The sequence below is a fragment of the Chenopodium quinoa genome, unplaced genomic scaffold, assembly GCF_001683475.1.
Source record: "Chenopodium quinoa cultivar QQ74 unplaced genomic scaffold, ASM168347v1, whole genome shotgun sequence".
Classification (NCBI taxonomy): Eukaryota; Viridiplantae; Streptophyta; class Magnoliopsida; order Caryophyllales; family Amaranthaceae; genus Chenopodium; species Chenopodium quinoa.
In genome coordinates this window covers 220,740-292,828 of record NW_018744362.1, presented here as the reverse complement: position 1 = coordinate 292,828, position 72,089 = coordinate 220,740, and positions in this window count along the sequence as shown.

The following is a 72,089-nucleotide window of genomic DNA, read 5'->3' as shown; positions in this document are numbered from 1 at the left end:
ATTGGGGGTGGGTTTTGATGTAGATGAGCAAGAGGGGGTGGATTTTGTGATAGAGGAACTGCCGGAGGTGGTAAGGGGGTTGCTAGAGGTGGTGCAAGCTATTAATTAAGGGTAAAAACTACTAATTATAATTTGACCATATAATGAAGTCATTAAAAGCATAAGTAGGCTAATTAGGAAAAAAGGTGGTAATTGCTAGAATAAATTAGTTTTAATTAGGGGTAGTAATGAACAATTTTTTTTAAGGGGTAGTGTAGGGAATATTTCAACCATTACCCCAAACTTGAACCCCACTGTGATTATACATGGTGGCGTCCAAAGGGAAGGAAGTTAGAGCAAAAGAGTCGCCAACAAGTTTTAGGAACTTTTAAACCGTTCACGAGGTAAAGGTTACACCCCTTAACGATCCAGGAGATCGTCAACTCCAATAAGTCTAGAACCATGACTGGTAGTTCGGGGATGAAGATACAAATCTAACCTAAAAGAGATTGAACCTGCCCTAAAAATAGGCCTCTACTTTATTCTGATCATTCATGTGCGCTTTCTAACTAACATGCAATCTGTTTCGGGGTTTTCTGATGTCCTGCGGGAGAGTTACAATTCCGAGACTGGAACCGGACGCCTGTACCTGCAAAACAACGGAGACTCCTGGTAATGGGAGCTCCGCCTCCAACGGTCAAGTTAGTACTTGATTAAGTAGTAATTAATGCGGAAATTAGAGTGAGTGGGTCTCTCTAGGTGAGAGTGTTTAATGTGAGTTTTTAGCGTAATCAGCCTGTAACTCTGGATGTAATCAATGTGTTTTTTCCGTAATCCCCCCTTAATGAAGATTAAGGGAGGTATTTATAACCTCGGGAAACGTGCCAATCTAGGTTTAGGTTAACCTAGAGCTGATTGGGCTTCCCTCGGAAGTTGGGCCTGGGTGGCCGGTTTCTCCATTAGGCATGGAGTATGCCACGTGTCATGACATAACAGGTCCAAGGTGGACGAATAAGCGTGTGCCACGTGGCATGCCCTGACAGTTTCATCTGGGGGACACTTGGCAGGACCTGATTGGCCCACGTGGCGCATTCCGATTGGTAGGGCAAAACCCCCTAATCATTTGCCCCTCACAGGTGGCACGTGACTGGTCACGTGTTACCTGTGACAGGTGCCGCACTGTAACAGGCGACGGCCTGCTACAAGTGTCAGTCGGCGAAAGGCCGAGAGATTTTCCCGCCCAAATTTTGAATTCTTAAAGTGACCCTTCGCCTTCTCACTTCGCCTATATAAGGGAGAGTTGTCTTGAGTCATTTTCACACTTGAGAACTTTTTGAGAACATTCGGACCCCTGAACTTGCTCTGACATTTTGGACCTTTTCTGCCTGCCGCCTGTTCTGACAAGCCGACTGCACAGGATTTTCAGCACTTCATCAATCGTCACTCGTTCAGGTAACTGTCGGTTCTCTTACTCTTTATTTTCTTTTTATTCTTTTTCTTTGAAATGGCACCACGGAAGCACACGACACGACCTAGGTTAGTGATCAGCCGGTCACCGGGGACGGCTGAATCTAGGACTAAGAGTGTCGCCTGCCCTTTTCCGGACCCATCTTTGCCCTTTATACAAAGTCCGACTGTATCTGTGTCTATGCAGAGCAGGATGGCCAGAACAAAAAAGACTGCTAGGATCTCAAATTCAGACGCCTCCTCCCACAGGGTGCCGATTAGTGAAACATCTGACCAGGCGCCAGATGTGGAAGTGAAACAAGGCGGCCTGAAAGCCGGCAATTCTGAGGGAGGAGTCATAGTGATCCCTTCCCATTTAACAGTTAACAATTCTGCTCCTATTCAAAGAGAGGAGGCGGGCCCCTCCGGGAGAGGGGAGGATTCGTCCTCTTCGGACTCGTCAGAGGACGATTCCGAGTCAAGCTGTTCTGGCCATGCTTCTCTGGACACAGAAGAGAAAAACAGTCGCCTGCAAGAGGCGAGGCTTTCTCACGCAGTTGAGAAGGGGGACAATTGGGCGGAGCCATCCGCCTCTTACCGAGAGCAAAATACCCTTTACTACTGCATGGTACCTCGGGGCCGGATCACAGTCATGCAAGAGAAAGTGGAGAGCTTTATCGCAATCCACACAATGGGCCCCGACTTTTTAGTGTTTGTGCCGGATCCAGAAGACACAGTCGTCTGGCCGGCTGGTACCAGTTATGATAGCGCCTGCTTTGGCTGCTACGAGGCGGCCATCAAGGCAGGGCTGCGCTTCCCATTACATCCGGCTGTTCAGCGGATCTTGGATGGGTATGAGTTGGGGTTATGGCAGTTAGCCCCAAACTCCTGGGTCAACGTACTCGGCTATGTGGTCGGGTGCGAACTGCACTGGGTGGAGCCGAGCTTCAAGGATTTCGCCCATATGAACTATCTCAGTCGGACCCCTAAGGCAGGCGGTACCGGCTGGTATCAATTGACAAGCCACAGGGGCTACCTCATGACGAGAGGTAAAGCAAACAAGTGGAAGGACTAGCGGAGCACCTTCCTCATCATTGAGAGTTCAGACACTGAGCTGAACAAGCGCTTCAATAGGTGGAACAGGAATCCGCCCCTTCTTGCAGGCGGCCGTAGCATGCCGCGTGTTCCCCCCAAGGCTAAGAAAGAGATCCTTGATAAAGGACTCTTTAAAGTAGAGTCGAGGGTCGACTCTACTTCAGGGGTACGAGAGCAAGTACCCCTGCACTGCGTCCCGAGCTTCAAATGGCTCTACGACGAGTACTTTTTGGCCGCCTGTGGCCTCAGCAGTCGGTGCTCAAGAGGTAGTCGGCCTGTCGAATACTCTGTTGTTCCATGCATTTCTTGTTATGACTTTTATTAACTTTGATGTTTGTTTTTGCAGCTGACGCCATGAGCAAAATTACCGCCTCCAAGACTGCGGCAGCCATGTTGCGGGCCTCCATCATGCAACAAGCTTCAACCGACTCCCCCAAGAAGGGGGCACCCTTGGTGAGCTCCGAAACTTTCACCCTCTTTTTGGAGTTGTGTTTATGTATATACTGACTTTTTTCTTCTTTTTTAGACGGGTGCTCCAAGAGCTTCATCTTCCCAACAGCCGGACCCCAAGGCCCGGAGGACGACTGTTGCTAGCTCTCCTGGTTCTGCCAGGAAAATGGTGGCGGCTGAGAAACAGCCGGCCACTTCTTCTAAAACTCCAACTGGGCCGCCTAGAAGTATGAAGTTGTCCTTGTAAATTTTAGACTTGCTCCCTTTTTTACTAGGTCTATTCCGTTTGTTTATGCTTGTTGCAGCCGGCCCTCAGGAGCCTGACTTGGTAGAGGTGGCCAAGTCTATGATCAGGGTCGTTCCTCCAGCTGAAAGGGAGGCGGTCAGGGGTGTCGACACCCTTGACCTAGACAGGATTGTAGGGGTCCTTGCTGAGGTATACTTAGCATATTTTTGAATATTTGAATTCCAGGACGCCTGTTTTCTTTTTGTTTGGAAACTGACGCCTGTTCCTTTGTACTTAGGCCCTGCTCCGAGTGAACGGCCTTCGCAAGCCGCTTGACCGGAAGAACAAAGAGGTAAAGGCTGCAAAAGCTATGACCGCCTCTGACTGTGATAAGGCAATGTTTCAAATTGCCCAAAATGAAGTTCTGACCATTGATATTCTTTATTATCAGGCGCAGGCTACCGTCGATGTTCGGGCTCAGTTAGAGGCGGCCCAGAAGAGGAATGGCGAGCTGGAGGCGACCATCACCAATCTCAAGGCCGAGCTAAAACATGTTCGCCTAAAGATGTACTCATACGAAGCCTTGGAGAAATCCTTGGCCAACGTAAAGGAACGCTTGGTGACCCAAGAGAGGAGTCTTACTCAGGAGCTCTCGGAAAAGGCCAAGCAAGAGAAGAAAGAGCTGGTCCGGGAGATGATGGAAGACTCCGCTCAAATCCAGCGCATGACTTAGGGCCGCCTCTTCCCCAATGCCGACTTTGCCTCTTGGGAAAAAACGTACCGCCAGTGTTCTGATACATATAATCAAGAGATCCTGGCGGCTGCTGAGGAAGAGGCGTTGGAGGAAGCGTTGGAGGAGGTGGAGCCGGTAGTGGCGCTTGTGCCGCTTGGGGGTAATGCATCAAAAAAGGATGCAGCTGAAGCCGAGTCCAGCAAGAAGAGTGCTGACCAGGCGGCAGCTGCTAATATTGAAGATCTGGCCCCTTCTTAAGCTTTATGTATTCTTTCCACGGCCTGCGTGCCGTTTGTTTTGTATTTACCCGGCCAGGGGGCCGGGGCTTTGAATATTTTGCCGGTATTTAATGACCGGCTTCTTTTTAATGAATTTTTGTTTTGCTTCAAATTTGTCTAAGTATTGAATATTCTAATATCCAATTGTTCACTAGACCGACTGTTTTACATGGCCGATAGAAGCAGACAGGTACGGATAGTTAGTCACGCCGCCTATGCCCCTGGACGACTGGTTGTCTGTTTTCAGGATAGACGATCAGTCGGCCATTTAAAGACTGGATCCTTTTTAGGCAGGCGGTCCTGTCATTTGTAAATTTAACCAAGTAGGAAAGTGGTCTGACCAAGTGAACATGATTGTTACTTAGTTGCCAAGGAACTTAGTAGAGGTATCAAGCGGTGGGTACCGATTGTTCCCCTTTATTCGCCAATATTTGTTGGCTTTTAACTCATAAGTTGTTAACCTAGCAGGAGTAGTGGTTGAGTGCCACTGTTTGCCAAAAAACAGGCGGTCTACTCAAACCTTTTAAGTTCCATACCAAGTTTGAGGGAGTGACTATGAGTTAACATTGGTGTTACTCAGTCGTCGTCACTCTTGCTTGAGTAGTAGAGGTACCAGGCGGCGGAGGCCGGCTAGACCCCTTGATTCGCCAATGTTTGTTGGCTATTAACTCAAGAGGTTACCTAGTAGGAATAGGCGTTTGAGTGCCGATGTTTGCCAAAAAACAGGCGGTCTACTCAAACCTTTTAAGTTCCATACCAAGTTTGAGGGAGTGACTATGAATTAACGGTTGTGTTACTCAGTCGCCGTCACTCCTGCTTGAGTGGTAAAGGTACCAGGCGGCGGAGGCCGGCTGATCTTTTTTATTCTCCAATGTTTGTTGGCTATTAACTCAAGAGGTACCCCCTGCATTTATCCCAAGTAATATAGGCGGTCATCTGACTCAGATGTCAACTGCTACCACTGGTTTGGTTAGTGATAGAGTTATCCTTGTCTCAAAAACGGCTACGCGGTTGCCCTTGGGGACAGTCGTATAGGTGCCGTGTAATTAGTTTATAGAGCAATGTTCCACCCAAAAGGGAGCTGCTCTCTGCGACGAATTTCATCCGGAGGGATGCCGCCGGACGCCTGCTATGATGTTGGGACAGGTCGTATTAGTTTTGAAGATTTGATCAGTTGGCTTGGCGCCTGGTCTGATCATTCGGCCTGTGGCCTTGGTAAGTTCTCGGTGAACGTAGGTGCTAAGTAAAAGGAGGGTAGCCGCCTGTTAGGCACAGGGTCGGCCAGGCCCTAATCTTTTTAGTTAAGTATAAGGGGGGTGGCTGTGTGTTTGGAACCAGTCGGCCCTCTTCTATGGAGAGTAGCCGACTATATGTCCAGACGGCATGCCCCTATGGTGAGTAAAAAACTCAATGGAGAGTAGCCGGCTGTAATGGTACAGACGGCATGCCCCTCTAAAGTAAGAATTTAAACATGGAGAGTAGCCGACTATTTGTTAGTAGGTGTGCCCCTCTTAGTACAAAATTGAATAGTAAGTACGCAAACTTTTATTAAGTAGCTCTTGACTATTTACATCATTCAAAAGAAATATTTCTTAAGATTGTCTACATTCGAAGTTCGAGGCAACGGTCGTCCGTCTGGTGTTTCCAGACGGTAGGTACCGTCCCTGACCTCTTCACAGATTCGGTAGGGTCCTTCCTAGTTGGGAGTTTGTTTGCCAGACTCATTGCCCTACCAACTGCTTCCATTTTTCTAAGTACAAAGTCCCCCACTTTGAGTGGACGCCTGTGTACTTTTTTGTTGTATGATCTAGTCATTCACAGGCGGTAGATTTCATGGCGCACGACAGTATTGCCCCTCCTTTCAGGAAGTGAGTCTAATGCCAGGCGCATGGCTTCATAGTTTGCCTCTTCGTCATATAGCATTACTCGAAGAGTCGGCTCGTAGTGTTCTATTGGAAGAACAGCTTCCGCACCATAAGTTAGGAGGAATGGAGTTTCTCTAGTCGCCCCTTTTTCAGTCGTCCTAATGGCCCAGAGAACATGTGGTAATTCATCCGCCCATAGGCCGCCTGCTCGTTCAATCTTTTTCTTGAGACCGTCTGAGATGATTTTATTAAAGGCTTCTACCTGGCCGCTTGCTTGTGGACGGCCGACAGATGCAAAGTAGTGTGCAATTCCTTGGTCACCCAACCAGCTTTTGAGAACAGGTGTCTCAAACTGGGGACCATTATCAAAAACCATAGACATGGGAACCCCGAACCGAGTGATGACATTTTTCCAAATGAATGAAATTACATCCTTCGTCTTGATTCCCTTTACAGCCTCCGCCTCTACCCATTTAGTGAAGTAGTCGACGGCAACAAGTATGTACCTCCTTTCGCCTGTAGCAGGTGTATATGGACCCAGAATATCCATGCCCCACTTAGCAAACGGTAGTGGGCTATGAATGGTAGTGAGGTCAGTAGCCGGACGGTGAATTAGTTTGCCAAACCTTTGGCACTTGTCACATTTTTTCACCATCTCCATTGCATCTGCTTCTAAAGTAGGCCAAAAGTAGCCCTGCCGCCTTGCCCGTTGAGCAAGCGTCCTACCACCTATATGAGAAGCACAGTAACCAGAGTGAAGATCGTCTAGTATCTTTCGTCCCTTTTCTGGAGTAACACACTTTAAGAAGGGTTGAAGGTACCCCTTTTTGTGAAGTTCTCCCTTTATTATTTCAAAATTGGTTGCTCGTTTTTTCAGTGCTGCCGCCTGTTGATGATCATCCGGCAGGGTACCATTTGTCAGATATGCCCTGATTGAATCCATCCAGGTTGAGCTTCTGTCTAGGATTCCAATAGGGTCTTCCTTGATGCTTCTCTTCTCCATTACTTCCCAAAAAACAGTTCGAGGAGTATCAGAGGAGGCGGATGATGCTAATTTTGACAGTGCATCCGCCTGGTTGTTTTCTGATCTCGGCACTTGGATCAGATGGAAATCCTCAAGGGAGCCGACTGCTTGTCGGACCGCCTGTAAATACTTGATCATGGCCGGATGGGTTGCTTCGTATTCGCCATTATACTAACTCACTATCAATTGTGAATCGGAACAGGCGTCTATTTTTCTTGCCCCTGCCGCCTTGCACATGCGGATCCCGGCTAGTAAAGCTTCATATTCTGCTTCATTGTTTGAGGCCTGAAAACTGAAGCGTAAGGCATACTCGTACCTGTCGCCCTCTGGCGACTGACATATGACGCCTGCTCCACAACCATTTGAAGTAGAGCTTCCATCCACATATACCTTCCAGACTTGGTCATGAAGAGTGCAAGACCAAATTTCTCCACTAAGGGATACCTCAACTCGGCATTTTTCAGTACGTGACTGACAAAGTAGACCGGGAGCTGACAGCCGTCTCTTTCAGCAAGGAGAACAGCACTTAACGCATGATCAGAGAGGGCCAAGTACATGTAGAGTACTTCTTTGGGCAAAGGGCTTACCAGCCTCAGCAAGGAATGCAAGTGAACTTTCAATTTCTGGAAGGCGGCCTCAGCATCCGGCCCCCATTCAAACCTTGCCTTCTTCTTAATTGCCTGGAAAAAGTATAGGCATTTGTCGCCTGATCGGCTTAGAAATCTCCCCAAGGCCGCCAGACAACCTGTTAACTTCTGAACCTCTCGGACGGTACGAGGCGACTGCATGTCAATGACCGCCTGCACCTTCTCAGGGTTCGCCTCTATTCCTCTCTGATTGATAAGGAATCCGAGAAATTTCCCAGACTCAACTCCAAAGACACATTTCTTGGGATTGAGCATGACATGGTGCCGCCTGAGTGTGGCGAAAGTTTCTCGGAGGTCCGACAGATGATCTTTCTGAAGTTTAGTCTTGACAATCATATCATCAATGTATGCCTCGACGTTTCTCCCAATCTGATCAAAGAACACAGTGTTTATCATTCGCTGGAAGGTAGCCGGAGCATTCTTAAGACCAAACGGCATGACCGTATAACAGTATAACCCCTGATCAGTGACGAAAGCCGTCTTCTCCTGATCTTTCTTCCACAAAGGAATTTGATGGAAACCAGAGTAGGCGTCCATAAAGCTCATCAAAGCATGGTCGGCTGTTGAGTCGACCAGATTATTAATTTTAGGCAGAGGGTAACTGTCTTTGGGGCATGCCTTGTTTAAGTCTGTGTAGTCTACACACATTTGCCAGGTGCCATTCGGCTTTTTAACAAGCACCACATTTGCAACCCAGTCTGGGAAGTAACATTGCCGAATGAACCCTGCATCAAGTAATTTTTTAACTTCGGCGGCTGCCGCCTGACTTCTTTCTTCGCCATGGTTCCGTTTCTTCTGCCGTACCGGCTTCTTTTTTGGATCCACGGCCAGTTTATGTACCGCCAGATCAGGACTAATGCCTGGCATTTCATGGACTTCGAATGCAAAGATGTCCTTGTATTCTTTCAATAGTGTGTGAAAGTCGTCACCAAGGTCTCTCAGAGCAGTCGTCCCAACTTTGACTGTTCGATCAGGACGTGAGTCGTCTAAGATCAGGTTCGTATGCTCACCAGCCGGCTGAGGGCGGAACTCATTCGACCGCTCCTCTGCCAATGATTGCTATTTTCTTTCTTTTCTTGCGGCCCCTGTCTGGGATGCCTTTCTCTTCTTGTCGCCTGCTTCTTGAACAGGCGCACTCTCCTTGACTTTGTCAAGGTCTGTTTTCCCACCAGTCGACCCAGCGGCCATAACAGTGGGCTTGACATCCGAGAGATAGCACTCTCGGGCCATCCTCTGATCTCCCCTTATGGAGACGATTGTTCCGTTATCCCTCTCAAACTTGAGCAACATAAGAGATGGGATTATAACAGCCTTGGAATTATTCAGGGTTGGTCGTCCCAGAATCATGTTGTAGGCCGAGAGTTCTTCTACTACCAGGAACCGGACTACCATGTGTCGTCCTTCCCCTTTTTCGCCCAGGCGGATGGGTAAATCCACTCATCCCAGTGGGTGGACGACTCCTCCTCCAAACCCTACTAAAGGGTGGGAGGCCGGATGTATGAAATCAGTCTGATATTTTAGTTTCGACAGACATTTGCTACTGATGAGATCTGAGGAGCTTCCGGTATCTATGAGGATTCGGCCAACTCTCTGGTTGGCCACTTTACATTCAATAACGATAGGGTCGTCATGCGGCCCTCTTACCCCTCCTAGATCTTCTTCAGTGATGACAATCTCAGGAAATGAATATTTGGACGGCCGTTCTTGGTGAACGGAATTTACATCTAACCGCCTGATATTGTCTTTGTTGCCCCTAATAGTGGGGCCGCCTCCTGAGAAGCCACCTGCAATGGTGTAGACGACTGCATCATCAGTATCAGAGCTGTCGGCCTGTTGATTCTTTTTGGCCGACTGCTTTTTTGAGGAAGTGTTCCCCGTAGATTTCTTGACATAAGTGTCAAGATCACCTTGTTCAGCCAGGCGGTCCAGATACCGCATGAGACTGATGCAATCATTGGTGTGATGACCAACATCTTCATGATAAGCACAGAATTTATCTTGGTTCCGGTTGTTTGCAGAACCCTTCATGGGGACCGGCTTCTCAATTGAGATCCGTCCCTTGATTTCTTTTAGGATAAACTGGTTATCCTTGTTAAACGCATACTTTGGGGAGTATGGTTTGAATTCTTTTTTCTTTTTCTGGGCCGGCTGTTTGGAGGAATCAGCCGCCCAGACCTCTTTTCTCTTCTCATCTTTGTTTGACGACTGTTTATGTTGTCCTTCTCTTTTGTCGAACCTTTTCGCGTCCGACTGTTTTACCGTACAAAGATCAGTCGCCTGTATATAGGCTTCTGCTTCAATCAAGGCCTCTTGAAGAGTCGCCACCCTCTTTCGGACCAAGTCAAATTTGAAGGTCGACCCGTCCTTGAGACCTCTGAAAAAGTCAGTATAGGCTACCTCATCCGGTAACCCTTGAATCTATATTCTCATCAGGTTAAACCGCCTGATGTAAGAACGAAGACCCTCCTTCTCGCCCTGCTGATTGTTCCTAAATCAAGGGTCGTTTTCTTCGCAGGGATGTTCATGTCGAAGTTGGAAATGAATAAGTAAGCAAGCGTCCTGAAGCTATTTACACAACCAGTCGGCAGGTTGCCGAACCATTGTTGCGCGATTCCTTTGAGAGTCGCTAGGAAACACTTGCACCAGGTGGGATCATCCAACCCTTGAAGGTACATCAGGTTGGTGAAGGCCATAAGATGGTCTTCTGGGTTAGTAGTGCCGTCATAGGCGCCTACTAATACATTTTTCACTTTGGCCGGCTGAGCGGCTTCAGTAATTTCCTTGGAGAAGGCCGACGGCTGTTCACCAAGTCTAAGCAACCGTAGCTGCCAGTCCATAGGTTGGACGTTTTTTGCTGCAGGTCCACCAAACGAAGGTGCCTGCAAAAAATATTGTTGTTGCGGTACAAATGGTAAGTTTGGTACCGCCTGGTCACTATGAAAGCCGGACCGACGGGAGGTGCCGCCTGACTGACTCTCATGATACGACTGAGTACGCCTCATCGAGGCATTTTGCAGACTGTCTTGAAAGTTTGAAGTAGAGGCCGACTCTGACAATCGGTCACTCTTCTTCTGCTCTAGCAGTAGCCGAGCGTCTGTGAATGTTTGCTTCGACCCGTCCGCCTGAATATGGCGAACAGGTTTCCTATTTCCTGTAGGAAAATGGAATTTTGTGAAATCAAGGGCAGGTGGCTCCCGCTTCTTAGATTTAGGATGAGGAGTCGCCTCTCGCCCTTGAACTGGCTTCCTCTTCAGTGAAGTGGACGGTTTCTTAGTCGACTGCTCCTTGACCAGAGCAGGCGGCTTCTGGTTGATCAACTCTTGAATCTCTCCCTTGAAGTCCCTCATGAAGGTCATGAGTTCGTTCCTTGTGATGGGAGCAGACCCATCAGTCGGCTGTTGCCGAACAGGCGGTGCGCCTGCTGGCTCGCTTCCTGTATGAAGATGTTCCCGTTCCCTCCTTTCGGTATGACGGGTACGTCGGGCCCTTAGGGTCCCGTCTGAAGCTGTGTGAGCTTCAACTTCAAGTTCATCCTCAGTATCGTGGTCCGACTGTACTTGAGGGTCGTCTAGGGGACGCCTCTCTTCAGGAGTCGGTACAGACTTGGATGCCATCTCAGAAGTACTCTCCCCACAGACGGCGCCAAATGTTTCGGGGTTTTTTGATGTCCTGCGGGAGAGTTACAATTCCGAGACTGGAACCGGACGCCTGTACCTGCAAAACAACGGAGACTCCTGGTGGTGGGAGCACCGCGTCCAACGGTCAAGTTAGTACTTGATTAAGGAGTAATTAATGCGAAAATTAGAGTGAGTGGGTCTCTCTAGGTGAGAGTGTTTAATGTGAGTTTTTAGCGTAATCAGCCTGTAACTCTGGGTGTAATCAATGTGTTTTTTCCGTAATCCCTCCTTAATGAGGATTAAGGGAGGTATTTATAACCTCGGGAAACGTGCCAATCTAGGTTTAGGTTAACCTAGGGCTGATTGGGCTTCCCTCGCAAGTTGGGCCTGGGTGGCCGGTTTCTCCATTGGGCATGGAGTATGCCACGTGTCATGACATAACAGGTCCAAGGTGGACGAATAAGCGTGTGCCACGTGGCATGCCCTGACAGTTCCATCTGGGGGACACTTGGCAGGACCTGATTGGCCCACGTGGCGCATTCCGATTGGTAGAGCAAAATCCCCTAATCACAATCATTAGATTTAACCCTAAACCTGTTTAATCTATGTTGGTTGAATATAATGCACAAATAAAACTATTATTGGCGATCATTTGAATTAAAATTAAATTAACCCTAAACAAGATTATTAATTATCTTATTAAGCGTGATTACAAGTACCAATTCCATTTAAACATGCATAAAAGGTTGTGATCAAGTAATAACAATAAATAACAAGAAACATAATAATAATCATAAAAATAATCACGACAATAATTATGTTAAAGCATTATAATAATAGCAAAATCCTAGGCATGATACTAAAGAGATTAATGGCAAACCCTATCATGTCACTAAACATCAAAGATCAAATATATAGCCCTAACATGATACTATCATGAATATTAGGAAAGAAATAAAAGGCATCGCAAGAATCATAATAAGCATATTTGATATTAGAAATTATGGCTGTTACTTTAAACATAATAATAGGAATCATTGTTGTCATTCAAAACATCAAGCATCCTAACATGATACTAGGAATCATAATAACAACCTAGACATGATTTCTATATCATAATATCAATGCAAACAATTAAAGCACTTACTTGGATGCCTCATACCTCTTTCTAATAACAAAATACACGCGTTAGTAACTTCAACGAAAATAATAAAATAAATAATTAAATTAAATAATTGAAAGAGAGAATTGGGACCAAACCCTCAGAAATTAAAACCTTTCACGTCTAAGGCAAAGGCAACTTCGAACTCGGCTAGGTGTGTCTAGATCTTGTGAATACGGAATTTTGTAGAGAAAACTTGAGGGAGATCAAGAGATTTTTGAAAACTAGAGAGAATAAGAAAATTGATTGTCATTGATGATTTTTTGATGATGGAAAATGGAGATTTTAGGAGGCTATTTATAGAGAAAATCAGCCGGATGGATAAAAAAAACGAATCAGAGTTTCAACGAGAATAAAACAGCTTAGCGCCAGACGCTGGACATTAGCGCCAGACGCCAAGCCTTAGCGCCAGGCGCTAATCCTGTCGTCAGGCGCTAGAAATCTGCTTCACGCGTTTTCTTAATTTTGTTAAAAATTTAGCTGTACAGAAGGGAAAAATCGTACTTTCCTGAAAAAACACTTTTTTTATTCTGATTAAAACTTTAAAAAGTCAACTAAAGTCAATTTATCAATGCTAATTAAATTAGGAATGAAAAAAACCTTCTAGAAGAATCTAGAAGACTATAACCAATTCTAATTGCATTAGGAATGATAAATCAATATTAGGCCCTCCTCTAGATCATCGGGCCGCAGATAAAGATCAAACCGGGCCTAGTTTAGTAATTTTGCCATAACTTCCTCATTATTCATCGGAATTGGGCTTATAATATATCGTTGGAAAGCTCTTTTCAAACGCGACCCAACTACACTATTATTGGACCCTTGCCATGGACCAAACCAAACTAGATTGGCTGTTTTCTTAAAAATAGGTTTTCAAAAACAGAGAGAAAGAAAAGAAATAAAAACTATTCGCAACACCAGACTTTCCACACTTTCACTTCATTCGATTATGATTCGACGTGAAATGTACTCATCGCTGGGTTTAGTTTTGGGGAGACACAAATGGGTGTCTACAGGTAGTAATTCACAAACACCCCCTTTTTTGGGTAATAAATTAATAATTAATAATTTTTCCTAATTATTTTCATCAAGCTTAAATACGTTTTAATTCGAGTATTTAAAATCTATACTGTACATTAAAAAGCATTCCTTTTAAAGGAACGGTGCCACGTAGCACTCTTCAACGTATATCGGCATATGACACCATGTCACTATGCCACATCACTATTCAAAATACATGCGACACATAAACCTTCAACCTCTAACCAACAAAGGTTATACACTTACCATCTCAACCAACTTTTATTACTGTTTTAAATTTCACATAATTAAGATTATATATTCCTTTCAAATTAGAGGTTATTTGATTTATTAATTTTTCACAAGATTAGAAAATAAATACATATAAGGTAAAAAAAAATCGTAACATTTAAGGCAACGTTCAGATCATACACTAGCTATACAAAACAATTGAACATAATTATCAAATTAAAGAATTACAAAGACTAGTACAAACTATCAATCCGGAGCATTGCCCGAGACACACACTAGTTCGTGTATGAAATATTACAACTTTCAAGTGGTTTTTAATAAGCAACTTATTTTTCCCTAAACATTAATTAATAATTAAATTTATTCAAAGATTTTAAAATAATTGTAACTCTATGAGCCTAACTATTTTCAAACTTTGGTCATATAGTTATTGAGTTGTTAAATTGCTTTGAACACCCACATATGAGTAATTCCAACAAGCCAATTTAGCATTTGCAAATTAAAATCAAATCAAATTTTCGACCACAAAATAAATAAAGTGGAAGAAGAAGAAGGAGGCTATCACCATCACCGCCTTCATCATCACCGTAATATTCATCATCATCTTCACCAACGGAGCCTCTATCAAATTGCATTTTGAAGTAAAATAATCCCTTCCACTTGGAATTTATGCAATAGAACACCATCATCAATATCCCTCAACATCTACATGTAATTTATCCATTCCATAACACCATTATCAAACTTCTTTCCAATCATTAGATTTCCCCTCCAAGAGCATCCAATTAAAAATCAAAGGTTTAAAATTTTTAATACCATTTCTCTTTCATTTACGCCACCTCTAACACTCACGCGCCATAATCCTTCCTCCATAGTTGGCATTAACCCTGCTGCCGGCTAGCCGCACCTCTCTCTCTCTCTCTCTCTCTCTCTCTCTCTCTCTTCTCTCTCTCTCTCTCTCTCTCTCTCTCTCTCTCTCTCTCTCTCTCTCTCTCTCTCTCTCTCTCTCTCTCTCTCTCATACCCCCCCTAAAAAAAACAATCAAATTCGAGTTTTGTTCTTGAAAGAATAGAAATACACAATAATAATAACAATACTAATTAATAACGATATATCATAATAACAAAAACAAATATATAACGACACATTTCATCACAAGTCACTCATAACCCCATATGCCACATATCACCTTCCATAATATTTTTGTTTAAGTATTTATGAATACTATAACTTGCAAATTCAATGAAGAAAATGATGAAGAGTTTCATTTCCACTATAATTAGTACACATTATTTAAATATTAATTATAATAATAATTATCTTTTCATCTTCCCTAGACTTAAAATATAACTTAAACTATAATTAATACTTAAGATTAATACTTCTAGCTTTTTTTATAAGACACACGAACTAGCCTTTTAGCCTATTCAAAAGTTAAAACTTTTGATATAATATACAACGAAGTAATTATTTCATAGCTAAAACTTAAAAGAAAACAAAAGAGTCAGAGTAGAACTGTGAAAGAAGATGAAAAAATTTGGTTAGGTATATATACATGAAGATTGTGGGATATGAAATGACATATTAGTTTAGGTTATATTTTAAGTCTAGCTAGGAGATGAAAGACAATTGTTGTTATAATTAATATGTAATGTGTACTAATTATAGTGAAAATGAAACTCTTCATTTTCTTCATTGAATTTGCAAGTTATATAATGTATAAAGACTTAAACAAAAATATTAAGAGAGGTGACATGTAGCATATGGGATAGTGAGTGACTTGTGATGACTTGTGTCATGTGATGACTTGTGTCATGTGATGACTTGTGTCATGTGAATACATGTAGTTTATGTTTTTAAATACCAGGTATGGATATAGATAGATAATGACTTAATTTCTTTTAAAATTAAGTAGTTGTTGTATTTTGCATTGTTAGATTAGTCTTAATGTACACTTCTATAATATGAACTTTATAAATTTTTTTTACTAATACTTAACTAAAAATCAGGACCGCCTTAGGGAATATGGGGCCCTATGCTAATTATAATGATCAAACTCTAAAACTATATGCACAAATATATCAATGCATGCAAAAACAATACTTCGTATTATATTTACAACATCAGACTTAAATTGTTTTAAATTTATTTAATTTTAAATTATTTAATTTAGACCAAGTAATAAAATTCCAGTCTTGCATAGTTACTTATAATTTGTGCTTGTGCCTTGCTTCTAATATTAAAAACTCACAAATCTATATCTATATTACTATTAAAAGTCAAAGGGACTACATGTGATTGACATGTGTCATCTCTTCCTTAATATGAGGTTGCGACCATGAGCAATGACATGACATAAATATATATTGTTGAAAAAATTATTTGGGTTAATTAAATATTTGAGCCATACACAACAAGAAAATAATTTACTAGTCATATATTAACAAAATTAAAAAAAAAAAATTAAGTAAAAAAAATAAATAAAAAGGAATGCAAAATTACTACGGAATACCCCTTATTCACAATCAATTCTAATTTCTTCAAATAATCTCATTAAAAAAAGTAAACACTTTAAGTAAAAAAATAAATAAAAAGGAATGCAAAATTACTACGGAATACTCCTTATTCACAATCAATTCTAATTTCTTCAAATAATCTCATTCTTTTTATATTCCATTCATTTCACTTTAAATTACATTCATTTCTCTTTAAATCCCATTTATTTCACTTTATATTGTTATTCTTTATCTTTAAATTACATTCATTTCTCTTTAATTTACGTTCATTCACGTTTTAGTCATCAATAATTCACTTTAGTAATGTGCTGCGCTAAAGGTTGATCGAGACAAGCACTACTACAAAAATTAGCAAAGAGACCCGTTGAAATATGTTTGAGAGACCTTGTCATAATGGATTTCTATCTCGGGGATCTCTTTGATAAAGAGACCCGTTTATTAGTGGGGGTCTTTTTGTGAGAACAAAGAAACCCGTTGTCCCTAATAGTGGGTCTATTAGGTAAGTTAAGAAGTTGATAGTTTAGAAGACGAAGATACCCGTTGTGTGAGGTAAGGTTTATGTTTAGTTGTATCAAATAGTCCTATCATGTCAAATAAAGGGTCTGTTTGTTCTCTAATTTTTTTAAAAATACAAATAAAAATTAATTTTATGGTTTTCTTTCAAATTTTGATTTTTTTTTTATTTATGCTCCATAAAAATTGGCGGAAATTTCATATATTGTAATTTATAATTGAATATATTGAAATTTACAAAAATTATTACATCATCCAATGTAAAATCGATGTGAATGATACAAAAAGATCATCCAACATATAAAACTCCAACCAAAAACAAAAAATGTACATATAATTACATTATTAAGGGTTGAGTACACCATTTCCTATCTCCGTTGAGAATTTTGTGTGATCTGATGAAATCAAGCAAATATGACAAAACAAAAACAAAATAATGAATCATAATAGTTAAGAAACATTCTACATTACAAAACTTACTTAAAAATATATTCAATTATTTGCATAAAATGACAAAAATTTGAAATCATGAATGCAATACTCTGCATGTAGGCTATTCTTTTTTTTTTTTTTATTATTTGATGGGGCATGTAGGCTATTCTTAATTTAAAACCAATTTACCACAGAAATTTTCAACAAAGAATTGACAACGATGAAGACCATACGATGTAAATTTACAAAATAAAGCAGGATGTATAATTATACAAAGCCTTTAAGATCAGATCTGATCTAATAGTATTTTCACTAATACTGAAGATAATACTCCTTAAATAATTTTTATATAATACTCCTTAAATAATTTTTCACCACCCAAAAAATCAAGAAATGAAAACCAACATTTAAAGGACAAATTGCCAGAAAAACTGAAGATATATTTTCACTTATATCGGCACATACAGATAGCAGCGATCCGTTCCTTCCAGACTGGGCTCTCACGTGTCCAGTGTCCTAAGAGCATTATTTTTCACATCTAGGAGCATTTAAAGGACAAATTGCCAGAAAAAAATGACGAATGTCGCCAACATATATATTGGCATATTGCTTCCTAGGAGCGTTATTTTTCACACCTCTCTCTAACTTAGCAATTTTTTTTAAACTTGAGAAATTTGATAGGAGTAAGAGCAAGCATATTGAAGAGAGAGAAATACCCGTCTAGGAGTCCCCCATTTCCCCATATTTAGAGTATTTGATGATTTTGAATTCAATAGAGGGAGAGGAAGGAGTGACGGCGGTAGATTCAAAGAGAGGATGAGCTAAGGTTTTAATTTGGGGTTTGGGTTTTGGGTTTTGAAGAGAGAGAATGCCAAGTAAACATCAGTAGCTAGTTGGTAAATGAATTGAGAACACAATGAAAAAAAAACAGAGTACGAATTAAATAGGGGCAGTCATTGTTACAGTAAGGACCAAAGCTAAAGACCCGTTAATAATGAGAACGGGTCTGTTAGCTATCTAATATGCCAAAGTTGTGGGACCTATTATAATAAAGAGACTCGTTGGTTTTGGCAACGGGTATTTTATCTCTCTCATTTTGTCTTTAATTTATGTAAGAGATCCGTTACAATTAATATTAGATCTCCTTTATCAGACCCGTTGGTTAAATGACGGGTCATTAATTGGGGGTCTCTTTTCCAAGTTTTGTAGCAGTGAAGGTTCAAGCAGCTCACTTAATTGCTATAATTGTCGTACTTCTCTAGTTAAGTTTTCTGTCTTACTTTAGTTTGTGTTTTGTTGTGATTAGCTACTGTTAAAAAAAAATATTCACTTTAGTTCCAATAATTAGCGAGCCATGTATCCTTATAATATTCAGGTTTAAATCCTTTGTCCCACTTTGTATGTCCCATTTGTGTTCCTCTTCATTTGATTGCTTGTTAAATTTATAAGGATCCACTTTTCAAAAATCTAATAGACAAAAAAATATTATGACAACCAATCAATATGAGTGGAACACGAATGGGACAAAGTGGGATAGAGGATTTATATTCTTATGAATCTACTAGATGTTTCATCTCCAAAGGTTTGCTAGTTTTTTTCTTTACACAACTTTTTAATCACTTACTTTTTTACCCTTTAATATCTAATTGGCTTTGGGAACTTGGCCTTCAATGGTATATATTGGTTTTATACCTTTTTTTTTGTATGGTGTATTACGGGTTTGAATAATTTGAGAATACTTGTCGACAATCATTAGTGTCAAGGGAAACAAAATTGGTAAGTTTCCTATTTTTTTCTATTATATAAAATAGTTTGCTTGTGGTTTTCCATTCTTCATGATATTCAAAATTTTATCTATGATTTTTTTTTTTTTTTTTTTGGGGAAGAATTCATGAAGAAAAAAAAAAAATTAATTTCACACTATTAACTCTTTTGGTAAAACTATGTATTTCCTTTAAAAAAAATATCTAAATTCTGTTACAAAGTCAATGTCTTTACAAGATTCAACAATCAATTTTAAAGTGAATCTTTCATACACTATACAATCTAACAAAAAAATTTAAGGTTGTTCAATGACCTTCAAGTTCGTTACAAGGGAATAATGTCAACTCTATCTTCCAAGTCCAAAAAAATAAAACTTCTTACTTAAATTAAGACTCCGGGGCAATGCTCGGGCCATATGCAAGTTAACATTAGAAAATTCTCACTTTTTTTTTTATTCTTTCTTTAGGAATTTTCAACAAAAACTGAAGGAATTAGTTAAATTGCTAGAAATTAGAAGTCTTTTCTTTGATAAATTTTCATTTTTTTTAATAATTAAACCTCGTTGTATCATTTATTAGTGTGAAAAAATGGAAATTTGAATAATTTAACATAGGAAACCAAAACACAATTTAGAGATATTTAATCAAGAAATATTCAATCTTAAAAGAAAATCAAGTAATATTTAAACAAAGAAAATGAAAATCAATAGTGTTTAGTTGTTTACTACTCCTAGAAAGGAAAGAGATTAATTAATTAATTGATGGGCTTTTGTCAAAATAATAAATGACAGTCTTGCTCAAAAGGAAAGGAAGACGAATTGATATTTTCGAGGATATCATGCTATGAATGATGCAACTACTTGTAACTTGTTTTAGAAGAGAGAGAAGTAGTTTAGCTATTATAAATGAGGGACCTCTTTTTTCCATTCAGGCTTTGATTAAAGAGATTTTTTTTTTGTTTTGTTTTTTGGCCCTCATAAATTGAGGAGCGCTGTGCGATTGCACACTTAATTTTTACCTAGACTCTAGTCTAGGATGAAATCCCTGCACCCCCATGCAAACGACGATGTATCTTTGTTGTTTTTAATTTCTTTCACCTTCAAACTACAGGACAACCTAACTTGATCTCCATCTTACATCTCTTTTGATCTCACTGCCACTTTCTACTTCTCCGTCGATCACAAAATAGTTTTCGGTAGAATTGCTACATTTGCATGCTTTAAATATATTTATGAATTGCGGAGATTTTTGTGTATTGATTTGATCAAAAATTGATTGTCGTAACTTACAATCAATTAGTTCAACAAGCAAATAACGAGCTTAATCAAATAGCCAAGTCATATAACACAAGAATTACAAAAATAATTTGATTCAACGAATTTTTTGTATTTCATCAAGTAAACACTATAGGTTGTGCAATATAAGTTTATTCTCTTGTAGCTATTGATTTGCCTGTATAGTCAATATATCCATAACTCAATACTTGATGTACATGTACAAATATGACAATGAACATGCATCCATTTTAGATGAACATATTTCAATACAAGAATGAACATCTATTTAAATATTAGTATGAAATTCAAACGAAAATCAACAAATATCTTGACCGTGGATTTAATTTATGGGATTGAACAATTGCAATAATATCTGTATAAACATCTACTAAAAATTCGAAACATACATCTATTTATTAATATGGCTATGTTTCCTATGTATCTACATGAGAATGAGCAAAAGACTTTGATAAGAACATCAAATTTATTTATAAGTAGTTTAAATATAGTAAATATGAACATTAGACGCTATATATATATATATATATATATATATATATATATATATATATATATATATATATATATATATATATATATATATATATATATATATATATATATATATATATATGTAATGGGATAATGTGAGAACCTAAGTCTTTAATAGGAACTAAGAACTAATTTGTAGCGTTGATCACTCTCAATCCAACAACCCTTGCTTCACCCGCGTTTTTCATTTCAGTAATGACATTTTGGTAATTTTTCCACTTTGAATGACCTGCCTTGTTTTTCTCTCTCTTCGCTTCATTTTCTCTCTCTAGATTCGTATTCTCTACTAAATTGCCAAGTACCAATAATTTGATTTCCTAAATTGCCAAGTACCAATAATTTGATTTCCTTCTTTGACAAGGATCTGCCCTCAGAAGGGGACCAACATAACAAGGCCTTACACCTCACTATGGTGTGTAGGAAGATGAATGTTCCTATGAGCCTGGTTGATAATTTCTCTACAATCAATGTATGCCCACTCCGCATTGCAAAGAAGTTGGGCATAAAAGATGAATAATTGATCCCCTATACTCAAGGGATTCGTGCTTAAGATAATACTCGCCATCAAGCCATGGGTACTATCATGCTAAATATAACTATTGGAGCCATTGAACGTCGCACCATGTTTCAGGTGGTGGACATTAAGTCTTCTTTCAATCTACTGTTAGGTCGTCCTTGGCTTCATGAGCTAAAAGCGATCCAATCGTCGTTGCACCAAAAGGTGAAGGGTATAGTGGGAGGGATTCCAATCACCATTGATGCCTCCCCCATGAGCATTCAAGTTATTGATACTCCCATTATCCACGTCGAACATCACGAGGAAGATGAAGATCTCTGGGGATTTTCGTTGGACGATGTTCTCATGATCGAAGAAGAGGAGAAGTTTCACCTCAACTTTGATCCTTATTGAACATCAATGTAAATTCCATTATGAAGAAGCAAGGGCATTTCCCTAGAATGACCCTCGGACTCAAAAAGAAAATGGCTGAACTTTGGGGCCATCTTGGTGCACCTAAGAAGGATACCTTTGGCTTAGGATTCAAGCCAACAAAAGAAGATATGAAACAGGCTCTCATGAAAATGAAGGCTTGTAATAATGCTCGAACCATGAAGACGGAAATGGCTATGGACCCATACCCCTACACTCTCAACGCCCAGTACATCAAAGAAGAGGAAAACTTCCGATGCTATGAATTCCCTAAGCCTTTCGTCCACAATGATAAGCGTGAGCCAGGTTTTGAGATGTTACTTAATTGTGACTTTGTCGACGAAGGCGATGAGTTCTTCACAACTGAGAAACCAGCCAGTCCAACCTTTGATGATATGAACATTAATCTTCTTTTTGGACTAGAAAAGAATGAATCCAAGCCTGTCTGCAATGACGATTCTGAGCTTATTCAAGCTGTCATATCAAGCAAAGATTTTGACTCCTCTGAGTTAATCGTCCCGGCTGATGATGTTATAAAGGGATGGCGCAAGACGGTGAAGATCATTAGGCCAAGTGGAGAGAAGTTGGAAGTGACCGTTGGCAAAGGTCCTATGTTTGATGAATCTGAGTCGTCTAGGTCCGAGTCCGAGTCTGAGTTTATACACGAGTCTTTAGGACCTGAGGCCGACACCCTTTATGCCATAGAGTCTAATGTAGTTCCCCTTAATGCTGAGTCTCTTGTTGAGTCTCCTCTATCTATCCTGAATAATTCCGGCGAGGTCGCAGCTGACCTTGCCCTCCTTGATGTAATGACCAATGAATTCAATGAAATGAGTACCTTTGCTTACGATGCGTGTAATTCTCCTTACCCTGATCAATATTGCTTTCCTAATGATAAAAATGACAAAGAAATAATAAAAGCAATGGAAGAACACAAAAATAAAACATCAATCATCGAAGATATAGAAACAGTTAATATTTCTAATGATACGACTATCAAAGAAGTAAAAATTGGATTAACAGTAAGTCAAGACGAACGCAAAGAGCTAATTAACTTGCTTAGTGAATTTTTGGATGTATTTTCTTGGTCATACCAACATATGCCAGGAATTGAAAGGGATATAGCTTAGCATAAAATACTGCTCATTCTAGGTTTGAAGCCTTTCAAACAAAAGCTGCGCCGTATGAAACCAGATGTGGCTCTCAAAATCAAGGAAGAAATCAGATTGCACTTTGCTGCAGGTTTCATCAAAGTATCCAAGTATCCGGAATGGATAGATAATGTGGTTCCAGTTCCAAAGAAGGATGGAAGGGTTAGAATGTGTGTTGATTACAGAGATCTTAAAAAGGCAAGCCCATAAGATGGGTTCCCTCTACCTCACATTGACATTCTAGTTGATAACACAACAAACCATGCACTCCTATCATTCAGGGATGGCTACGCTAGATATAATCAAGTATTAATGGCCGAGGAAGACATGGTGAAAACCACATTCATCACACAACGGGGTACATATTTCTATACGGTAATGCCATTCGGGTTGAAAAACGCGGGTGGAACCTACCAAAGAGCAACCAAAACATTATTACATGATATGATGCATAAAGAGGTGAAGGTATATGTTGACGATATGATCGTCAAATCAAATGATTGGCCAGGCCACATCATTGCATTTCGCAAATTCTTTGAGAGACTCCGCGAATGTAATATGAGGTTGAATCCAGCAAAATGTGCATTTGGAGTTACATCAGGCAAGCTACTTGGCTATGTGATCAGTTCTCGAGGAACCAATATTAATCCCACAAAAGTCAAAGCAATCATGGCCATGCAACCACCCAAGACTGAAAAGGAGATTCAGGGTTTTATCGGAAGATTACAATATATAAGTAGGTTCATATCCAAACTCACTGCAATATGTGAACCTATATTCAAGAAGCTCAAGAAGAGCGTTCCAGTTACATGGGATGATGATTGTAAAAAATCTTTCGACAAGATCAAAGAATACTTGGCAAACTCACCCGCGCTAGCACTAGAAATGCATGACTTTCCTCTTAGACTCTAGCTTACTGTCACAAGAGAAACAATGAGGGCAATGCTAGCATAGGAGATCAAAGTAAGGAAAAATGCAATCTACTACTTGAGTAAAAATCTTCAAGGCTATGAAACCAGGTACACACCACTTGAGAAGTTGTTTCTTGCACTCGTGTGGGCTGTGCAGAAATTAAGACATTACATGCTCAGTCATACAGTGCATGTCGTATCCAAGATGGACCCTCTCAAGTATTTTTTTGAAAAAGAAACACTCAATGGTAGATTATCGAGGTGGATAGTCAAACTTGCTCAGTTTGACTTAAAATTTGTACCACAAAAGGCTATTAAAGGTTTTACGATTTCTGACTTCCTAGCAGATTTCCGACTAGAAGAAGTTGAGAAAGAAGAAGAAGAGTATGATTTCCCTGATGAATATCTACTCATGACCAAAGATGATAGTTGGACGCTCTATTTTGATGGAGCTTTTAACCAAAAAGGTTGTGGTGTGGGAGTCTTGCTCGTATCACTGATGAGTGGCATTTATGCCACTCTTATATCCTTTTTCTCTAAGGATTCTCCCCTCATTTTCACTCGTTTGGGCTTTTCTAAGCATTTTACCTTAGTTTTTGTTTTTACTTATCTCTTCTCGTGTTTCCCTTCCTTTTTCCCCTTTTTCTTAGGTTCTCTTAGTGTTTTTTTCGGTTTTTTGTAGGTTATTGGCCCTTTTGGATGAACCTATGGATGCATGTTAAGCAATTGAAGAGAAATGAGATGTTCAAGGAGGGTTTTATGGCCATGCTGAGCCGCGGGCGCGGAGCAAAGGGCCGCGGGCGCGGTGCTTTTTGCTGAAAAACGACCAGGAACTCGAAGATGCCATTCCGCGCCTTGGAAGAGGTCTCTCCTCCTTGGCCCGCGGGCACGGCGTATCGAGGCACCTTTTTTTTCCATTGATCCCAGACCGCGGCCTCTCCTCAGCAGGAGAGGCCTCTCCTACTTTCAGCCGCGGGCGCGGGTTGCTTGGTTAAGCAACTCCGTACCCAGATTAGAGATGGCGCGACTGCGTGCTAGAGGGCTATCCTTGGTGTTTTATTTCCGTCTTTTGTGATGCATATAAATAGCCCCTTATTCTAGTTTGTAATCATCTTTTATCTTATCAATATTTAGCCCTAATCTTAGAGAGAGAAAGTGGATTATTACTCAAAGTTCCTTTATCGTATTTAACTTTGTTCAAGTTTAATCTTCAATCAAGCAACATTTTAAGTTTTCATCTTTCATTAATCCTTTCTTTAGTAATCTCTAATCCTTTGTTTTAGCTTTATTTATTTGCTTTATTGTTGCTTATTTTCATTAATCCTTATTAGTTCATCTAGTTATTATTGATTTCATTGTTCTTAATCATGTTTTGGTTTGTGTTTTTTGAGTTTATTTTTAATTTTTATATTATGTTTAAACTCCCTTCTCTAGGCTGATTTCTTAGCTAGGGGAAGGGGGTGAAAAATATGTGTTGATATTGGATGAATGATGATGGTTTGATTGGACTCATGCCATAAATAGATGAAAGATATGATTTTTGATTGCTTGAGATTATTGTGGCACTTTATTTGATGTTTTCTAGTTCAAATGCATGAAAGTGATTTGAACTAGATTAAGATCATCTCTATTTTAATGATTGCATGAGAATGTTTTATTAAAGTGGAGTTTTATGGATTGTGCTTCTTTATTCTATTGATTTGATTGTAACTAATAGGATGCATGAGAATGATCCTAATTAGTATAGACCTTTTTCATTGATTTACCTAGACTATTGCATGAGAATGAATTGTTCAGGTAGAATCTTGTGTTCTTTTGAATGTTCACCATGATAACCATTGTTGTTCCCCTCTTTCTAATCATATTTGACACCCCCTTACCCCTAGCGTCGTTCTCTCTTGATTTTAATCATCTTTATCTTTGCTTATTTGTAGTTTTTAGTGCTCTTTATTTAAAAACCAACAAAAACATTCCCCTTTTTACTCTTGCATTAGTGAAAATTGATGTTGAATGAGTGAGCTTCCTTAGTGGTTTGACCCTTTACATGCCCCTATACTTGTATAAGGGTAGTTTAGGAATATAAATGATTAATTTGATTAGGTTAGTAGTTTAAAGAAATATCTCACCCCGATCAATCACCCAACGAAGAACACATTCCGATTTCGATGAAGCTCGACTTTGATGTCACCAACAATGCTGCAGAATATGAAGCATGCATCTTAGGATTGGAAACAACTGTTGCCCTTGGAATTTAGAAACTCATAATCTACGGCGACTCTTCACTAATCATCAACAAGATTTCCAAAAGGTGGAAGGTGATAAGTGAAAGTCTTGCTACGTATCAAGCTCATCTGGAAACTCTCACGGAGCAACTAGATGAAGTTGAATATACGTACTTGCCTAGAGAAAAAAACCAGTTTGCCGACACGCTGGCTAAATTAGCATCAATGGTGCGAATTCCAACGGACACAATAAGAATTCCATTAACCATAGAAAGAAGATATGAGCTGGCTTATGTTCACACACTTGATGATGAACAAGAAGCACAAGAAGAAGATGAAGAGCCATGGTATACAGATATGCTTAATTACGTGACGAAGGGAGAATACCTCCCTAATATTGATAAAGGGGCACACCGTGCTTTGAGGCTCCTGGCCTCACAATATGTGCTCATCAGAGGAGAACTCCATAGAAAGACAGCTCAAGGTAGAAATCTTTTATGCATAGCGAAGACTGAAGCGCGTAAAACCATGGAAAACTTTCACGCCGGAATATTTGGAACGCATATGAATGCTAAAATGTTAGTCTAAAATATTAAACGACAAGGTTATTATTGACTACCATGGAGAGAGACTGTCACGAATACGTCAACCATGGAGAGAGACTGTCACGAATACGTCAAGAAATGTATGAAGTGTCAAGTCTACAAAAATTTGCAGCACGTTCCACCTTCGCTTCTCTACACATATACTTCTTCATGGCCTTTCTCTACTTGGGGTATCCACATCATTGGAATGATAACGCCACCAAGAAAAGGGGGAAATGAGTTCATCCTTATAGCAATACATTACTTCACCAAATGGGTCGAAGCTGCCTCATATGTTAAGCTCACAGCAAAACATGTAGCTCAATTCATTGAGAAAAATATCATATGCCGTTATGGGGTGCCTCATGAGATGATCAGTGATAATGGAACGCATTTCCAAGCCGAGTGCATAGAACTATTAAATAAATATCGTATTAAGCATCACAGATCATCACCCTACACGCCACAAACAAATGGTGCGGTTGAATCAGCCAACAAGAATGTGACAACTATCATCGAATCGCGTTGGAAAGCCAATTAGATGAAGTCGACTGAATTAGGGCAAGATATGATGAACTAGTCTTACTTGACAAAAAACGCTTGGCAGGTTTGCATCATGTCCAAACCTACCAACAACGTATGACACGACCTTTCAATAAAAAAGTCATGACTAGGAACATCAAGGAAGGTGACTTAGTGCTTAAGGCACTTTGCAAAAATGTGTTGGATCCAAGAGGAAAATTTGGACCAAACTGGTCAGGTCCGTACATTGTTAAATCCATTTTGTCTTGCGAAGTGACATAATTGGTTAACATGGACAGTAACGGTTTCCAAAATTTAACAAGCTTGGATCAAATCAAGGAAAGTTTATGCCTAGTTGAATGGGTTCATGACCCAATAGAGCTACGTTAGGCCTGATTCCTTTATAAGGATATGTAGGGAACCCCTCATGGGGGCTCGGCCACTTTAAAAAAAAAAATCCTTCCTCCGCTGTAGACACCCATTTGTGTGTCCCCAAAACCAAACCCAGTGATGAGTACCTTTCACATCGAATCATAATCGAATGAAGTGAAAGTGTGAAAAGTTTAGTGTTGCGGATAGTTTTAATTTCTTTTCTCTTCTCTCTGTTTTTGAAAACTTATTGTAAGAAAACAGCCAATCCAGTTTGGTTGGTCCATCATATGGGTCCAATAGAAGTGTAGTTGGATGGGGCTTGAAAAGAGCTTTCCAACGATATATTATAAGCCCAATTCCGATGAATATTGAGGAAGTTATGGCCAATTTACTAAACTGGGCCCGGTTTGAGCCTTATATGCGGCCCAATGATCTAGGGGAGGGCCTAATATAGATTTATCATTCCTAATGCGATTAGGAATGATTTTAGTCTTCTAAATTCTTCTAGAAGGTTCTTTCCATTCCTAATTCAATTAGCATTGATAAATTGACTTTTGTTGACTTTACAGAGTTTTAATTAAAATCAAAGAGCATTTTTGAGGAAAAATACGATTTTATCCTCCTGTACGACAATTTTTATCTGATTTTAAGAAAATGTGTAATTTTCTAGATCAGCGCCAAACGACAGTTGTAGCGCCTGGCGCTAATGTTGGCGCTTGGCGCCAACAGCCAGCGTTGGCGCTGGTTCAGTTTTTTGTGCGCCATAACTCTGTTTTGATATTTTATCTTTTTGGCTGATTTTTTCTATAAATAACGTCGCAAAAACTCCGTTTTCATTCACCAACTCTCATCAAGATTCTCTTGATTACTCTCCCTCTCTTTTTTCTAAACTAGATTTTTACATAAAATTCCGCATTCATTAGATCTGGATACACCTAGCTGTAGACACCTAAAAATGTCTCCCCAAAACCAAACCCGATGATAAATAACCTTTCACCGCCTCTGTTGGTCGGGTTTAGTATTTAATCCCGAGAGTGCTTAAAAAATCATATTTTATTAAATTCATACCTTTGAAAGGTCCATGGATTAGTCTTGATGTTTGGTAAAAGCATAGTTTTAATTTTAGCCCAAGCTTATTAATTAATTTTAATCCCAAACCTTTTTATTTTATTATTTTATTATTTATTTTTGGCCCTAACATTTTATTTATTTTTACTTTATTATTTTCTTATTTTAGCCCGAATAATAAAAGTCAGAAAAAAAGCCCGAAATTATCAATCTGCACTTAAAAAGCCGAAAGAAATTAGGGTTAAAAATGAATTTAGACGGAAAAATGGACTGGAAGTGACCGTGTCACGGTACAGTCTGACCGTGTCACGGGAACCCTTTCCGTCTGACGGTGGGACTTCCCGTGACACGGGAGGTCTGCCGTGACTCGGGACGTTCCGTGTCCTTTCCGCGTAAACCCTTAACGCGTTTTTCATTCCGTTTTCTGAAAATTTCCCGCGTCACTCCAAAACCGTACCGTGTCACGCGAAAGTGTACCGTCTGACGGTACAGTCTGACCGTGTCACGGTATAGTCTGACCGTGTAACGGGATACTTTTTTAGGGGTTTTATCATTTTAGGGTTCCGTGTGCTCCCTCAGCACATTTTCCCTATAAATACCCCCTCATTTCTGATGTACGGGGCAGTGAGAATTCTCTAATTTTATTTTCTCTCTTCTATGCTTTAGCCTAAACACTAGCCTACCCTTTTCACTTCAAAATTCCTTCTTCAAGCACTCAAAGGAGTCCATATTTTACTCGAGGTTCTGTCCTTAAGCCAAGGCGTGAAAGGTAGAACTGTTTGAGGGTTTGGCCCCAAAATCAACTTTATCTTATTTAATTTAATTTAATTACTGTTTATTTATTTCTTTGAAGTTACTAACTCATTTATTATTTTGTAGTTGCAAACAAACAGATTCAAAGTAAGGATCATGCTCTTTTATTATTATTTTTCTAACGATTTTATGTTGTTGGAATTGTGATTAAATTGGTTTTTATATTAATGTTGATTCTATTATTTATTGATCATAATATTGCATGTTTAAAGGGAATATGTAATTGAAAATCACGCCTAATAAGATAATTTGGACAACCGGTTTAGGATCCTTTTAATCTTATTTTTAATTGAAGTGATCACCAAATTTTTAGAATTATGTGTGCATTAATTTTAAACCAATTTAGCTAAATAATAGTTTGGAGCGAATGGAATATTTTGTTTGTATGCCTTTGAGATCACAGGAATGCTTTTCAATATAAGAATCGAGTAGAGGCCAATACAGGCGAATGTGACTCCATGACTCACTTCGTACCATCATCCCCGATCCTCCTTTCGTGGTTCTGAACCATATGGAGTTAGTAATCTCATGGATTATGAATGGGGTGTAACCTTCACGGGTCAGTCGTTGTTGCCTATCGTTGTCCCTTATCGTGGTTGCCTTTTTATGATCCGTGAACGGTTTACAAGTTCCTTAAAAACTTGTTGGCGGCTCCCTACTTTTTTGTCCCTTATCGTATATGTCAATTCCCACTTCCTATGAGTGCCAAGCATATTCACAACATGCTTTTATGTAGGCGCACTTCGAACGACGCCTACAATTTAGCGACTCCACTGGGAGGATTCTTAATTATTTATCGATTTGAGTGATCGATATTTAATTAAGATGAGTGGATGAGACTTGAAAGATTCTTGAAAAATATTCCTGTGATTAATTTGGCATTTTTGCATCTGCATAGACGTTTTAACGTCGCATTCAGGTCTGTCCCGTAGGAAAAATTGGATAACTTGGTTGCACGTAAAAGCAAACAGGGCACCAGTCAGATTTTCTGACTGTCGTGTCACGGCAGAGTCTACCGTGTCACGGTACAGTGCAGACGGTGCATTGTACCGTGACACGGGAAATTCTGCCGTGTCACGGCAGTCCAAAAATCAGTCCGGTGGCCTATTGTTCTACATGTGTCTTAGCCCCGGGGGATTTAAGCTCTATCGACCCAAAAACGCTCATGGCAATAAGGGTTCATCCGAGTTATTAAATCCACCCAAACCATGGAGTCGAGTTCGTTTTCATCACGAACTCGCGGAGCCGCCCGTTGGCATACACCCTCAAGGGAGGCTGCCTTGCTAACGCGTCCAAACTCTTAACCATGGTACCCTTCTGACACCCAAAGCTTGATCAATAGTTGAACATAGATCTCGACCCTAGGTTGCGAACTTTTTTTACATCATCGTGCCTAAATGCTATGTGATTGTTTGGTGCTAACCCTCATGTGTTTGCTCTTTTTGTTGAACCCATGACCGAGGGTTTTTTTTCTCACATAGTAATTAGTACGGACTTAAAATCGATTAAAATCTGAAAAAATCACAAAACTGACCTGGAACTGCGCACCGTGTCACGGTGAACAGTGCCGTGACACGGGAAAGTCTACCGTCTGACGGTAGACTGCACCGTGACACGGTGCCAGGAAATTGTCCTGTCAGTCTTTTTTTCGTTTTTTGTGCGAATGCTGTGTCAGTTTGCTGTCATGTCTAGCTATACGGTCAAAACACGCGTCGTATTCACACACTTTTTGCTTTAAGTCGTGCACCACTTTTTTGACCGTATTTCAGGGAAGTTTTGTTTTTGTGTCGTTTTTTTTAGAGTAAGTCGGATGGTATCCTCCCTTTAAAAATAAACAAGTAGAATTTCAAAATTATAGTTATTTTTTTTTTTAAAAATAAAAAATAAAAAATTCCCGTGACACGGGAGTTTATCCCGTCTGACGGGAGAAGTTCCCGTGTCACGGCAAAAAAAAAAAAAATCCGTTCCACGTTAGCATCCACCGTGGCACGGGAATGGCTGCCGCGTCACGGGAAACTCTACTGTGTCACGGCAAATTTCCACCGTGACACGGTGGAATTTAAAAAAAAAAAAAAAAGAAAGCGTTAGTCAAGTCTTCCGTGTTAATTTGGTCGTCGCGTCAGTCATTTTGGTTATTGTTCACATGTCTAGCCATACGATCATACCACGAGTCTTATAACATCACTTAGGCACTCACGAGTCAAATATAGTCCACACACTTTCTTTATTTTCCGACTCGAGTCGTGCACCAGGTCTTTTATGATAGTAAACGCTTTCGTTGATAGGTACAATATCAAGACCTTATGGTGTTGACGATCTCATCGATCGTTAAGGGGTGTAACCTTCACCCTGTGAACGGTTTACAAGTTCCTAAAACTTGTTGGCGACTCATTTGCTCTATCTTCTTCCCTTTTGGATGCCACCGTACTTTAGTGTATGATCACAGTGGGGTTCAAGCTAAGGGGTTAACGCTTGAAATTATTCCCTACATCCGCCGACCAAGTATTTCCCACAATACAGCAACACAGAGCTAAAATCAAGAAAATCCTACAGTAATAGCTATTGCGCCAATTTAGCATCCACCGCGCCCCAGAAGCAGCCACTGTGGGACAGCAGAATACCCCGTGGCACGGCAAAAAAAAAAAAATCGTGCCACGTCATCATCTACCTCGCCGTGGGAATGGTTACCGTGTCACGACAATTTTCTTTGTGGCACGGTAGATTTCTAGCAAAAAAAAAAATTATAGAAACAATCCCCACGTCATGGTAAATCAGTCGAAAAAAATGCAGAAAACCACCGTGTCACGACAGCCATATACCATGACTCGGTGCCTTCAAAGTGTCACGGGGCTAATCAGAGCGCATTTTTACCTACAACAGTACTAGAGAGCCCTTCCTGATAGCTTTCCGGTCAGCTTTTGCTTCGTCAAGGCCATACAAAGTTTCTCCAAGGCAAGTAGGCATAGGAGATCTCCCAGATTCAACATGTTCAAGCACAGACGCTAAAAAAGCTTGTCCTACCCTACCGTTAGCAAATAAAAGCTTGCTAAACATGCAAAAAATATAAGCCCTTCTACGGTACTGTCAGATTGAAATACAAATTTGCAAGCTTTTCTAAATCTACTTCATTACCACACAATTTTGATGGCGTTCAAAGTCTTGGTAATAATGCTCACGTAGGGTAGGCATTGCAATGAGATTTCTGACAGGAAAACCAAAGATGGCACCGAATTCCTCCGGCAGGTGACAGATTTCATCATAATCAAATTTGAAACAATGAGTTTCTGGACTCCAATAATCTAAAGCTTCCCTAAGAAAATCATGTTCAATTGCTACATGCCTTAAGGCTAATAAGCCTCTGACATGAAACAATTCCAGCTCTCTTTTGTCCGCATTGGTCAAAAAATAGGACTAGTCACGCAATGTATCATTAAAATTCTGAGACATTATTATTGAAATATGAAACTCTAATTTTTTTGTGTTTCGTAATTATGCATATCACGAATAAACTAGTCCTAATTTATAGCTAAAATGCTTGGAAATACTAAAAATCTATCTTTTTATGGGCACAAAATACACCGCTTCAGAATACGCGCACCGTGACACGGGAATTCCCACCGTGTCATGGGAACTTGTGCCGCGACACGACATGTTGTGCCGTGACACAGTATATACTTCCGTGTCGCGGTGCCCATGCGTTTTCATATTTTTATCCTTTACTTATTTTTATTCGGATTTTTATTGTTTTTCCTTCAACATTTATCTTCTAATCTTGTTTTTCGAGAGTTTCATTCCTAATAAAATTCTACATTTATTTTATTTTATTTTTTAAATTTTTTTTTTTCTTTATTATGATTTTATTTTTATTTTGGGAAAGTTGTAAAACTTGTCCCATTTTCATTTTTATTTCTTTTTCTTTTGGGGTAATTGCGATATTTGTCCCATTTTTATTTTGGGGAAAGTTGTAAAACTTGTCCCATTTTCATTTTTATTTTATCTTTTTGGGGAAATTGCAAAATTTGTCCAATTTTTCATTTTCTTTTTCTTTTAGGGAAGGTCGGTAACCTCCACTTACGATTTTTTTTCGATTCATTAATAAATACACAATTACACATAATGAGTCTCAAGCACACACTACTACACAATAATAAATGCATAAACTGTAATAAAATCTACAAAGTGAGTTATGATGCATAAACAGTGTCAAGTGTCATTAATCAAAGTACATGAAAAAAACCCTCGGTCAAAAATCTGCAGAACTAAAAGAGTTAGGATCAGTGTCATCTCCAGCCTGTGAATACGGGAACGGTAGACCAAAGAGTCCCTCCGTCATCCGGGTATGAGGAGTAGTATCCCTATAGCTCCAATAGTAGACAAACTCCAAGCAAGACCTGTCTAACTGGGAAACGACGTAGGCTGACTCCAATAGGTTGGAAGCGTCGGTGGAGGCATCTTCCCAGACAATATAACCGGAAAAAAGCCCTGCACCGGTGGAGGCAGCGCCCCAGACAATGGAACTGAGTATAAACCTTGGTCTACAGGAGTAATGACCGGCCTGAACTCAGGCTGTGAAGGCTGGGAAGATGAAGGCCGCTACCACTGACCCTGAAAGTGCTGAGAAGACTAAGGCTGCTGCCACTGAGCCTCTTGAGACGGCTAAGAAGGCCAAGGCTGCCGCTGAAACTAAGAATGCCTACGAACCTTAGGAGATCGTCTGCCGCGACTAGGCTCCCCCTCGTCCGAGTCTCTGTGCCTTGAGCGCGAACGAGACCTCCGTCACTCCTGAAAGACACAAAATGAAAAGATGTCAATAGTTTAAGGTAGAACAATGGGTAAATGTGGAATAAAAGATGAACATACCTCGAGAACATCGCTAGAACCGCCCCGACAACTCGCACCACGTCAAAGCTTGATGATGCAGTACTTCAAAGCATCAACCAACTTCATAATTCCCATTATGTCCGAGTGCGTAGGCTGAGAACAAAGAAATATCAGTAACAAGTAGTATTAAAAAGGATGAATAACGTGTCAAAAAGCTTACCGGCTCAAACACATCAGGCAGAGACTCATGTGCGTGTCTAAAACCCTCTGGCGCTTCAGCAATATGATCCTCAGTAATACCGATCGGCCCCGGGTAATGGACAGATTGAGGCAGGACCTTAATCTTCCCCATAAGACGAGCAGTCGTCTAAAAATACAATCGAATAACCAGGTTATTCGACGATTTAAACAAGGACTAATAACAAAATTCTCAAAAGAAATCATACCTCGGGAAAACGGGGTGGAGGAGCCAAAGAAAGAAGCAAGTCCTGTGAATAATCGCCCTCCATACGCACAAGCTCCTGCCAAAGAAAAGTGTAGCACTCCCCCTTGTTTATCAACGCCTCAAGCAAACGTGAGTCCAGCATCGACTCCGATGGAGGCATAGGCACCACAAAGAGATCAGTGCTATGTTGGCGAACAACGCGCTCCCCAAGATACCAAGCAAAGCGTGCAGTACCAAAAAAAACAGTATGGTACGCGGAAAACTGCAAGGCCTAGAGAAGATCATTCATCCCAGCCCAAGGCCGATACTGGATCTCAACAGCAACCCTGAAAACCATAAAATGTTGCAATAAATGCCAAAAAATAACATCAAGGTAGAGAATAACATGCTGCAAAATCAATTCTTACATCAACGGAAGAGGTTCATCGGGCCCAGCAGCCCGCGCAGCGTAGAGACATACTCCACTTGTGACTCGCCTCGGTCACGCCAACTGGCTCCAACAGGGAAGTAATAGACCGCTCCACGACGCCGTAGAGGGGTTAATCCTGGAAAGTGCTCATAGAACCACAGCTGCAATGAAAATTAATCTCTAAGCACATGAGATAAACTGGTTAAATAAAAACAAGAAGAACAAAGATCGTCACCTCTACGGCTCTCCATAAACCTTAGACAGCGACAAGGGCTTGATCATTTAGCTGCCTGCAGCCATGACGCAGCGACAAGAATAGATCAACATACCCAAGGCTAGCCCAACTATAGGATCCTATCTCGCTGATCCTAACTAGAGAAGGAAGGTAGCAAATGAGCGCAAGTGAACTTCTATTAGGAGAAAGAGTCCCAGAAATGAGAATCAAGATAAAGATCCGCACTCGCTACTCGGGTGTCGCCTCAGCCATGTCAAAGCCATGGGCAAGAACAGAAGCCAACTCTGATCGCCTACTCTTAGGACCACCTCGAGGCACCGGTTGAGTCCTGATATGCTGAGTGACCGGACCTAAAAACTCTTTTACCTCAGCCGCCCTGCAAGTGATGAGGTCAAGAATCTGCCGTACGACCCGCTCGGTGAAGCGTAAGCCGCAGATCATGCTAAAATCCAGGGGGTCATTGTCATCTCCCCCCAAGCAAAGTAAAACGTGTAAATAGTATCCTAAAAATACTCCAACAGCGCACGAACAACTGTCGAGCCACAACCCCGGGGGTTGCGAAATCCTATGACCGTTTAATAGAAATCTCCTAAACCAGCAGACTCCCACAAGGTGTTAGTGACAGGATCCCTCGTGATAATCCCGTATAGCTGGGGAATCAAATCTCCAGCTCCGGAACCATGATAGCGAAGCATGCCATCGACTATGCCGCGAGTGAACGGTGAGAAATATGGTTTTCACGGCAGAAAACCAACTCGTCTAGTGTCCACGGAGGTGAAATCCACCTACCCCTACTCGAACTATGGGAGTGTCCTCTCGAAAAGGCTGACGCTGGCCAAGAGTAGAAAGATCGCGATCCCGTTGTCTAGGCGTGCTATTATAAAAATAAAATCTAAATGCTAAGCATCATTTCCTTAGTTACTTAGTTTTTTATTCCAAAGCGGCTTAACAACTACCTCAAGTAGCATTTTCTATTATACGCAAGATTTTTACCTCAAAGCTAAAAATTAGAAAAATAATAGAATTATTTCTGGTATTTAATTTCTCCATGACAAACTAATACTACAGTTCTCCTAATCGCATGATACTATGTTCTCCATGACAATATAGAACATACAAGCATGTTTTAAAATTGCACAAAAATAATAGATCGGCACATCATAGCATATTTTACAAGATCTACAACCAGTATATCACCATTTCTAGTGCAAAGAAATAACATGAACAATAAGAACACCGTTTCACACAAGTAGTACCAAAAAATGGTGATTTACTTAATTCTTCACCAAATCACACAAACTTAGTCTCAAATTGCCCATAAACAGACATACATTCATATACTCAAAAATCAAAAAAAACAATTTGATTTTTAGTGTTTTAAGCAAAGATGACATTTTATAACAATATTTGAGACAAAAAGCAAGGGAAACTTACATGGATCCTTGTGGGAAATCGAAAATGAGGAAAACAACATAAAATTGGAGCAAAATTGATTAAGATTTTAGCTCCAAAAGCTCACACAGAAATGCTGCAGCGCAACCACCGCGACACGACAGCTCAAAACCATGGCACGGTATACCTAGCCATGTCGCGGTGAACTTCTGTTAGAAGCGGCAAATCTCTGACAGTAGCAGCGGCAAAACGAAACGGCAAAAAAATGGTCGTGCTGCGAGAAAAGTCGCCATGACACAGTGGTCTCCTTCGCTTGCCGGTGCTGAAACACCGCGGCACGGTGACAGGGGAAATAAAAATAATAAAAAAAAGGAGGAGAGAGAACAGAAGGAGATTGAGAATGAAAATGGTGAAGAAGAAGTAACAAAATGGGGAAGCAGCAACTAATATTTAAAGCCCAAAAATGACCGTTATACGACCCCGTTCCCGTTCCACATATCCTGTTATCGCGTAACAGCTTTTTAGCGCATGGCAAGGTGATGTGATCGAGGCGCGTGGAAAATTACAGCAAAAAAAGTATCCCGCGTCATGGGTTTATCCACCGTCTGACGGGACTTATGCACCGTGTCGCGGGATTTGTCCTGCTCGCTTACCTGTTTGTCCTGCTCGCTTTTTAAACCTCTTAGCGAATATTTTTGGTATTTTGGACTAAGTTGGAATGATTTTCCGAAACCTTTGGCAAGTTATTTTCTCACCGAAATGGCGTGGAAAATTTTAATTGGTATTTAAAAAGAACCAAAATTACCAATTTACCCCTAACAAGCGTTAGGGTCACATTTTTGACATTTTAAACACCTAATATGGTTGGATAGTCGACTTGAAGGTAAATCATATGCGGCCCACTTTCGGGAATAATCGAACCATTATCCACTTGCAAATTTCATTCGACGAGTTTTTTCCTCAAGCATGGAAAATTGTCGGTCTTTGTCACCTCTCAAAGTAAAGAAGTCAGCGATTATATAAGTTGTTGGTTTTCCTCAAGCATAGAAAACATTATCGGTGGATTTTTCTTTAAGTGTAGAAAATTGCTAAGTCGGCTTTCCTCAAGGATGGAAAGAATTATCGGTGGATTTTTCTTCAAGTATAGAAAACTGCCAAGTCGGCTTTCCTCAAGCATGGAAAGCATTATCGGTTGATTTCTTCAAGTAAAGAAAAACCGCCAAATTATTCTGTCGGCTTTTCTCAAGCATGGAAAGTATCATTCGGTATATTTCTTCAAGCATAAAATTCATATGTCGACTTTCCTCAGGCATGGAAAGTATCATCCGGTAGGTTTCTTCAGGCTTAGAAAGCTACAAAAATCGTCAGTTGGCTTTCCTCAAGCATGGAAAGCATTTCAACAAACGTCATCCGATGGATTCCTTCAAGCATAGGAAGCTGCCAAACTCATTTGTAACTGATACACTATTGTTAGATAAGCAATCTGTCCCTTTACTCTTTTATCTGTGGAACTAACTTTTTTCTGCAGGTATCGGCGTATATAAAATGATGTAGGATCGCAGAACGTCTAAAATCATTCTCCGTCCCTATCGACTACTTTGACTATCGTTTTCGAAACTGAAGTTTCTACAAACTCAGTCAAAGTGGGGGCTTCTGTAGAAACCTAAAAATGTCTCCCTGAAAAATCAAACCCGATGATGAACAATCTTTCACCGCCATTATTGTCGGGTTCAGTATTTAATACCAAGAGTGCTTAAAAAATTGTATTTAATTAAATTCAGTTTTTAATAGTCCATGGATGTTTAGTCAAAGCATAGTTTATTATTAATTTTGGCCCAAACCTTTTTTATTTTATTTATGTTATTTATTATTTTGGCCCAAACCTTTTTATTTTATTTATTTTATTATTTTGGTCCAATTATTAAATAATAAATCATAAATGCCCCGAAATTATCAATCGGCACTTAAAAAGGCTGAACGAAATTAGGGCAAAAATGTATTTAGACGAAAAAACAGACGCAGAGTTCCCCGCGTCACGGCAAAAAGCACTGCATCACGGTGCTGAAAACCGCGCCACGGTGTGCAATCCCGTGACACGGTGCCATTGCTTTGCCACAGGGTGATGAGTGTCATTTATGGCACTCATAGGGTAGTCTTTTAGGATGATTTCAATCTTTTTTCATGCTTTCTTCTCTTATTTTTGGTCCTTTTTCCTTAAGTTCTTCTTTTTCCTTCATTCTTTGTGCTTTTCATGTTTTCCTTTTATTTGGCTCTTTTTCCCTTTTATTCCTTTCCTTTGTTTGCTTTTGTAGGAACCTAGGAGTTGTTTTGAAAAGGGATCAAGATGAGCTATATTGAGTAAGAAAGGAGGAAGCAGTCTGCTCAGAGAGGGCTTGGAGAGGGCGTCATCTTTTGCAAAGATGCCGGGGGTGCGGGTCCTGAAGGCCGCGGGCGTGGGTTGTGTTGCACCAAAACAGCAAAAATTGACCAGGAACTCCTCGCGGTTACCCCGAGGGCTCCCCGCGGGCGCGGGAAGCTTAGAGAGGGCGCTCCAGATTAGAGAGACTGCGGGCCTCTGTTACTCTTTGGGAGCAGGGCATTTGCCGCGCCCTTTCCGCGGGCGCGGTGGCCTTTGTCGCGGCCGCGGGTGTTGCCTTGACAGCCCGCGGAGTTTTTTATGGGTTCCGTACCCATTTCCCCGTGGGCGCGGGATTTCTTTGAGGGGCGCGGGGAACCCGTTTTCCTTCTTTGATTATAAAAACACTTGTAATTCCTTTTTGAAAACCAACTTTTAGATAATTTTCATTAGCTTAGTTTTAGAGAGAGAAGTTAGAGAGAAGTTCTTGGATTTGGATTGGTATTTCAACATTGGTTCAATCAAGTTTGGATTTCTTCATCTTCAATCAATAATATTAGTGAGAATCTCCTCTTTTGGTTCATCTATTTACTTGTTTGTCTTAGATTCATGTTTGATTGTTTGATTTCCTTGGATTTGAATTTGATATTGTAGTTAATTTTGTTTTCTCTTGATTTTGATTTAGAATGATGATCAATGCGATTTCTAGTGATTTGTTCTTGAGTTACACCATGATTAGTGAGTATATTAGTTGCTAGGGAGAAGGGGAAGCATGCTTGATTGATGATTTGTGCTAGTTGATGATCATTGATTGATTGAATTGTTGCAATTAAATTGGTTGACATAGTTTTGCATGTGATTAATTAGATTAGGAGTGATCAACCTATAAGATTAATCTAGATTGCATTGCAATTCTTAATGACATGAACCATCAATTTGAGAATTGCTTTAATTGATTAAGTTTTATTGTGATTTTCCTTGATTAGCCATTCATAGTGACCCCTAGCTTGGCCTATAGGAGATAGCTTTTGGATTCTTTTGATTGCTACTATTGTTTTTCCTTTGCAACGCTTGAATCAATTGAATGAACTATCAATTAGCATAATTATTGAACTTGCATGTGGAACCTATATCCCTAGTGTTTAGCTTCTTGAATTACTTGATCAATCTAGCTTTGTTACCATAGTACCAACCATTTTCTTTGAAGTAGCTTGACTTAGGCTATAGTTAGTACCTACTCACTCCTTTGGGTTCGACCCTTGACTTTCCTTATACTCGTATTAGGTTTGTTTAGGTTGTATAAATTGTATTTGATCTAGGGATAGACAATTGACGACGCGTTTATTCGTTTATCTCGGGGCAACTTCGTGTCCTTTCCGCGTAAACCCTTCACGCATTTTATCTCCCGTAACCTAATTATTTCCTGCGTCACTCAGTTTTCCCCCGTGTCACGGGATTTTCCCCCATCTGACGGTGTTTGGCACCGTGCCGCGGCGTGCTCTGCCGTGTCCCGGCGTTATTTTTTAGGGTTTTTATCTTTTAAGGGTTCCATGCGTTCCCTGTACTCATTTTCCCTATAAATACCCCCTTATTTCTAATGTACAAGGCATCAATTAACTCTCTTTTTCTCTCTTCTATGCTCTAGCCTAAACACTAGCCTACCCTTCTTCTTTCAAAATTCCCTCTTCAAGCACTCCAAGGAGATTATACTTTACTCGAGGTTTTCTCCTTAAGCCAAGGCGTGAAAGGTAGAATTGTTTGAGGGTTTGGCTTCCTTCAACTCTATTTAATTTAATTTAATTTAATTATTGTTTTATTATTTTTCCTTGAAGTTACTAACTCGTTTATTATTTTATAGTTGCAAGAAAAAAGAATCAAAGTAAGTATTATGTTCCTTTTATTTCTATTATTTTCTAACGATTTTTATATTGTTGGATTTATTATTAAATTGCCTCCAATATTAATGTTTATTTCATTATACTCATTGATCACCATATTGCATGTTAAAGGGAATATGTAATTGAAAATCACGACTAATAAGATAATTTGGACCACCGGTTTAGGTTCCTTTTTAATCTTGCCATTAATTCAAGTGATCACAAATACTTTAGAATTATGTGTTGCATTAATATTAAACCAATTTAACATAATAATAAATTGGAGCAAATTGAATATTTTGTTTGCATGCCTTTGAGATCGCAGGAATGTTTTTCACTATAAGAATTGAGTAGAGGCCAATACGGGCGAATGTGACTCCATGACTCACTTCGTACCATCATCCCCGATCCTCCTTTTGTGGTTCTGAACCATATGGATTTAGTAATCTCATGGATTATTAATGGGGTGTAACCTTCACGGGTCAATCGTTGTTGCCTATCGTTGTCCCTTTATTCGTGGTTGCCTTTTATGATCCATGAACGGTTTACAAATTCCTTAAAAACTTGTTGGCGGCTCCCTAATTTATTTTTCCCTAATCGTATATGTCAATTCCCACTTCCTATGAGTACCAAGAATATTCACAACATGCTTTATCGTAGGCGCACTTCGAACGACGCCTACAGTATTACTGACTGGGAAACTCTTGCCTTGAATTTTTATAATAAATATTACCCTGCAGAGAGAACAGCTTTACTAAGGAGTGCTATTAAGAACTTTGCCAAAGAGCTAGATGAAGCTCTATATGAGGCTTGGGAAAGTTTCAAGGATCTACAAAGAGAATGTCTCCAACATAACTTGGCTTAATGGTAGTTAATCCAGGCATTTTACAATGGACTTGGAAATTCATCTAGATCAATTCTAGATTCTGCATCTAGTGGGAGAATCATGAATCTTAATGTTGAAGATGCAGGTTAGGTTATCGAAGATATGGTAATACACAATTCCTAATACGGGAATCTGAGAGGATTTGCCAACAAAAGAAAACATAATGTCGATTCCGTATCCTTTTTGCAAGCTCAGTTAACATCTATTTGTCATAAACTAGATAATCTTACTATTGTTCCTAACTTTGTAGCTAATGTTTCTGTTGTTGCTAATAATGAAGCTTTTTGTGAAAATTGTAGAATTGTAGGACATTGGGAGCAAGAGTGTAGGAGTTCCATAGAGCAAGTTAATGCCTTTCAAACCTATAGGCAAAATAACCCATACTCGAACTCTTATAATCCTGGCCTCCAGAACCACCCATATCTTTCCTACCGAAGTACCAATGTATAAAACCCTCCACCTCCACAACAAACACAACAACAACCCCCACCACAGCTAAAATATTACCATCCTAATTCTGGCCAAAAAAACCAGTCACAATCCTCCTCATATTCAGTCCCTGCTATGACAGAAAATAGAGCAATGCTTTCAATCATGAAAAAGCACATGGAGAGTAGTGATGCACAAATTGATTCAATTATAGCCCATAATAAAATCATGGATAATCAAATTGCGCAAATTTCATCTACCTTACAAACCCGTCAGCAGGGAGCTCTACCATCGCAACCAATCCATCCTACAGATCATGCCAATGCAATCACTCTAAGGAGTGGTTCACATTATGATGGACCTCCTATGCCCAAGGAAGATGGACCTGTTCCTAATCCTGATTCCTTTGTACCAAATGCTAATGTTATTAACCCTGTAGGGATACAAAAAGATACTAACCCTTCCAATGTTTCTTTGCACGGTAAATCTCAGGACAAGGGAGGAGATATACAGAGCCTAGTTATCAAACTACCATTCCCTAATAGACATTTGAAGGGTATGTTTGATAAGCAATTTGGTAAGTTTTTGGAGGTTGTGAAAAACTTGCAGGTTACAGTCCCTTTCACTAATTTAATCACTCAGGTTCCTGCATATGCTAAATTTATGAAAGATATTTTGACTAGGAAAAGAGCCTTTGATGAGGAAGAAACTGTAGCTTTTACAAAGGAATGTACTGCTTTATTGCAAAATAAATCCCCTCCTAAATTAAAGGATCCTGGTAGTTTTTCTATCCCTTGTCATATTGGTAATGTCTTCATTGATAAAGCATTATGTGATTTTGGTGCTAGTGTCAGTGTTATGCCATCGTCTGTGTGTACTAAGCTTAATATGGGTGATTTAAAAGTTACTAACATTGCTTTACAGATGGCATACTGTTATGTTAAATACCCTTTAGGTATTTAGAGGACGTTCCCGTCAGAGTTGGTAAATTTTTTATTCCTATTGATTTTGTTGTGTTAGACATGGCTGAGGATACCACTACAAGAAAATAACCTTTTCGTGGCGATTATTTTAACCTTTAGTATCGATTGTAATTGCAACAAAAAGCTTTCCCAACAAATGGTCATTCAATACAATAATCCCCGCTGCCTTAGCCATTAGTAGTGGTTTTCAATATCGCTGGGGTTGACCTCAATAATCTATACGAAAAACTACATCCAATCGTGGTGATTATTGTAGCGATTACAATCGCTTTAAATGTTTAACTCATTTTCTTCATAAAAAAAAACATGCGTATGATATTTACAAGATTCAAACATGTAACCTCAAACTCTTATATTAAATGTTTCACCAATAAGCTATGACATATTTTATGTATTCTTTGTCAAACAATATTTATATATCTACTGTTTAAAAGGCTTTTCGTATCGATTTTTAGGATTTAGTGGCGATTGTAAATGATACGATTTCTCAAAATTATATAAATGTGTAGAAATAGTATGAATATGTATTATTATGTTTTCCGTATCGATTTTATATGAGAAAACCATGGCGATTGTAAAATGATATGACTTTCTTAATTATTTCACAAACATACTTGCATATTGTATCAACTGTACAATAGCTACGAAATAATCGCTTTGAAAAGACATTTTTCTTGTAGTGTACACAAATTCCCATTATATTAGGTAGGCCTGTTCTCCATACTGAAGGAGCCATAATTGATGTTAAGAATGGAAAACTAACCCTTTCTATAGGAGACGATAATATCAATTTTAATTTAGGGAAAGTTTTAAAAGGACATATGCTAGAAGAAAATTGTTGTCTAATAGATGTCATTGATATAATGGATTATATTTGTGAAGAAAGCTTACTAAAGGTTCTTACAAGGGATCCTTTGGAGGAAGTACTTTGTGGAGATTTATCTGCAAGTAATGCAAGCATCTGGGGTAATGAGGTTGATGTCACTAAAAAAGCTCTTTCACTAGAAGAGCTTGATCTTGAAGAGACTATGACGGTAGTGAAATTAGTTCAGGAATCAAAACCTACAGAAGTTAAGAAACCTGAACTAAAACCTCTCCCTTTTCATTTAAAATATGTTTTTCTTGATGAGCAGGAACTATACCCTGTGATCATTAGTACTGCACTTGATGACCCACAAACTTCCCAACTTCTTGAGGTTCTTCGAACCCACAAAAGGGCAATTGGGTACAGTAATGATGATCTCAAGGGTATTAGCCCTGATTTTTGTATGCACAAGATACATCTAGAGGACAACTATAAGCACTGTATTCAACCCTAGAGAAGGTTGAATCCTAATATGCAGGAAGTAGTCAAGAAAGAGGTTATGAAATTACTTGATGCAGGTATTATCTATCCTATTTCTGACTCAAAGTGGGTAAGTCATGTTCAGGTGGTTCCTAAAAAGAGTGGGATGACTGTGATTACACTAGTAGAAAATATGACAAAGGCACCCCTATATTGCCACCTGTTCAAGGCTAACTGGTGGAAAAAAAGGCTAAGAGGACATCTGATTAAACCGGGGTAGACTTATGGCACTGGTTTTGTTTGAACAGGTGGCAAAAATGTCAAGGCCACCGGTTTAAACCTGTGCTTTTTCTAAAAAAAAAAAAAAAAAAAAAAAAACGCCTTTACTCTTCTCCTTCCCTCTTTCTCTTTCATTTTCTTTCCCCCTCAATTCGACTTCACTGTTGCACTAAGTGAAACCCTCAGCTCTACATTCTCCCGTTTTCCCTCCACCACAGCCGCCACCTTCACCAGCCACCATAATTGCCGGAGGGTTGAAAACCATCGTCCTTCTCTTTCTCCCCTGCCCTTCTATTTCTCCCCTGCCCTTCTCTTTCCCCTTTCTTTCTCTTTCATGTTTTGAGGTTCGAAAACCACAACTGCCTCCACTAGTGTACAGCCGCCTCCACCACTCCACCGCTGCGCTCCCTCCACCAGTGCGCACCGCCGCTGCTTCCTCCACCACCGAGGGTCGTCCTCAATCTCTCCTTCCCTTAGCTTCTTCCATCTCTAACTAGTTTAGGGTAAGTTTTGCATTGGTTGTTTATTGAGAAATTTTGAATATATATTATAGATTATATATATAGTAACCTTGTTCCTTAGTTGAAAAATTTGTATGTTTCAATGGGTTATTTTGAGATTAATTTAATGAGTAATTTTGAATATAATAGAGATAAGTAAAAATGTTACTTAATTAGTTGAATTTTGGTATGTTTAATGTGTAATTTTAGGTTCTTTTAATTGGTAATTGTGAATATATTAGAGAATTAGTGACCTTGCTACTAATTAGTTGTGAATAAATTAGAGAATTGTGAATAAATTATAGAATTGTGAATACATTAGAGAATTGTGAATAATTTAGAGAATTGTTATTAAATTAGAGAATTGTGAATAAATTAGAGAAATAGTGACCTTGACACTTAATTAGTTGTGAATAAATTAGAGAATTTTGAATACATTAGGGAATTGTGAATAAATTAGAGAATTAGTGACGTTGCTAATTTTTGTTTTTTTTAAATAGATTCATATGTGAATTGAAGAACGTGTTTAGCTTAAGGAATACATATTGAGCTCAAGTGGGTAGTTCATAAGTGTACATCCATTGTACTTGCTATATTGGTATGAATTATAACCTTTACTAAGCTATATTTCTTTCTATTTATCCATTTAATAAAAGTTTATTCATGATATTACAACTTGTGTATTGTGTAATTGCAAATAAATACAACAATATATAGAATTCTTGCATCATCATATGCCTATATACCCGTTCAAGGCTTTCTCATTAGGAGAAAGTCTTGAATAGTCCCCGGTTGGGACTGTTATTGAATGTGTACTCTCACTCAGGCAGTGAATGTATGTCTTCTTCTCGATTTTAAGGAACATCTTGGCCTACCATTTCCTCACTATGTTCTTTGGATACATATGTGGGTAATTAATTATCTACGTTGTGTACTTGGAGAACTAGGGGGAATGCTGCCGAATTTTCATTAAAATTGGAAAGTTGACATAGATTCACTAGTGAGAGTAGACATTCAAGGATGGGTTAGGTTGGAGGGACAAGGACCCTTTGAAACATGCATTTTTTCACTATATGAATGGTATATTCACAATGTGTACTTGAATTTGATTTACATAAAATATGTAGCAATTACACATTATTCATTATATGTTGCTATATATGTTTAGAGACAATTTACTAAATGGAGAAGGATCGTGGTTGGATGTATGGTAGACGCGATACATTGGAATTTTGGAATGGGGTTCAACAGTTTTGCGAGAGGGCTTTATCTTATCAACGCAAACTGGGTGACAAAGGCCTTTATTGTCCTTGTGTTGATTGTAATAATGTGAATGTGGTCGATAGTGTTGAAATCATTAGAGATCATGTACTATGTCGTGGGTTTAGGCATAAATACCATGTGTGGATTTGGCACGGTGAAGGTGGAGAGTGCAATGGGGATCTTGATCGAAATGATGTGCGTGTTAGAAGCAATGAGATTCATAAGGACGAAGAATACGTGAATGATGACTATATTGTTGATAGTGGTATGGAGCAGATGATGATCAGGCGGATGAGGTCGAGGATGAACACATGGAAGAGATGTTGCATAGTGTTGGAGGTGGAGTGTTTGAGTTATTATCGGAGGCTTCCAAAAAGCCTTTGTATCCTGGGTGCAAAAAATACTTCAAACTATTGGTCGTGCTAAAACTTTTCAACATTAAGTCGAAGCATGGGTGGACAAACATTAGTTTTACTTCTTTGTTGACCGCATTAAATTATATGTTGCCTGATAGGAATGAAATTCCTAAGTCTTACTATTATGCAAAGAAGCTCATGTGTCCCTTTGGTTTGGAGTATAAGAAGATACATGCATGTCCTAATGATTGTATTCTTTATCGAAATGAGTATGAACAATTGCAGGAGTGTCCTCCTGCTAAGGTGTTGTGGTATCTTACCATTATTCCAAGGTTTAAGCGTTTATTCTAAATACCAAAAGACGCAAAAAACTTGAAGTGGCATGCAGAGGGAAGAAAGAAAAACAAAATGCTGAAGCATCCAGCTGACTCCCCATAGTGGAAAAACATTGATTTGAAGTTTGAGAAATTTGGTGATGAAGTCAGAAATTTAAGGCTTGGGTTATGCACGGACGGGATGAACCCATTTAGCACTCTTAGTACCCAACACATCACATGGATGGTACTTTTAGTGATTTATAATTTGCCTCCTTGATTGTGCATGAAACGTAAGTATGTAATCCTTTCATTGCTAATAACGGGGCCTTGGCAACCTGGAAACAACATAGATGTTTACCTTGCGCTGTTTATTGACGACTTGAGAAAGATATGGGACGAAGAGGTTTCCGTTTTTGATGCTCATCAGAACGAGATGTTCACACTACGTGCAGCCCTTATGTGGACCATGAATGACTTCCCTGCGTATGGCAACTTGTGTGGGTATAAGGTAATAGTAAAAAAAACATTCCCCATATGTATTGATGACTGTAGAAACCCATTTGTGTCTCCCCAAAACCAAACCTACTGATGAGTGCCTTTCACGTCGAATCATAATCGAATGAAACGAAAGTGTGAAAAGGTCTAGTGTTGCAGAAAGTTTTATTTCTTTTCTTTTCTTTTCTCTTCTCTCTGTTTTTGAAAACTTTATTTTAAGAAAACAGCCAATCCAGTTTGGTTGGTCCATGATATGGGTCCAATAGTGGTGTAGTTGGATGGGGCTTGCAAAGACCTTTCCAACGATATATTATAAGCCCAATTCCGATGAATATTGAGGAATTTATGGCCAATTTACTAAACTGGGCCCGGTTTGAGTTTTAATTACGGCCCAATGATCTAGGGGAGGGCCTAATATGATTTATCATTCCTAATGTAATTAGGAATGGTTTTGGTCTTCTAGAACATTCTAGAAGGTCTTATCATTCTTAATTCAATTAGGATTCTTTAGAGTTTTAATTAGATCAAATAGCATTTTCGACTGAAATTATATTATTTTATCTTCCAGTACGGGAATTTTATCAGATTTTCGAAAACGTGTTAAAAGCCGATTTGGCGTCCAACCCCAGGCCTTGGCGCCTGGCGCTAGCCACTGGTCCTGGCGCCAATGAGCCAGGGCTGGCGCCAAGTTGTTTCTGTGATCTTCGGACTCTGTTTTGATAAATTATCTTTTTTGGCTGATTTTCTCTATAAATATCGTATTAATAAACTCTTTTTTGGAGGACGGATTATTATCTATCATTCATCACTTCTTTTATTCTTAAGTTTTTATAAATTCCATTTTTATTTATCTACAATCTTCAATCGTCGACAAATTAGTTTATGAATCGTTAATCTTTCATTCATTCTTTCAAAACTTTACTATTTAACACAAAATTCCGCATTCACAAGATCTTGATACACCTAGCCATATTCGAAGTTGCCTTCGTCCTAGACGTGAAAGGTTTTAATTTCTGAGAGTTTGGTCCCAATCTCTATTATTTAATTTAATTGCTTTGTTTATTATTTTCCTTGAAGTTACCAACGTGTGTATTTTGTAATTAGAAAGAGGTACGAGGCATCCAAGTAAGTACTTTATTGATTTTATTGATTTTATGATGTAGACATCATGTTTATATTATTATTATGATATTCCTAGTATCATGTCTAGGGTGTTTTAAATATTAAGCATGATTAAAAATATGATGCTTCCTATGTTCTTTCTAACATTTATGATTATGATTGATGATGATTATTTATTACGTTGCTTGATACATTTTATATTGTTATTGCTTGATCACCTTTTATTGCAGGTTAAAGGGAATTGGTATTTGCAATCACGCTTAATAAGATAATTAATAATCTTGTTAGGTTAATTGTGATTATAATTCAAGTGATCGCCAATAATAGTTTGCTTGTGCATTATATTCAACCAACATAGATTAAACAGGTTTAGGGTTAATCCTATTAATTGCATGTTAATCAGAAAGCGCACATGAATACGAGCAGAAAAAAGTAGAAGCCTATTATTAGGGCAGGTTCAATCTCTTTTAGGTTAGATTTGTACCATCATCCCCGAACCCTATTTTGGTTCATGACCTTATGGAGTTGACGATCTCTTGGATCGTTAAGGGGTGTAACCTTCACCTCGTGAACGGTTTACAAGTTCCTTAAAAAAACTTGTTGGCGACTCTTTTGCTCTATCTTCTTCCCTTTTGGACGCCACCGTACTTTAGTGTATGATCACAGTGGGGTTCAAGCTAGTGGGATTTTTAAGGCTTGAAAATATTCCCTACAGTTTTTGGCGACTCCGCTGGGGAGGATTTCTATTTTAATTCCTGAATTTGTTTCGGCAATGATTTAGAATAAGTGGATGAGACTCGAAAAGTTCTAAGTATTTCATGCGCGTAATTTTGATTAACATTATTGGCATATGCATAAAAAGGTTCTCATTGGAAAGACCATCCATAATGAGTCAAAAACATAGGATTTTACACGTAGGAAATTTGAGAAACGTCTTTCACAACTAGGACTGAAATAACACCGCGCGAAACTGGATGATTTTATCGAGCACAGAAAGCTGCTAAGGCATGTGGGAAGTAGCGTCAGGGGCCAGAGCTTGGCGCCAAATTTTTAGCCGTAGCGCCAGACGCCAATATTGGCGCCAGGCGCTATAGTTAAAAGTTGGCGCCAGTCTCTGTTTGCTGGCGCCAATTTCCCCCAATACCGAGCCAGAAATATGCGTTCTAATTTCGACCGATTTTTCGTATTGTTTGCTCGATCCTACTTCCTGATTAAATTTTTTCTCATTTTTCTGAAACCCATATGTGTTCTACATATGGACATAACCCTCTGGGAATTCATGCTCTATCTACCCGATTGAACGCTCCTGGCAACAAAGGGTACATCTGAGATGTTGAATTCACCAAACCATGGAAGTGAGTTTTTTTTTAAAAAAAAAAACTCGCGGTGTTCTATCCACACGCGTTAACCCTTCACGGTTAGGCTTCTACGCGGTGCATCTGAACAATTAACCATGGACCCTATTTGACTAAACCACATCCCGAACTTTAGAGAACTAGAACCATGGTTAGGTTGCGAACTCATTGCATCATATTGTGCCTACTTGACTAATTGTGCATTATTTGTTGCGCATATATATTCTATGCTCCTCCTAACCGTTTGTTGATTTGTGTTGAGATTATCATCAATGACTTAAAGAACTTTGCCTAATTAATTAAATAAATAATTAATTCGAATCAATAATTTTTTTCTTTTTTTTAATCGGAATTGACCTAGTACGACTTTAGGCATACCCAAGTTGACTAATAATATCGAAAACAGTCCCAGACCGAGGCTCCAATGTTGGTGCCAAAATCTGGGTTGTAGAGCCACTGTATGGCGTGTAGCGCCAGACATTTACTAAAAAGTCTGGCGCCAACCACCATATTGTGACGTCAGTCCTGTCGCTTGGACGGCAGTTCGGATTATTTGTCGAGTCATCACCTAATGTCTAATTATTCAGTTTCCTGTTTAATTCGGTTATTTCTGCTTAATTGAATCAATATTCGAGTTTAGGCACTAAGTCCCATGGTCTTACACAAGAGTCCAAGCATGTCACTTACACTCAATACACATACAATTACACATGTCTTGACCATGATTAAGGGAGTCTTGTGGGCGCGAGTTATTTTTCGTCATTTTTTTTAGGGGGGTAAGTCGGATATTAATCCTCCAATAAATAGTACTTAAGTTCCCTAAACACATGTACATTATTGCTCCCTAAAAATATGCATACTTTTTTCTTTTCTTAAACAAAAGCCATAAAGTCAAACTCATTCGAGTCAAATAATTAAAACGCAAACTGGCTTAATCTACAACGCGTGGTCAAGAAAAGAAGGACGATTAATCAAAGATAACCTCTTCGTACAAGTCCAACTTCTCGACAAACCTATAGCTCGCAAGAGGAAAACAAGAGTTATAATGGCAACTCAGGAAGAAGTTAACGATATCAAAAACTAATTGGCTACTGTAACTGAGACTCTAAAGCTTCTCGCACTTAAGATCGAGGATCCCGCGAAGCAACAATAAATGGACCTCATGCAAGAAAGCCTAAGCAATTTGTCCAGCGACTACAAGTTTCAAGAACTCACGTCCCAAGGGGTCTCAGTGGATAAGGATCTTCTTCCGTAGAAGTTCAGTGCCAACGACATCCCAAAGTTTAGGGCAATCGACAACCCCTACTTCCATCTAAGGCCATTAAAAACAATAATGAGTATCAAGGGTATCGATAAGAAAATTTTCCCTTCTCTGTTCTCGCTATCTCTCGAGACCGTTTGCCAACAATGGTTCTTTTCTCTTAAAAAAGAAAAGACCTCTACCTGGGAATCCATAGCAAACGTTTTCGTTGATAGATACAAGTGCAACGTTCAAGTCGAAACTGACCATAGAGAACTTGAAATTCTCAAGCAGAAGGAGAATGAAGGCTTCACATATTTCTATAACAAGTGGAGAGAAACCTCAGCAAAAATGATTGAGGTACCAAGTTAAAAAGAGTCCGTGAGATTGTTCATTAAAAATCTCTAAGAAAAATATTCAAAACATCTTAAATATCAAAATAACCTTCATACCTTTAAGGTTGTTTATGATATTGGGATTAATATTGAAGATGACTTAGCTAAATCTAAAGCTACCAACAATAACTCCAACAGTGGCTGGAAAGGAAAGAAGAACGACAATCCTTCTTCTTCCAAAACCGCCCACTCAAAAAATGTTAGCACCTTTAATCTGGGAGAAGTCCTTGCCATGAACAACCAAGGACAAAAGAAACTGTTTAGGAGAAACTTCACTCCTATTGGCATGAGTTATGACACCGCGTTTGATCGGCTAAATGCAAAAGGTCTTATAACTCCCATTGGACCATTCGGAGATCCACCAGTCGAGAGAAGGTCGCCTAATTGGAACCCCAATGCACATTGCAAGTGTCATCAAGGTAGGGGCCATTCTACTGAAAGTTGTTGGAAACTTAAGGAAGCTATCCAAGACCTGATTGACAGTAATAAGCTGCCGTTGCCTCCTGCCAGTAAGAAACTGAGTATTGATAATTCACCTCTAGCTCACACATTGGTTATCTCCGATGAAGAAAGCGAAGTTGACCCCTCATCTCTCATTAAGCCTGTCAAAGTGACCGAAGAAGAAGAAGAAGAGATCTTTTTTGATGTCGAGGATAATCCTCCAGAACTACCAAATGAGGTAGAGATACGAATACTCACACTATATCTGAGGGAGACATCACAAATGTTACATGAAACTCTCAAAATTCTGAATGAACTTCACAAGGAATATGATCAAGAACCTAAGAGAGAATTCACACCAGTAAAAACGACTTATGAGGCAAAACACTATCCCTTACAAGTCACCAAAATACCCAAGAAGAGCAATAAAATTTATAATCCAATTGGGATCCCGTATGCACAAATGTTTAAATTGCTCTCCGAGAGTGGCAAGGTCAAACCTCTCGATCCGAGACCATTTGAATCATTAAAAAGAACAGATAGATATTACTGTCAATACCATCAGTCAGGAGGACACACCATAGAAAACTGCTTCAAATTCAAGGATTTGGTGCAGAAAATGATTGATAGAAAGGAATTAGTCCAAGTTCAACAAGAAGAGGATATAAATGTTAATGGAGTATGGGACAGTGATGAAGAAGATGTCTATCTAAAAGACATATTAGAACCTTCACCTTCCATATCATACACCACAGACGACATTTGGGCTGAAGAAGATGCATCAATAGACGTCCTCACAAGATCCGGGAGAATACAACCTCCTGTTTCAACGCAACCCATGCCTACCGTACAACAAGTTCCCATACCTATCATCGAAGACAATGACATTGTTAAACAATTCAAGAAGACAAAAGTTGAGATGAATGTATGGAAGCTTCTAGCAACATCTCGAGAACATAGGTTGGCTGTGATGAATGCCTAGGATAAAATCGGGATAGATTCTGACACCACTCCTGAGGGACTAGCTAACTTCCTCACGAGTGATCTCCCTAGTCCAATTAATCTAATCACTTTCTCTGATAAAGATTTACCCCCGGAAGGTGACAAGCAGTACAAAGCATTAAACCTCACAGTAGTCTGCAAAAGAATGAATGTTCCCATGACGCTCGTAGACAATCGATCGGCTATTAACGTCTGCCCACTTAGAACTGCGAGGATGCTCGGCATAAAGGATGAGGATTTAACTCCGTCCACACAAGGAATAAGAGCTTACGATAATACTCGACGTCAAGCTCTTGGCAAAAATAACCCTAAATGTGACGGCAGGAGCAATAGAACATGCTACTACTTTTCAAGTGGTAGACAACAAAGCCTCATTCAATCTGTTGTTAGGACGCCCTTGGCTCCATGATCTAAAGGTCGTCCCTTCATCTCTCCACCAACAAGTGAAAGCTATAGTTGGAGGAATCCCCATCACCATTGATGCTTCACCAATGATGATCAAGTCAATAGAGAATGAAAGGACATCTCTTTGCCATGACCTATGGGGCTTTAACGAAGAAGTCTCCTTAATCCAAGAGGATGAAAGGAAATCTCTTTGCCACGACCCCCATTCCAACATGATTATCAACACTATGCTGAAAAAACAAGGACACTTCCCTAGGATGACCTTAGGAAAGAAGAAGGGGATAGCAAAATCAATAGAGTCACCTGGCCTCCCTAAACTAGATACTTTCGGACTTGGTTTCGAACCGACTCGGAAAGATCTCAAGCGAGCCCAGGACAAATTGAAAGCACGTAGGGACGCTCGCATTCAAAAGAAAGTATTCCAATGGATCAGTACCCTCTTACGCTTAATGGTCAGTTTATAAAAGAAGGAGAGGACTATACATGCTATGAATTTCCCGAACCATTTGTTGTAAATGGCATACGACAGCCAGGATTCGAGATTTTCTTGGATTGCTATTTCATTGATGAAATCCCAATTCCCGTCCATAAGGAGAAAATACCTCCATGCTTTGACTTTAACGTCATGGGATTACTGTTTGGGTGAGAAAAGAATGAGCCAACTTATGAGGAAGACAACTCCTCACTCATTCAAACGGTCCTACAAAGCGAAAACTTCAACCCCTCAAAGCTAATTACTCCAGCTGAAGGATCCTTGCAAGGGTGGCGCAAGACTATCAAGGTGATTACTCCGAGTGGGAGGAAGATATCAATCACGACAGGACAAGGGCCAATGTTTGAAGAATCGTCAGGGTCAGAGTCAGAGTCTGAGCCAAAGTCCTTCCCTTTAGAATCTTCTAGGTCTTTAGCTATAACGACTTCCCTTCCTGTTTCTTCTCCTAGGATAGTTAGTGATCCAGTCCCTGAGGACATATCACTGTTTGATGTTATGATCTCAGAGTATAATAATATCGCTCATTCTCCTTACTTCTCGTGTTCTTCCCTAACCCAAGATGACGAACATTGCTTATCTAACGATGAAAAAGATAAAGAATTTATTAAAGCAATGGAAACACTTGAAAAGAAAACACCAGTAATTGAAGAGACTAAAACAGTTGACATCTCAAATGATTCAACTCATAAAAGAGAAGTTAAAATCGGACTTACATTGAATAAACAAGAAAGAACCGTTTTAATTAATTTGCTTAAAGAATTTATCGATGTATTCTCTTGGTCATATGAAGATGTGCCAGGCATTAACAGAGAAATAGCTCAACACACTATACCATTAATTCCAGGAATGAAACCTGTAAACCAAAAGCTACGTCGAATGAAACCCGACGTAGCACTTAAAATAAAAGAAGAAGTTCAAAAACAAATAACTGCAGGTTTCATCAAGGTATCCAAATACCCCGAATGGGTCGCTAACGTCGTCCCAATTCCAAAGAAAGATGGAAGGGTAAGGATGTGTGTCGACTATCGAGATCTAAATAAGGCAAGTCCAAAGGACGACTTCCCTTTGCCACACATCGATATTCTAGTAGACAACACAGCAAATCACGCGCTCCTCTCAGTCATGGACGGATACGCTGGGTACAATCAGATTCTCATGGCGGAAGAAGACATGGAGAAGACAACTTTTATCACACCATGGGGCACTTATTGTTACACGGTAATGCCATTTGGGTTGAAAAACGCAGGTGCTACTTACCAACGTGCAGCAACTGCCTTGCTCCATGACATGATGCACAAAGAAGTCGAGGTATATGTAGACGACATGATTGTGAAATCAAAAGACCGTCCAGGCCATCAAGTAGCCTTAAGGAAATTTTTCGAAAGGCTAAGAAAATATAATATGAGGTTAAATCCTTCAAAATGTGCTTTTGGAGTAACCTCGGGCAAGCTCTTGGGATACGTCATAAGCTCTAGAGGAATAGAGATAGATCCAACCAAGATTAAAGCAATCATGTCATTGCCACCGCCCAAGACCGAGAAACAGATTCGAGGATTCATTGGCCGGTTACGATATGTGAACCAATCTTCAAAAAGCTGAAGAAGAATATACCAATAATATGGGATGACGAGTGTCAAAAAGCCTTTGACCGGATCAAAGCCTATCTCGCAAATCCTCCCGTATTAGCGCCAGCACTTCCTGGAATACCTCTTAGGTTATATTTGACGGTTACCAAAGAGACAATGGGAGCCATGCTATCACAAGAGGTAGAAAACAAAGAGAATGCAATCTATTACTTAAGTAAGAAAATGCTCGAATACGAAACACGCTAAACACCACTCGAGAAATTATGCCTCGCTTTAGTGTGGGCCACAACTAAGTTAAGACATTACATGTTGGTGCATACCGTTTTTGTGGTATCTCGATTGGATCCACTCAAATACTTGTTCGAGAAATCAATGCTCAATGGACGTATTTCAAGATGGATAGTCAATTTAGCCCAGTTCGATGCACGGTTTATGCCACAAAAAGCTATTAAAGGATCCGTGGTGTCAGACTTTCTGGCAGACTTTCCAATAGAAGACTCGACACCAATACAGGACAGTGAATTTGCAGATGAAGATTTGATGGTCACTGAAGATGATAATTGGACCTTATATTTTGACGGAGCCTCAAACCAAAGGGGATGTGGTGTCGGAGTATTATTAGTATCACCTAAAGAAGAACACGTCCCAATCTCAATAAAGCTTGATTTCGACGTTACCAACAATGCTGCTGAATATGAAGCATGCGTGGTAGGCCTTGAAACAGCCCTGGCATTGGGAGTAAAGAAGTTAAGGATATTCGGAGATTCCTCTCTAATCATCAATCAAATATCTAAAAGGTGGAAAGTGAGGAGTGAAAGCCTAGCTCCTTACCAAACTTATCTGGAAACTCTTACTGATCAGTTAGAGAAGGTAGAATACACATATCTACCAAGAGAAGAAAACCAATTCGCTGATGCCTTGGCAAGACTAGCCTCAATGGTTAGGATTCCCACGGATATCGAGCAAATGCCTCTAACTATCGAAAAAAGGCACAAACCAGCATATATACAGGCTATAGAAGACGACAACCCAGTCCAAGACGAAGATGAAGAACAAGAAGAAGAACCATGGTACACAGACATTCTCAACTATGTCACCAATGGAGAATACCCTCCTCATGCTGACAAAAGAGCTAAGCGAGCCTTGAGACTTTTGGCTTCTCAATATGTACTCATAGACAACGAGTTACATAAAAGGGTACCTAAAGGTCGAGCTCTCCTATGTGTAGGGAAGGTGGACGCACAAAGAATAATGAGAATGGTCCACGAAGGAATCTGTGGAACTCATATAAATGGCAAAATGTTAGTCCAGAAAATAATGCGAGAAGGGTATTATTGGACTACCATGAATAGGGACTGCCATCAATATATAAAAAGATGCCCTAAGTGTCAAATTTATGCCAATTTACAGCACGTTCCTCCATCTTTTCTCTACACCTACACGTCACCATGGCCATTCTCTACATGGGGAATTGACATAATTGGCAAGATCACTCCTCCAGGAACTGGAGGCCATGAATTTATTCTAGTAGCGATTGATTACTTTACAAAGTGGGTTGAAGCACAATCATATGCTAAACTCACCGCAAAACATGTAGCACTTTTTATCGAGAGAAATGTCATTTGTCGATATGGAGTCCCACATGAAATGATAAGTGACAATGGAACTCACTTTCAAGCCGAATGTGAAGAATTGCTACATAAATATGGTATCCAACATCATCATTTGTCCCCTTATAGACCTCAAGTAAACGGTGCAGTCGAGGCAGCTAATAAAAATTTAAAGACTATCATCGAGAAAATTACAGAAAATTACAAGGATTGACCTGACAAGCTTCACTTTGCATTGTGGGGTTATCGCACGTCAATCCGTACGTCAACAGGAAATACACCATTTTCTTTGGTATATGGAATGGATGCCGTACAACCTGTCGAACTAGAAATACCATCTTTACGTATTGCGCTAGAAAGTAAACTCGATGAAGTCGAATGGACTAGGACACGATATGAAGAATTGATCCTACTCGACGAAAAACGACTAGAAGCTCTACATCACACTCAGTGTTATCAAACTCGTATGGCTAGACATTTTAATAAGAAGGTCAATACAAGAAATATCAAAATAGGAGATTTGGTATTAAAGGCACTAAGGAAGAATGTTTTAGATCCAAGGGGAAAGTTTAGACCTAATTGGTCTGGCCCCTACATTGTCAAAACAATCCTATCAGGTGGTGCAGCAAAATTAACTGACATGGATGGCAATGAATTCTCAAACATGACCAATCTTGACCAACTTAAAAAATACTACCCATAATTACTTGAGTAGGACACTCAAGAGAGCTACGTTCGACCTGATTCCTTAGGAAAGGATACGTAGGCAACCCATTACGGGTGCGGCCACTTTATTTTTCGACATCTCCGCATTCCAGAATCAACAAAATGTCAACAAAAGTCGGAAAAGCAACTGGCGTCGCAGAACAGAGCCTGGCGCCAGCAAAAGGCCATTAGCGCCAAACGACAGTATTGGCGCCTAGCGCAAGACCTCAATATATGGCGCCAATTTGCAATTATTGACGCCAATTCAATAATAAAATCTGGGCGAATTACGGCGTTTCTTTGGAAAATTTTCGACTTCCGTACTCGAAGAATTTCTGGAAAATCATTTTTTCGGTTTTTTCATTGCTTTAATAAAACAAATTTAAAGTAACAATTTAATTGAGAGCTGAAATTTCATTAATAAAATAAAATTGCATTGTTAATGGAATTTAAATAAAGCTTAAATAAATTAACTTTAAATAAAAACTAAGAATCTAATAAATCGAAAGCTAAGAAACGTTCTATTCTTTCTTCATCTTCTTTGCTCTTTTCCAATTCTTTTCTGCCTCCTCCTCTTCATCCATTACTTTAGCTAGTAGGCATCCTTTAGAGGACCTACATTCAATCTTGGAATGGATTGTTTCCCCTTCCGCTAGCACCCCATGCTTCTTTTCCACCCAAACCTTTTTGTCTGTAGTGGTAGCTTTCCTTTTCCCCTTGTCTTTAGTAGAATTCTTCTTCTTAGGTATTATAGGTGTCTTGAACTCAATTCTTGCACCTAAGCGTTCCTTGGCTGGTGTCACCCTGTCACCTAGACGATTCTTCACATCAGTTCTACCCTGATCAATTGAAGACTTCTTCAGCAACCACTTCTTTACATCATTAGGCAAAGAAGGGGGAACCTTTTGGGTAATCACTTCCCATAAAGGTCTAGCGCTCTAGTACGTGTCAAATTTATATACTTCTTGAGATATGGGATACTCATAGGGAGGACGAAGATCCCCGGAAGGAATATTTTGAAGCAAGCCATATTGTCTCTTTACTCTGCAGGGATAATAATATGTCATGAGAGACAAGCTTGGAAGACGGCAGAAAGGTTGCTTGTTAACACCAACCATCCTTTTTATTTTCCACCATGGGATGACCCACTTGATAGCAAAGTCACGTGATTCAAAGACTTTCTTCCACCCATGGCGCCCAATTTTAGGGATGCGCTTCTTTCTTCTTACAAAGCAAGTGGGCGTATAACTTTCAATGTCTCCGGAGGGCTAATTAATCCTAGCCTTTCCATTAGCCACATCTGAAAAAAAAAATAAAAAAAAAATTCAATGCAAATAAATCAATATTACAATACAAAAATATATTTTTTGATTTCTGTAATTAAAAATATTATTTTTTCTACCTGATTAGGGGATTTTGCTCCCACCAATCACCATCTGACAAGTGGACCAATCAGGTTCCGCCATGTGTCCGTCACATGGGCCAATAGGAGCCTGCCACGTGTCAAGCAATGATCCGTCCACCTTGGACCAATTACGACACGACATGTGTCCTTCCCATGACACCTGGGAAAACCGGCCACCCAGGCCCAACTTTCGGGGGAAGCCCAATCAGCCCTAGGTTAACCTAAACCTAGGATTGGCACGTTTCCCAAGGTTATAAATACCTCCCTTAATCCTCATTAAGAGAGATTACACATTAATTACAGAGATAATAGGTTGATCACGCTAACAAAGCAGATTAAGCTAAAAACTCACATTAAACACTCTCACCTAGAGAGATCCAATCACTTTAATTTCCGCATTAATTACTCCTTAATCAAGTACTAACTTGACCGTTGGAGGCGGAGCTCCCACCACCAGGAGTCTCCGTTGTTTTGCAGGTACAGGCGTCTGGTTCCAGTCTCGGTATTGTAACTCTCCCGCAGGACATCAGAAAACCCCGAAACATTTGGCGCCGTCTGTGGGGAGAGTACTTCTGAGATAGCATCCAAGTCTGTACCGACTCCTGAAGAGAGGCGTCCCCTAGACGACCCTCAAGTTCAGTCATACCGAAAGGAGGGAACGGGAACATCTTCATACAGGAAGCGAGCCAGCAGGCGCACCGCCTGTTCAGCAACAGCCGACTGATGGGTCTGCTCCCATCACAAGGAACAAACTCATGACCTTCATGAGGGACTTCAAGGGAGAGATTCAAGAGTTGATCAACAAGAAGCCGCCTGCTCTGGTCAAGGAGCAGTCGACTAAGAAACCCTCCACTTCACTGAAGAGGAAGCCAGTTCAAGGGCGAGAGGCGACTCCTCATCCTAAATCTAGGAAGCGGGAGCCACCTGCCCTTGATTTCACAAAATTCCGTTTTCCTACAGGAAATAGGAAACCTGTTGGTCATATTCAGGCGGACGGGTCGAAGCAAACATTCACAGACGCTCGGCTACTGCTAGAGCAGAAGAAGAGTGATCGATTGTCAGAGTCGGCCTCTACTTCAAACTTTCAAGACAGTCTGCGAAATGCCTCGATGAGGCATACTCAGTCGTATCATGAGAGTCAGTCAGGCGGCACCTCCCGTCAGTCCGGCTTTCATAGCGACCAGGCTGTACCAAACTTACCATTTGTGCCGCAACAACAGTATTTTTTGCAGCCACCTCCGTTTGGTGGACCTGCAGCAAAAAACGTCCAACCTATGGACTGGCAGCTACGGTTGCTTAGACTTGGTGAACAGCCGTCGGCCTTCTCCAAGGAAATTACTGAAGCCGCTCAGCCGGCCAAAGTGAAAAATGTATTAGTAGGCGCCTATGACGGCACTACTAACCCAGAAGACCATCTTATGGCCTTCACCAACCTGATGTACCTTCAAGGGTTGGATGATCCCACCTGGTGCAAGTGTTTCCCAGCGACTCTCAAAGGAATCGCACAACAATGGTTCGGCAACCTGCCGACTGGTTGTGTAAATAGCTTCAGGACGCTTGCTTACTTATTCACCTCCAACTTCGCCATGAACATCCCTGCGAAGAAAACGACCCTTGATTTAGGAAACAATTCAGCAGGGCGAGAAGGAGGGGCTTCGTTCTTACATCAGGCGTTTTAACCTGATGAGAATACAGATTCAAGGGTTACCGGATGAGGTAGCCTATACTGACTTTTTCAGAGGTCTCAAGGACGGGTCGACCTTCAAATTTGACTTGGTCCGAAAGAGGATGGCGACTCTTCAAGAGGCCTTGATTGAAGCGGAAGCCTATATACAGGCGACTGATCTTTGTAGTACGGGAAGACAGTCGGACGGTAAAAGGTCCGACAAAAAAGAAGGACGACAGAAGCAGTCGTCCAACAAAGACGAGAAAAGGAAAGAGGTCTGGGCGGCTGATTCCTCTAAATAGCCGGCCCAGAAAAAGAAAAAAGAATTCAAACCATACTCCCCAAAGTATGCGTTTAACAAGGATAACCACTTTATCCTAAAAGAAATCAAGGGACGGATCTCAATTGAGAAGCCGGTCCCCATGAAGGGTTCTGCAAACAACCGGAACCAAGATAAATTATGTGCTTATCATGATGATGTTGGTCATCACACCAATGATTGCATCAGTCTCATGCGGTATCTGGACCGCCTGGCTGAGCAAGGTGATCTTGACACTTATGTAAAGAAATCTACGGGGAACACTTCCTCAAAAAAGCAGTCGGCCAAAAAGAAACAACAGGACGACAACTCCGATACAGATGATGCAGTCGTCTACACCATTGCAGGCGGCTTCTCAGGAGGCGGCCCCACTATTAGGGGCAGCAAAGCCAATATCAGGCGTTTAGATGTAAATTCCGTTCACCAAGAACGGCCGTCCAAATATTCATTTCCTGAGATTGTCATCACTAAAGAAGATCTAGGAGGGGTAAGAGGGCCGCATGACGACCCTATCGTTATTGAATGTAAAGTGGCCAACCAGAGAGTTAGCCGAATCCTCATAGATACCGGAAGCTCCTCAGATCTCATCAGTAGCAAATGTCTGTCGAAACTAAAATATCAGACTGATTGCATACATCCGGCCTCCCACCCTTTAGTAGGGTTTGGAAGAGGAGTCGTCCACCCAGTGGGACGAGTGGATTTACCCATCCTTCTGGGCGAAAAAGGGGAAGGACGACACATGGTAGTCTGTTTCCTGGTAGTAGAAGAACTCTCGGCTTACAACATGATTCTGGGACGACCAACCCTGAATAATTCCAAGGTTATATAATCCCATCTCTAATGTTGCTCAAGTTTGAGAGGGATAATGGAACAGTCGTCTCCCTAAGGGGAGATCAGAGGATGGCCCGAGAGTGCTATCTCTCGGATGTCAAGCACACTATTATGGCCACTAGGTCAAGTGGTGAAAAAACAGACCTTGACAATGTCAAGAAGAGTGCGCCTGTTCAAGAAGCAGGCGGCAAGAAGGGAAAGGCATCCCAGACAGGGGCCACAAGAAAAGAAAGAAAATAGCAATCATTGGCAGATGAGCGGTCGGATGAGTTCCGCCCTCAGCCGGCTGGTGAGCATACGGACCTGATCTTAGACGACTCACGTCCTGATCGAACAGTCAAAGTTGGGACGACTGCTCTAGAGACCTTGGTGACGACTTTCACAAACTATTGAAAGAATACAAGGACATCTTTGCATTCGAAGTCCATGAAATGCCAGGCATTAGTCCTGATCTGGCGGTACACAAACTGGCCGTGGATCCAAAAAAGAAGCCGGTACGGCAGAAGAAACGGAACCATGGCGAAGAAAGAAGTCAGGTGGCAGCCGCCGAAGTGAAAAAATTACTTGATGCAGGGTTCATTCGGCAATGTTACTTCCCAGACTGGGTTGCAAATGTGGTGCTTGTTAAAAAGCCGAATGGCACCTGGCGAATGTGTGTAGACTACACAAACTTAAACAAGGCGTGCCCCAAAGACAGTTACCCTCTGCCTAAAATTGATAATCTGGTTGACTCAATAGCCGGCAATGCTTTGATGAGCTTTATGGACGCCTACTCTGGTTTCCATCAAATTCCTTTATGGAAGAAAGATCAGGAGAAGATGGCCTTCGTCACTGATCAGGGGTTATACTGTTACACGGTCATGCCGTTTGGTCTTAAGAATGCTCCGGCTACCTTCCAGCGAATGATAAACACTGTGTTCTTTGATCAGATTGGGAGAAATGTCGAGGCATACATTGATGATATGATTTTCAAGACTAAACTTCAGAAAGATCATCTGTCGGACCTCCGAGAAACTTTCGCCACACTCAGGTTCCAAGAAATGTGTATTTGGGGTTGAGTCTGGGAAATTTCTCGGATTCCTTATCAATCAGAGAGGAATAGAGGCGAACCCTGAGAAGGTGCAGGCGGTCATTGACATGCAGTCGTCTCGTACCATCCGAGAGGTTCAGAAGTTAACAGGTTGTCTGGCGGCCTTGGGAAGATTTCTAAGCCGATCAGGCGACAAATGCCTATACTTTTTCCAGGCAATTAAGAAGAAGGAAAGGTTTGAATGGGGGCCGGATGCCGAGGCCGCCTTCCAGAAATTGAAAGTTCACTTGCATTCCTTGCCGAGGCTGGTCAGCCCTTTGCCCAAAGAAGTACTCTACATGTACCTGGCCGTCTCTGATCATGCGTTAAGCGCTGTTCTCCTTGCTGAAAGAGACGGATGTCAGCTCCCGGTCTACTTTGTCAGTCATGTACTGAAAAATGCCGAGTTGAGGTATCCCCTAGTGGAGAAATTTGGTCTTGCACGCTTCATGGCTGTTAAAAAATTGAAGCCCTACTTTTTGGCACATGCAGTCGTCGTGTATACAGACCAACCTATCAAGCGGCCACTGACCATCATGGAGTCGTCAGGCCGAATGATCAAATGGGCCATAGAAATACAGAGCCTCGAAGTTACTTTCGAGCCTAGAAAAGCAGTGAAGGGGCAAGCCTTTGCTGACTTTATTGTTGAGATGACTCGTCCTCCTGACTCTCAAGTTCCAGACCAAGTCTGGAAGGTATATGTGGACGGAAGCTCTACTTCAAATGGTTGTGGAGCAGGCGTCATATGTCAGTCGCTAGAGGGCAACAGGTACGAGTATGCTTTACGCTTCAGTTTTCAGGCCTCAAACAATGAGGCAGAATATGTAGCTTTACTAGCCGGGATCCGCATGTGCAAGGCGGCAGGGGCAAGAAAAATAGACGCCTGTTCCGATTCACAATTGATAGTGAGTCAGTACAATGGAGAATACGAAGCAACCCATCCGGCCATGATCAAGTATTTACAGGCGGTCCGACAAGCAGTCGGCTCCCTTGAGGATTTCCATCTGATCCAAGTGCCGAGATCAGAAAACAACCAGGCGGATGCACTGTCAAAATTAGCATCATCCGCCTCCTCTGATACTCCTCGAACTGTTTTTTGGGAAGTAATGGAGAAGAGAAGCATCGAGGAAGACCCTATTGGAATCCTAGACAGAAGCTCAACCTGGATGGATTCAATCAGGGCATATCTGACAGACGGCACACTGCCGGATGATCATCAACAGGCGGCAGCACTGAAAAAACGAGCCACCAGTTTTGAAATAATAAAGGGAGAACTTCACAAAAAAGGGTACCTTCAACCCTTCTTAAAGTGTGTTACTCCAGAAAAGGGACGAGAGATACTAGACGATCTTCACTCTGGTTACTGTGCTTCTCATATAGGCGGTAGGACGCTTGCTCAACGGGCAAGGCGGCAGGGCTAATTTTGGCCTACTTTAGAAGCAGATGCAATGGAGATGGTGAAAAAATATGACAAGTGCCAAAGGTTTGGCAAGCTAATTCACCGTCCGGCTACTAACCTCACTACCATTCGTAGCCCACTACCGTTTGCTAAGTGGGGCATGGACATTCTGGGTCCATATACGCCTGCTACAGGCGGAAGGAGGTACATACTTGTTGCCGTCGACTACTTCACTAAATGGGTAGAGGCGGAGGCTGTAAAGGGAATCAAGACGAAGGATGTAATTTCATTCATTTGGAAAAATGTCATCACTCGGTTCGGGGTTCCCATGTCTATGGTTTTTGATAATGGTCCCCAATTTGAGACGCCTGTTCTCAAAAGCTGGTTGGGTAACCAAGGAATTGCACACTACTTTGCATCTGTCGGTCGTCCACAAGCAAACGGCCAGGTAGAAGCCTTTAATAAAATCATCTCAGACGGTCTCAAGAAAAAGATTGAACGAGCAGGCGGCCTATGGGCGGTTGAATTACCACATGTTCTCTGGGCCATTAGGACGACTGAAAAAGGGGCGACTGGAGAAACTCCATTCCTCCTAACTTATGGTGTGGAAGTTGTTCTTCCAATAGAACACTACGAGCCGACTCTTCGAGTAATGCTATATGACGAAGAGGCAAACTGGGAAGCCATGCGCCTGGCATTAGACTCACTTCCTGAAAGGAGGGGCAATGCTGTCTTGCGCCATGAAATTTACCGCATGAGAATGACTAGATCATACAACAAAAAAGTACACAGGTGTCCACTAAAAGTGGGGGACTTTGTACTTAGAAAAATGGAAGCAGTTGGTAGGGATAATGAGTCTGGCAAACTAACTCCCAACTGGGAAGGACCCTACCGAATCTGTGAACAGGTCAGGGACGGTACCTACCATCTGGAAACACCAGACGGACGACCGTTGCCTCGAACTTGGAATGTAGACAATCTTAAGAAATATTTCTTTTGAATGATGTAAATAGTCAAGGGCTACTTAATAAAAGTTTGCACTTAATGATCAATTTTGTACTAAGAGGGGCATGCCTGCTGAAAAACAGTCGGCTACTCTCCATTGAGTATTTCACTCTATCTTCAGAGGGGCATGCCGTCTGTACCTTTACAGTCGGCTACTCTCCATTGAGTATTTTACTATCTTCAGAGGGGCATGCCGTTTGTACCTTTACAGTCGGCTACTCTCCATTGAGTATTTTACTCACAATAGGGGCATGTCGTCTGGACATATAGTCGGCTACTCTCCATAAGAAGATGGCCGACTGGTTCCAAACACATAGCCACCCCCTTATACTTAGCTAAAAAGATTAGGGCCTGGCCGACCCTGTGCCTAACAGGCGGCTACCCTCCTTTTACTTAGCACCTACGTTCACCAAGAACTTACCAAGGCCACAGGCCGAATGATCAGACCAGGCGCCAAGCCAACTGATCAAATCTTCAAAACTAATACGACCTGTCCCAACGTCATAGCAGGCGTCCGGCGGCATCCCTCCGGATGAAATTCGTCGCAGAGAGCAGCTCCCTTTTGGGTGGAACATTGCTCTATAAACTAATTACACGGCACCTATACGACTGCCCCCAAGGGCAACCACGTAGCCGTTTTTGAGACAAGGATAACTCTATCACTAACCAAACCAGTGGTAGCAGTTGACATCTGAGTCAGATGACCGCCTGTATTACTTGGGATAAATGCAGGGGGTACCTCTTGAGTTAATAGCCAACAAACATTGGCGAATCAAAAGGATCAGCCGGCCTCCGCCGCCTGGTACCTTTACTACTCAAGCAGGAGTGACGGCGATTGAGTAACTCCAAAGTTAACTCATAGTCACTCCCTCAAACTTGGTATGGAACTTAAAAGGTTTGAGTAGACCTCCTGTTTTTCGCAAACAGGGGCTCTCAACCACTACTCCTGCTAGGTTAACAACTTATGAGTTAAAAGCCAACAAACATTGGCGAATAAAGGGGAACAACCGGTACCCACCGCTTGATACCTCTACTACTCAGTTCCTTGGCAACTAAGTAACAATCATGTTTACTTGGTCAGACCACTTTCCTACTTGGTTAAATTTACAAATGACAGGACCGCCTGCCTAAAAAGGATCCAGTCTTTAAAATAGTTCGAATACCGATTGGATAAATGGCCGACTGATCGTCTAACCTGGAAACAGACAACCAGTCGTCCAGGGGCATAGGCGGCGTCACTAACTATCCGTACCTGTCTGCAACTATCGGCCATGTAAAACAGTCGGTATAGTGAACAATTGGATATCAGAATATTCAATACTTAGACAAATTTGAAGCAAAACAAAATTCATTAGAAAGAAGCCGGTCATTAAAGACCGGCAAAATATTCAGAGGCCCGGCCCCCTGGCCGGGTAATTACAAAACAAACGGCACGCAGGCCGTAGAAAGAAGACATAAAGCTTAAGAAGGGGGCAGATCTTCAATATTAGCAGCTGCCGCCTGGTCAGCACTCTTCTTGCTGGACTCGGCTTCAGCTGCATCCTTTTTTGATGCATTAACCCCAAGCGGCACAAGCGCCACTACCGGCTCCTCCTCCTCCAACGCTTCTGGTGAAGGATAATTAGGTCGTTGGACTAACTACCCTCAACCAAACAATATTTATAAACCTACACCTACACTAAACAAGTTTAGTGGTAAGTAGAGGGTCGAACCACGGAGACGACATAAACACTATCAACACCACCACCAATTAAGCTAGGTCAAAGAGATAGGATGGATAGAACAATAAACAAAAATGAGATTTATATTAAGTTAAACTAACACCAAGGGAGAGGGTCAAACATGACAATGATCTTCAATAAAGTTAGGCAATGGAAATGAGTTTACATGCAAACCAAATATCTCATATAAGGCAATACCAACAATACCATCTAACCACCTATCGGGGTCAAAGGCTTTCCCAACTTAACACATGCTCATACTATCGTCATAAGCTGTGAAAGTTAAGGTTTTTGCATAGAATCGATCACCTAATGGATATCCCTAAGTTACACTATCGTCATAACTTAGTTCAATCCACCCAATTACAACACATGATTGGCCATTCACATGGAGTAATTAGTAAAACATGGTTACAAGGTATATTTAATCACATATAACCAACATTTGTCTAGCCTAATACATTCAAGATTCACCACATGCTATCACCAATCCCTTAGTAAAGGGAATTACTCACTAATCATGAACAACTAACACAAAACCCAACAAGAAGAACAAAGAGAAGCAATTAAACTAAACAACTACTCTAATCAAGCAAGAAATTAAGAGAGAACAATAAATGAGATAGAGTTTAGAATGCTCATTGAAGTATTGAAAAGGAATCCAAAACAATGTCACTTTGCATCTTCATCTTCTTCAATCCACCATTGAAGCTCTTCACTTTCTCTCTCTAAAATACCCTAAATTACTCTTAATCTACATTGCAAAGTATAAAAACAAAGATTAAAACTAAATCTAAGCCTAATTTATGTGAAGATTGATGGAGAGATGTTAGGGTTTAACCCCTCAAAGAGGAGAGAGAAAACCCCAAAGAAACCCACCATCCAAACTTGTAAAAAGAGGAGAGGAAGAAGCGTTTAAAAGACCCGTAGCTGCTCGTGCACGCCCGCGATATTTGCCTGCGCGCCCGCGCACTGGGATTGGCCTGACAGCGACATTCATTTTCAAACGGCCATAACTTCTGTTCTAGGAGTCTTCTATCGGCGTTCAACCTACCGTTGGAAAGCTCTTTAAGTCTAGTTTCCAATGCAACTTGAATCACCTCAATCAAATTTGTAGATAAAAAGTTATGGCTAAAAGAGTGAACAAAGGTTAGTTTTGGAGTTCAGGCCCTTGAGCGCCCGCGCCTATCTTAGGAGCGCCCGCGCCTATCTTAGGCGCGCCCGCGCCTAAGCCGCGCCCAAATCGCGCCTACATTCTGCCTCCTTCAATATTTTCAACCCCAATGTTAGGCACGCCCGCGCTTGGTTTGGCGCGCCCGCGCCATTCTGAAAGCACGACCCGCGCTGTCCGTATGGCCTTGCTTGCTTGCTCCTTAACTTCCTTTGTAGCTCTTCAAATGAACTCCAATTCTCCAAGCTCTTCATTCTATTAAAATCAACTCCAAAAGCCTACAAAACACGAGGAAAAGCACAAAAACATAATAAAAAGGGAGAAACGGAGCAAAAGGGGTACAAACAAGGGACAAACGTAGAAAAATACCGCAATTAGAGGATCTAAATAGTGGCATAAATGCCACTTATCAAATTCCCCCACACTTGCCTCTTGCTTGTCCTCAAGCAAGAACAAAAGCAGAAACAAAAAGAAAGAAAAAGGATCTAATAACACTAAAAGGAGAGGGGTGAAAAAGAATATACACTAACTCACTTTCGTAGGAATCAAGGTTGTTTTTAGCGTAAACAACAAGCCATTTAAACCTCAAAGTCGCCTATGAGGACGAGTGTGCTCTCGTAAGGGTTTCCAAAGAGTTTAACCCATAACTCTACACATAAAGCAACACAAACAAGGCAATGCATAGACAAATAAAATAAACACAAAAACAAGACGTTCTTGGTGGCCTTTTTGGAACGAAACAAGCACCAATGAATGCACAACTTTCTAAACAAATAAGGGTATGCACGTTCCAAGATGTTTAGGGTTGAAAGAAACATAGACTAAGCTAAGCATAGAGAACTAAGAGCCGTACAATTCACCTTTCATCCCAAACTAGCTAGCCGCGTTCTCTCCACTAGCTTCAAGTCAACCATTAGGTGGGCTTCTCATGGTTCCTCGAAGGAACCGGAAAAAGATAAAGAAATGAAAACGATGAGAAGGTTATCCCGACGTCTTGGCTATGCACTCTCTCTCTATAAGCTTGACAACTATCTTCCTCCATCGATAAAGACTAAACTCTATAGGGTCTAAAGGTCTTTTATTGGTTGTAAGGGTATGCTTGGGGTGTAAGGTGGGAAAAATTTTGAAAAATTTAAAAATTTGGTGGTATTCCCCCACACTTATTCAATAAACACACACTAACAAGACTAAGAAACAGGACTCCCCCACACTTGAACGGAGCATTGTCCTCAATGCTCAAACACGAGGGATATGAAGTTTTTTTTTTTTTTTTTTTTTTTTTTTTTTTTTTTTTTTTTTTTGGTCCTTACCTTATTTGAGTAAGGACGGCTTTTCATAAGCATTTTCTCTTATTTCACTGAATAGAAACACAGTTTACTCACTTGCTTGACCAAAGAACTACAACTTTCTCATTTGCGTTCAAAATCAACACAAAACAATTCTCAAACCAACATGCTTCACATAAACAAAAGGTTTAGGGGAACAAAAGGTCATTCGGTTTGTAATGTGGCTCAAAATCAAGAAAGGGAAATAGGCTCAAAGGGTTAGCAAGAGGGGCAAATTTAAAAGAAAACCAATTTTGTAACAAAACAAAAAGAAGGATAAGAAAATGAAAAATGCCTATGTCCTCCCGTAAAGGGTTCGGTCACGATCTCGGGTAGATAGAAGTCAAACTCTGGATTTGAAAATGCATAACCAAGGATCCAAATATGCCACTCAACAAAGTTGATGAAGGCTAGAACAAATAAACCTCACACAGGATTTGTATAGCAATTACCGACCTAAGGGGTTCATATCCACCATGGAGAGCGACACCGTCTTACCACAACCATGGATTAAGGCTACAAGTATCCCAAAGTTCTTAAAACCGCTACCTTAGCATTAAAATATGTTTAACTCAACCCAAAACACTCTCAAACCGTGCATACCATTACCAATTAGGAAGGAAAACATTCAAGGACACAAGTTCAAAGTAGTAAGACCAAAACAAGAACGGATCAAAACACATATGCAAACTTGCCTTGTTTTCAAAGGAAAATACGCTATACAAACAAATATTCACTAAACGAGAACAACTTGAGAATGTATATACAAATTGCGCTAGAAGAGAGCATGATCAACGACAAAGCCATGCATACCAAAAGTCAAGTCAATAAGGCACTCATGGCCATCCAAATGTAGAATAACCAAAGTCAAAAATAAACCTTGGTATGTATGGGGGGTAAATCAAGCAATCAAGAGACCAAGAAAGGGAAGAAGGAAACAACAAAACCACAAACATTTATCTTTCAAACCATATGAAAATAAAAGGGTAAAGCAACAAAAGAGAGGAGATGGAAAGAGTGAACCAAAATGTTAGGTGGGTGTAGAAACCCGCAAATTAAGTCATTTTCCTCATTTCCATTAAATTGCTCTTCTTTGATGCTTCAACTTCCATTTAAAAATATTCCTTGGTTTGCTACTTCTTATGGTTCTCGGTCCAAGGTCATGCGCAAAAGTATAGACATCAAGTACCTATATACAAAGATAAACAAGAGGAAAACAAAATTAAAAGATATAAAAGAAAAGTAAAAGCAATATAAACACGGGTTACTTCCCGAGAAAGTCTTGTTTAAGGTCCAAGATTGACCTTATTAGTAAATAACCGGACAAAGAACGCAAAAGCTTGTCATACGCATCGGAAAACATTTCAAGAAATAGAGCATATACGATGCTCATATGACAAGCAAGCACAAAGTTGAAAGAAACTCTATGCTTGAGGGGAGGGGGAAAAGAAAAATCAAAAGAATCAAAAGAAAAATTAAAATAAGAAAAAGAAAAAGAGGGAACAAACTCATTTAGTTGCATTTTGGAAGGTGAAAGCTCATCATTGAAATCAAAAGTAAGGTCGTGGTGGTATAGAGAGGCAAGGGGGTCCTCAATTGGTTTATTTTTAAGAAAATATGGTAGTGAGATGGGAAAAGAAGGAATATTGCTAAACTTCCTTGAAAAAGGGATGTAAGTTGAAGGGGTTTGAATTGGGATCGCACTCACCACCTCAATTACACCACCTAGCATTGAATCACAAGCTTTCTCTTCCAACTCATCTTCAATACCCTCAAAGATTTTCGATGTATTCTCAATCACCAATTGGGATATTTCACTCTCAACAAGAGCATGATCATCATTTTTAACATTCCCCAAGTCACCATGAATGAACATTGGTATCTCATCATCACCTAAACCAAACTTTTCTCTAAGCAACCTCAAATCAATGTTTAATTGCATCAATTTTGTATCGTCAATGGGTTGCGAAGAGTTTTGAGGCTCAAATTGGGTGGAGGGGTTGGTATTCACGAAGTCATGAAAAATCTCACCATCCATACTCCCTCCATCACTTTCAAAATCATCATCCTCAATCACA